General features: G+C 43.3%; 2 protein-coding genes across 3 annotated transcripts in view; one reads left to right on the top strand and one right to left on the bottom strand.

Annotated features, from left to right (window-relative positions):
* The first annotated feature begins 429 nt into the window (after positions 1 to 429).
* Positions 430 to 34,603, top strand: LOC307230238 (myosin heavy chain, fast skeletal muscle-like). 2 transcript variants are annotated; one of them, XM_080000473.1, is made up of 42 exons: positions 430 to 558; positions 5,921 to 6,101; positions 6,220 to 6,256; positions 6,470 to 6,686; positions 6,824 to 6,967; positions 7,196 to 7,352; positions 7,442 to 7,469; positions 7,578 to 7,689; positions 7,789 to 7,881; positions 8,053 to 8,116; positions 8,194 to 8,292; positions 8,402 to 8,505; positions 8,736 to 8,874; positions 9,201 to 9,319; positions 9,410 to 9,559; positions 9,648 to 9,818; positions 9,920 to 10,229; positions 10,407 to 10,480; positions 10,634 to 10,721; positions 10,875 to 10,992; positions 11,083 to 11,206; positions 11,338 to 11,474; positions 11,789 to 12,044; positions 12,154 to 12,396; positions 12,504 to 12,680; positions 12,772 to 12,917; positions 13,008 to 13,098; positions 13,190 to 13,579; positions 13,693 to 13,819; positions 13,919 to 14,037; positions 14,158 to 14,354; positions 14,428 to 14,611; positions 14,692 to 14,857; positions 15,000 to 15,124; positions 15,260 to 15,568; positions 15,656 to 15,859; positions 15,978 to 16,103; positions 16,219 to 16,389; positions 16,480 to 16,584; positions 17,384 to 17,479; positions 17,636 to 17,767; positions 17,959 to 18,089. In XM_080000473.1, exons 4-42 carry the CDS (start codon positions 6,483 to 6,485, stop codon positions 17,977 to 17,979), a joined length of 5,820 nt encoding a protein of 1,939 aa, XP_079856599.1. In that variant the 5' UTR covers positions 430 to 558; positions 5,921 to 6,101; positions 6,220 to 6,256; positions 6,470 to 6,482; the 3' UTR covers positions 17,980 to 18,089. The 2 variants fall into 2 exon arrangements, with proteins under 2 accessions (XP_079856599.1, XP_079856600.1); XM_080000474.1 differs by lacking the exons at positions 430 to 558; positions 5,921 to 6,101; positions 6,220 to 6,256; ... (37 more) ...; positions 17,636 to 17,767; positions 17,959 to 18,089 and adding exons at positions 22,482 to 22,529; positions 22,761 to 22,978; positions 23,220 to 23,363; ... (35 more) ...; positions 34,136 to 34,267; positions 34,478 to 34,603.
* A 7,313-nt stretch (positions 34,604 to 41,916) lies between these two features.
* The window catches only part of cacna2d2b (calcium channel, voltage-dependent, alpha 2/delta subunit 2b), a gene marked incomplete at both ends in the record, with an annotated part of 21,989 nt that continues 2,957 nt past the window's right edge, over positions 41,917 to 60,948 (bottom strand). Inside the window, 37 exons of the mRNA XM_080000979.1 lie at positions 41,917 to 42,021; positions 42,119 to 42,201; positions 42,308 to 42,417; positions 42,507 to 42,630; positions 43,191 to 43,246; positions 43,497 to 43,549; positions 43,907 to 44,059; positions 44,824 to 44,895; positions 45,426 to 45,473; positions 45,573 to 45,664; positions 45,819 to 45,917; positions 46,051 to 46,154; positions 46,280 to 46,342; positions 46,532 to 46,622; positions 46,716 to 46,813; positions 47,250 to 47,310; positions 47,576 to 47,652; positions 47,814 to 47,875; positions 48,090 to 48,161; positions 48,333 to 48,404; positions 48,504 to 48,578; positions 48,701 to 48,775; positions 48,923 to 48,988; positions 50,034 to 50,123; positions 50,304 to 50,353; positions 51,326 to 51,404; positions 51,549 to 51,659; positions 51,829 to 51,990; positions 52,468 to 52,567; positions 53,026 to 53,076; positions 53,197 to 53,254; positions 53,384 to 53,515; positions 53,806 to 53,941; positions 55,002 to 55,046; positions 56,166 to 56,225; positions 56,770 to 56,886; positions 60,202 to 60,283. Of these exons, the coding sequence (XP_079857105.1) occupies positions 41,917 to 42,021; positions 42,119 to 42,201; positions 42,308 to 42,417; positions 42,507 to 42,630; positions 43,191 to 43,246; positions 43,497 to 43,549; positions 43,907 to 44,059; positions 44,824 to 44,895; positions 45,426 to 45,473; positions 45,573 to 45,664; positions 45,819 to 45,917; positions 46,051 to 46,154; positions 46,280 to 46,342; positions 46,532 to 46,622; positions 46,716 to 46,813; positions 47,250 to 47,310; positions 47,576 to 47,652; positions 47,814 to 47,875; positions 48,090 to 48,161; positions 48,333 to 48,404; positions 48,504 to 48,578; positions 48,701 to 48,775; positions 48,923 to 48,988; positions 50,034 to 50,123; positions 50,304 to 50,353; positions 51,326 to 51,404; positions 51,549 to 51,659; positions 51,829 to 51,990; positions 52,468 to 52,567; positions 53,026 to 53,076; positions 53,197 to 53,254; positions 53,384 to 53,515; positions 53,806 to 53,941; positions 55,002 to 55,046; positions 56,166 to 56,225; positions 56,770 to 56,886; positions 60,202 to 60,283 (3,184 nt within the window). The remainder of the gene's footprint in view (positions 42,022 to 42,118; positions 42,202 to 42,307; positions 42,418 to 42,506; positions 42,631 to 43,190; positions 43,247 to 43,496; positions 43,550 to 43,906; positions 44,060 to 44,823; positions 44,896 to 45,425; positions 45,474 to 45,572; positions 45,665 to 45,818; positions 45,918 to 46,050; positions 46,155 to 46,279; positions 46,343 to 46,531; positions 46,623 to 46,715; positions 46,814 to 47,249; positions 47,311 to 47,575; positions 47,653 to 47,813; positions 47,876 to 48,089; positions 48,162 to 48,332; positions 48,405 to 48,503; positions 48,579 to 48,700; positions 48,776 to 48,922; positions 48,989 to 50,033; positions 50,124 to 50,303; positions 50,354 to 51,325; positions 51,405 to 51,548; positions 51,660 to 51,828; positions 51,991 to 52,467; positions 52,568 to 53,025; positions 53,077 to 53,196; positions 53,255 to 53,383; positions 53,516 to 53,805; positions 53,942 to 55,001; positions 55,047 to 56,165; positions 56,226 to 56,769; positions 56,887 to 60,201; positions 60,284 to 60,948) is intronic.

The following is a 60,948-nucleotide window of genomic DNA, read 5'->3' as shown; positions in this document are numbered from 1 at the left end:
AGTGGGATTCGAAAGGTAACTGTAGGTGGAGCCAGTTACAAAACCTTGAATTTGAGTTTGTATTTAACATGATGATAGTTTAAAAGGATTACAGGTGAAGGGTTTCAGTTGGGTTTTTTATTGTGTCAAGGAAAATGCTGAGACTGGATGGTAGTTGGGAGTTTGGGGTGGGGTATTTGTGATGGTTGCGACTATTGGTTATTCCTTCTGTTTGGATGTCTGGACTGTTTGGATTAGTCACATGATTCTTTTTCTTGGAAACTTGGGGGGAAAAAAAGATTTTGTTGAAGTTTATATTTCACTATTTGACTGTGCTGCAGTGGTTAATCTAACAGATATAAATCACAACCGTTAGGTGTTGTGCTTGCTTTAAGAACGTATTTGTACTAATTATACGCTGCTCACACTTGTATTGTATTAAATGGTGGTGCTATTAACAGCAGCCTGACCTATTTGTTTTTGTTTGGCGACGAGGCTCTCCTTCCTAATTCATAGTATGAGCAAGCTGATATTCTTCAGGAGAGGTGAGACGCCGTCCTTTATAGCGTCGCTGATTTGGTGGGTTTTTTTGTCTTTATTTTACGAGAGTTCTTTCATGCTCAGTATTTCTGAATATAACTATATTAGTTTATATTGTATTCGGGATAGTGTCACAGCAGTTTCGACTAAACACATAAAGATAATGTGTGTGTGTGCGTGTGTGTGTGTGTGTGTGTGTGTGTGTGTGTGTGTGTGTGTGTGTGTGTGTGTGTGTTGTTTAATGTAAAAACATATTTGAGTTTTAAAAAACTGCATGTATGACACATATATTGTTTTATATGATATCTGTTTAGAAAGGTTTCAGTTGAAAGGTTTCAACACATTTCCATTTTCTATGGACCATCAAAGTTCATAGAAAATAAAGTTTCCGATAGAAAAACCTTTTCTCGTGGTTTGTCATTGTTAACAATGATAAGCAAAAATGAAAAGCAATTCTGATCCCAACAGAAACACAATACAATACAAACCTCTTTCAGATTTTTGAAAGTTACTATCAGAGGGTAGAACAAACTAATTAAACTAATAACTAATTGAATGTATATCCAAATGTTTTTTGTACTTATTATAGTAAGCTGCTCTTCTTAGAAATGTATTTTCTAATGACTCAATAATTATTTCCACACCTTTCTTCCAGTGTTGCCTCAACTCCGCCAAGTGGTCACATGTGAAAGAGTCACAGTTGGAATATAAATACTTTTATTGGGCAGCTGTGGTTTTATCCATGATACAAATGAAAATAATGAACTTCCTCAAATAGCATACAATAAATTTGGTCATATGATAACATCGACAATAGGAATCACTCCTTTAAAAATATGTGAGACTCTAAAAGAATAGTAATAGAAAACTGCAAAACAGAAGCATTTGACAGCATTTCTTTTTCTGGCAATGACAATTTTATAAACCAAAAATGTCAAAAGTCAAAAAGTCTTCAGTAATGAAAAACCCAGTTTGACAAGGACGATAAGCAAATACAGTAGTAGTGTTTATTTTAGTAACACTGTTCCAATAGGGAAAAATAACATACGTTTAATTATGCAGAATATTCATCCATCTGTTCTATCATCAGTTCATCATATTATCACCATGGTGACCCTAACGCTCACACTCATACATTCAATACAATTTTGTCCAGGAAACATACGTATGCAGTGAAATGTCATGACGCCCGGTGATTACGCACAATAAGCTCCAAAAATACTAAAATGTGCGTAATCAACACTGATAATACTAGTGCAGAACCTGTTCATAACATGGCTGTTTGTGAAAGTCGCGGCGACTCGTGGTGAAAAACACTGGGGAAATACACTCTTTTTCACTGGAAAAAAAACACATACCAAGTCCAGCTTTTGGATAAACTTGCTGTTCGCTTGTTTACTCAAGATGTATTAATATTGCACATGGCTGTTTGGAGTGGGCCGATTGCTTTGACGGGAAACCCCAACCGCCCACTGGTTCACTGTTCGCTGTTTATTGAAAGTTTATTAATATTTTATGTGTCGTGTGTCCAAATTGACACTCCGCGTCCTTGGGTCCCTGGCAATGCACTCGCCAAGTAGATTGGATGAATGGTTGTTGAGATAATGAAAGGACATACATACAGAGATTCCTTCCTTTATATTTAGGTAATTTAAAAAACTAGGGCATGCCCGTTCAAAATATAAGACTCTCTGGCAGGTTAACAAAATGTCAATGATTCAGTCCTGTGTTCCCCAATGGAAGATGCAACTGCCGGTTAGAGTCATACACAGAAAGACAGTCTTTGTGACTCGGTCGCAGAGCCCTGAAGCCCTGCTCCGTCCCTGGCTCGCTGTTTGCAGTTTATTCAAAGTTTATTCATATTACACGTGTCACGTGCCCAAATTGCACCACATTCGACACTGCACGCCCTTGGGTCCCCAGCAATACATCAATCAAAGGATGTACAGACGGACAGACAGAGATTCCTTCTTTTATAGTCAGATTAGATAGTTAAATACCACAAAACCAATGGTCGGCCAATGGTGGGGGCCCTATCAGCGCCGCCCACTGCACATCCCCATTCCCTGTTTCTCCAAACAAAAAAATAAAAACTGTTATTATTTTAGATCATGTATTTATCTTCCTCCATTTTCCTAATTGAAAGAAAAAAAAAATCACAATGCGATCTGTGACGTCTCACGCATGCCAACGTAAACCCCCAGACCCCCCCTCCGCTCCACCCCACCCCGCCCTGCCCTGCATAGGGCCCCATAAAAGCTTGAGCCGGCCCCAAATAAACCATAATCTCTCGTGTGGGATCAACCTCAACTGTTCATGCGGCCATCACCATGTGGAATCACCAAACCTGTAATTTATTCAAATGACAATTAGATACTTTTGATAAATTGCTCAAACAAAGTGAAAGTAAATGCGCAGAGGGAGAACCAATGGTATTTTTAAACAAAACAAAAAGTTCTGATTGGTATAATTGTACCATGGTTACCTCAAGTTGAAGGGCTAAACTTCAGTCATAGAGATCTACTCAGTAAAGAAACACATGCGCCAATTCCATATTCCCTTAGCTGCATATTATGACATAGACAGTTAAATGTGTTGAATTGGATTAGGGAAAAGCATTGACACTGTATCGATGTGAAGATATTGTCTTAGAATTAGAACCTTCAACACCAAATGATTTGTGTCTGGCATCTGTGCATTTGTGTATTTCAGCGCGTGCATGCGTGCGTGCGTGCGTGCGTACATGTGTGTGTGTTTGTGCGTCCTATGAGTTCACATGTGTTGTATGTGTGATGTATGGCAGCAAATGTGCAACAAGGAACTACCATAGTAATTCAATAGCATGCATACATGACCTCAGAGGGTGTCAGTCTACCTATTGTTGTTGGTGGTCTACTTGAAGCGTAAAAAGCTGCCAGCTTGATTGTTTGTGGTCTCCCTCTGTGCTGTTTCTCAATTATTAAATATGTATCGGGTATTCTACATGGTCCGTATTACCTAATAAGGACCATACTGTTTGTCCATGCTCACTAACATGATTTAATTCAGAAGAAGATAATAAAACGCCTCTTACCCAAGCAGTAGATCCCCATGTTGTTCATGACGTTTTGTACAATCTTAGATTCATCTTTAAAATATAAGTGCGGGCACAAGACACAACGCATGTAGGGTCAATCGTCAGTTGTCCAACCAGTCTCGAGAAGTTCATGTTCGTTTAAATATGCAGATCTAATGCTGATGAATGTGTTTAGGCAGACGCCAAAAACATGGCATCATCCATCAGGTGATGCCACATTTACATAGATGACACAATAGAAACAATGTTCACAAAGACATTTATTTGTTTGATTATTAACGTATGGAACTCATAACTTAGATTTATACTGTGCTTCCTGTATTCATAAAAAATAAAACAAGAAAATGCAAAACGAACGACTGCTAAATTCTCAGTATTACAATAACTGAATATTTTTAGAAGACAAATTACCTCTAAACAAACATATTTCACAATTACAGACAATATAGTTTTAATAGTAAACAAACAAATACCAAGGAAATCACATATGCCGCCATCCAAAGTAAACATGCAGATCTCTTATTAATTATTAAATAACTATCACTGTTATTTTAATGCATTTATGCAGGAACCAGCGATCAAAGATGTTACGAGGGAACATCTCTATCTCTAGTATTTAGTAGAACCTACCTCACCATGGTGCTCAAAGTAGCTGACAGTGCACCTAAAAATAAACAAGGAGAAGCATCATTTCCACTTTCTCTCTTTTTCTCTCCAACATCTCAACATCTCATCTCTGTTTCTCTCCTCTCTTTCACTGGTCCATGTTGTGCTGAGTAAACAAGCGCACGCACGCACGCACGCATGCACACACACACACACACACACACTCACACACACACACATGGGAATATAATGGAATATGAGCAAACACAAACACACACACACACACACACACATTCACACAAACACACAAGCATGCACAGATAGCTGCTTCATTCTAAATTCATCACAGTGATGTCGGCCACAGTTATGCATTTATTAGACCTTACGTGATACCATATTTCAGACTCTTTTGTCCAAAGTGACTTACAATAAGTACACTTTTTCAATAATAATTGAACCAACTGTATCACACACAACCAGCTACTGTAAACCTTATATACTGTAGGAATGGATTACATTATTCAAATTTTTATTCTCTATATAACATCAGCTTTGCTACAAAATGAGGTCCAGTAAATATGCTGCATAGGATTAATTACATATTCAAAAAAATCCTTCTGTGTATTTATTTACAACATACATTGAATGAAACCCATGAAACAATTTATGGAATTTAGACCCCCCCAATCCCCCAGCTCTCCATCCATCTTATCAAGGTGAACTTTCATACTTAACACACATGGCTGACATAATTTGAAATCACATCCTAAAGTATGTGCAGTTGTAGCACCAGAATCAGCAGCAAACAATCAGCAGAAAACAGTCAATTAAAAACATTCACCACACATTAGGCTGGTGAAGAACCTGACGCACTAACACGTATACAGTACATGTTTTTACTTACCCCTACATCAAAACAAAGGACCAGTGCCTAACCCAAGTGGTCTGAGTGGGTGTCTGACCCTGTCACAATAGTTAAAAGCAGAAATGAAAAGCTCCTCGGTACACTTGGTAACTAGATGCCAAAAAGCATCTGAGATGAAATGAACAGAAGGGCTCAATGCGTTTGTCAACAATCCCAATAGTGAGAGCTTGGGATTATGAGCTGGAGTCTAAATTTGCTTTCGGTCCTAATAAGACCATAAAGAAAGGCCAGACATATTGAATATCCCCTTTTATTGCAACTTAATCACACCTCGAGAGAATACGTTTAACTCACTATCTTAAGATTCATCTTTCACAGGAAAGGAGAGAAAGCTCAGGAGCATAATGGGCCATAATAGAGTCTTTATTTAGCCTTGGCCCCACACTTGTCCCGATGCCTGAGGGAAGCCTCAACAATGTTCCCAGAGTAGTCCATAGGATCATTCCTTCATTTTCTTGTAAATATCCTAAATATCTATATCAGCATTTGTGTATATACTGTAGTATGAATGTACCATAGGACATACCTCTACAGTACATGTATATAGTATCATGTTATTGTTAGCAAACTCTTTTTTTTTTTTTTTTTTTTTTTTTTTACACCAGAAATGTATACGTTCTTTATTGCCATCACCCTCCCATTAAAAATCATATCTACAAACTGAACTCTCATAAGAAAATCGCACAGGAAAAAAATGGTAGAATAACAACGCATCAACATTGCACTTCATCTTTTGGTTGAGATACATTTATTTATGTCTAGGGTTTCACTTAATGTTTGTTTTCATTATACAGTATAGAGTGACACTGGGACCTATGATGTGATGCACCAGACATCTGTGGCTAGAAGTTCATCCAAGATAAGCTCAATGGCCAAAACAGGAGGGCGACTTTTGTTGGGGGGTCAGAGACCTCGCTATAAAAGAACCACCTCCAGAACCCCAGCAAGTTTTCGACTGACGACCGCCCAGCCAAGGTAGGACTTTTATTTCACGTTCTCTGTGGGTGCATCATTTCACATTCGTACAGCGATTGTCGAGATTTTGAGTAATTTATTTTTGAATCTAACCAGAGTTTTGTTTTCACTTGGCAAGCATCATCCCCACGGCCGCATCACTTGGCATCAGAACGGTACATGAAACGCTTGCGATTACGACGTTAACGACCAAATTTTGATTATATTTCACAAATTATTGTTTTTTCATTGAGTTTTTTTATGAACACTTTTAACTGATTTACAACTGAACAATGCTGAAATAATGTTTGAGTCTGCATGAGTCGTTTTATTGATGAATTTATTGATTTATTGATTGCAGCTCATTCTGTCCTTTTGGATTTGACTAGAAACGGAGTCATCATGAGTGGGGATCCAGAGATGGAGTGTTTTGGCCCGGCGGCCGTATATCTCCGCAAACCCGAGCGGGAGAGAGTCGAGGCCCAGAATATCCCGTTCGATGCCAAAACAGCATACTATGTGGCTGAACCAACGGAGATGTACCTGAAGGGAGTGCTGCAGAGTAAAGATGGGGGCAAAGCCACCGTTAAAACTCTGTGTGGAAAAGTAAGTGTTCACCTCACTCAATTCTGCCTATTGGAGCTCATCAACCCATTAATTACTGATGAATATATTAACCCTGGGCGCTCATATAAAATAGTGCTCCATATTGATGTTTTACTAATTCATGTTTGTTACTGCAGACCCTCACCGTCAAAGACGATGACATCTACCCCATGAATCCGCCCAAGTACGATAAGATTGAGGACATGGCCATGATGACCCACCTCAACGAGCCCGCTGTGCTGTACAACCTCAAAGAGCGCTATGCAGCATGGATGATCTACGTGAGTTGCAATTGTCACTTCAGATCGAACAGTTTGGGCATAATATAATGAGATACTGTATGTATCGTCAAGTCTGGTTAAGTTTACTTTTACAGGGCTTCATCACGATAGAGTCTCAAAGGGCTTCGCAAGTTCCACATAGAGCTTTAACCTCCACCCGGGCAAGGAAAAACTCCCAGAAACAAACGCTTGTGTATTGACTCTATGTATATGTGTCCTCTGAGACAGACCTACTCTGGGCTGTTCTGCGTCACGGTGAACCCCTACAAGTGGCTGCCAGTGTACGACGCTGTGGTCGTGGCAGGGTACAGAGGCAAAAAGAGGATTGAGGCTCCGCCCCACATCTTCTCTATCTCTGACAACGCCTATCAGTCCATGCTCACTGGTAAACATTATATCAAGAAGTTATTGCAATAATGCCAAATGAACAATACAAAGGAAGTGATACAATGATCCAATGGTTTTTTTTCATAGATCGGGAGAATCAGTCAATTCTGATTACGTAAGTATACACTGACAGAGTAGATTTAAATAGATTCCACACCAGTTTGGCCCTCCTTTTTGTGAAAAAAATATCTGTCACATACGTTGATGTCAATATCTGTTATAGCGGAGAATCTGGTGCAGGAAAGACTGTGAACACCAAACGTGTCATCCAGTACTTTGCCACAATCGCAGTGGCTGGAGGCAAGAAAGCCGACTCTGTTGCTGGCAAAATCCAGGTGGAGTTGTCATCTATAAATATATGTATATGGAATTAAGAGATCATTTTAACCAAAACTTCAAAGCACTGAACTGATGTAATCCGGTTTAATCTACAGGGGTCACTGGAAGATCAAATCATTGCAGCTAATCCCCTGCTTGAGGCTTATGGTAATGCCAAGACTGTGAGGAATGACAACTCTTCTCGCTTTGTAAGTGAAGCTTCATAAATGTTGCTGTACCTCAGATACTGAATGTTGTGCGGTTGTGACTGAATGTTGTGCGGTTGTGACGCATCAAGCAGTTAGTAATCATTTATTAATAAAGAAAAATAGGTACCACACATATCTCTCACATGAATTGGTCTTCCCATTGTCCCCTAGGGTAAATTCATCAGAATCCATTTCGGGACGACTGGAAAGCTGGCTTCAGCTGATATTGAAACATGTAAGTTCCTTGCATGTCATCCTTGATTCTTCATGACTCCATTTTAAACCCTGCTCATTCAAAGCATTGTGTCTTAGATCTGCTGGAGAAGTCCAGGGTGACGTTCCAGCTGTCCGCTGAAAGAAGCTACCATATCTTCTATCAGCTCATGACAGGGCACAAGCATGAGCTTCTAGGTCAGAAAGTTTAAAATAACGTGCCTTTAGTTTTTTGGCAATAAAATGTCATGTGCTACACATGGATTTATAAATGTTGTTGTAAATGATGTTGATATTCATCTTGCAGAGGCTCTCCTGATCACCACCAACCCGTATGACTATCCCTTGATTAGTCAGGGTGAAATTGTCGTCAAGAGTATCAGTGACGTTGAGGAGTTCATTGCCACTGATGTAAGTAGAACCACTGTGGAATGAGGGTAAAATGAGATAAGATTAGATTCTGTTTCATACATTCCCATTAGAGGATTGAATTGTTGCAGCATCACAGGTAAAACCCATGGAGCTCATGGACCAGTGTACCGTTACCAGTTTTGTGTTTTCGACTTTACGAAGAGACGAGTGCCATTTAACCCCAAATATTTGAAATAACAACCCAAGAAACTGACCTATTTCTTACACAGACGGCCATTGACATCCTGGGCTTCACCGGGGATGAGAAGCTGGGCATCTACAAGCTGACCGGCGCTGTGATGCATCACGGGAACATGAAGTTCAAGCAGAAGCAGCGTGAGGAGCAGGCGGAGCCCGACGGCAATGAGGGTAAATACATCATTATAGCTAAACTATGGTTCAACTGTGCTCAAATATTCAATACATACGATTTTAAAACTACATCTGTTGGTGCTATATGAAATATTAACTTCTATCTATCTATTCAAATGAATTGCTATCCGTAGTGGAATTTGTATGATCAAGCTCCAATGAAAACTACCGCTACCTTTGGGACCGACAGCATGCCAAGCTATTCTATTAAGCTTTAAATTTGTATCATATACATCATTTTATCTTTCAAAGTATCCAGCACCAGTCATCATATAACTTCCTGCAAAAAAAAGTCATTTTCCCACCTTTTTTGTCTTCCTCAGTGGCTGATAAAATCGCATATCTCATGGGCCTGAACTCTGCTGATATGCTGAAGGCGGTATGCTATCCAAGAGTCAAGGTCGGGAATGAAATGGTGACGAAAGGTCAAACTGTGCCACAGGTAGATGACTTTCTCACATTATAATTATTTTGAACAAAAGTTAATTTCTAGATTGGATAAAATTATCTTCATTTGACTCTTTCAATCTAGGTGCATAATGCAGTTATGGCTCTGTCCAAGTCCGTCTATGAGAAAATGTTCCTGTGGATGGTTATTAGAATCAACGAGATGCTGGACACCAAGCAGCCCAGAAACTTTTTCATTGGTGTGTTGGACATCGCCGGGTTTGAGATCTTCAATGTAAGTGACCAATACAAAGCAGTCGTTTTTTTTTCCTTATTTAAAATGAACTAGCACAAAAAAAATGACATGGATTTTTCTACACAAGTACAACAGCTTGGAGCAGCTGTGCATCAACTTCACCAATGAGAAACTGCAACAGTTCTTCAACCACCACATGTTTGTCCTGGAGCAAGAGGAGTATAAGAAAGAGGGCATTGAATGGACCTTTATTGACTTTGGCATGGACTTGGCTGCCTGCATTGAGCTTATTGAGAAGGTATTGAAACAAAGGTCTTTCACAATAATGATCTGTAATCCATAGTGAACTGTTACTGTTGTTCTTTAACATGTGATCTTGTTTCGCTGTATTGTTGACAGCCAATGGGCGTCTTCTCCATCCTTGAAGAGGAGTGCATGTTCCCCAAGGCTTCGGACACCACCTTCAAGAACAAACTTAACGATCAGCACCTCGGCAAAACCAAGGCGTTTGAAAAGCCAAAACCGGGAAAGGGCAAAGCTGAGGCTCACTTTGCCCTGGTGCACTATGCTGGCACTGTGGACTACAACGTCACAGGCTGGCTGGACAAGAACAAGGACCCCCTGAACGACTCCGTGGTTCAGCTCTATCAGAAGTCCTCAATGAAGCTCCTGGCTATGCTGTATGCATCTCATGCGGCACCAGGCGAAGGTAGCGTGTTTTGTGCTTGCATCTAATTGCAATATGAAAGAGGACTATTGAAGCCCGATGGGGCCTACAGTATATGGTATTATCTTTTGTCCTGCTAGAAGTATTATAGTTCGAATTTATGCTTGAACCCAGTAATAAAACAAAGGCTCTAACTATATTTGCAAATATGTTTTGCAGAAGCAAAAGGTGGAAAGAAGGGTGGAGCCAAGAAGAAGGGTGGTTCCTTTCAGACCGTCTCTGCTCTTTTCAGGGTAATTTTTTTAAAACTTACGTTTACATATGAAAGGACTTGTGAAAGGATATAGTATGGGCCCCATTTAATAAGCTGTCGATATTGGCGTTTAAAAAAAAATGCCACTGCAAAACACACAGTTAACATTTTATAATATTTTATTTCTCAACAGGAAAACTTGGGAAAGCTTATGACCAACTTAAGGAGCACTCATCCACATTTTGTGCGCTGCTTGATTCCGAATGAATCCAAAACACCAGGTTTGTACACCTACCAGATTCCAAAATGTTATTCGATACAACCTATTGGCATAGAGTTCTGTTCATACTTATTTGATGGAATAGATATTATGGCTCAAGCGGGTGTTGAGGGTGTGATTAATGCAAGGCATTGTGCCTATATGTGTTCTCAAGGTCTGATGGAGAACTTCCTGGTCATCCACCAGCTGAGGTGTAATGGTGTACTGGAGGGAATCAGAATCTGCAGGAAAGGCTTCCCCAGCAGAATCCTCTATGGTGACTTCAAGCAGAGGTGAGAAAAGACCTAGATAACAGGATAGCTCACACATTGTCGGGAAACGTATTATTTACTGATGATATATCCATTATCCTTTGAAAATAGATACAAAATATTGAATGCCAGTGTCATCCCCGAGGGACAGTTCATTGACAACAAGAAGGCCTCAGAGAAACTTCTGGGATCGATCGATGTGGAAAAATCACAGTACAAGTTTGGCCACACCAAGGTAAATTATACACCGTTATCCACAACTTTGTACAGCTAATATGCGCGAAACGAAGGTAATATTATCTGAACGGCGATGGTAAAATCTTAATAAAGGCAGTGTTGTGAAAGTGCATCACGTCATTTCAACAGGTGTTCTTCAAAGCTGGACTATTGGGTCTGCTGGAGGAGATGAGAGATGAGAAACTGGTTGAGCTGGTGACCATGATTCAAGCTCTTTCCAGGGGATACGTCATGAGAAAAGAGTTCCTCCAAATGATGGAGAGGAGGTAAAAAAAGAAAAAATAGATCTTTATATTGTACCTGCCGGAAGCATAAGGTAGTTATTTGTAGGTAGCTGTAGAGGTTACCTTGTGAGGAGAGCGTTTCCCAAGATGATGGCGAGAAGGCAGCCTGTACAGTCATGTGAGACAAATATACATGGATGTTGTTTGTGTTGTTGTGAGATTTTTTGTGCACTCCTTGGATCTATGGGTCAGGTGAGACCATATAAAAATAATTCAGACCAGTGTGATGCTATTAAAAGTAGCCATGACATGACAATCTGAATCTGACTGTTTCCCTCTGTGTTTGGTATGACCAGGGAGGCAATTTATTCCATTCAGTACAACATCCGTTCCTTCATGAATGTCAAAACCTGGCCATGGATGAAGCTCTACTTCAAAATCAAGCCTCTTCTTAAGAGCGCCGAGATTGAAAAGGAGATGGCTCAGATGAAAGAGGACTTTGAAAAAACAAAGGAAGATCTAGCAAAGGCTCTGGCCAAGAAGAAGGAGCTAGAGGAGAAGATGGTTTCCCTGCTCCAGGAAAAGAATGACTTGCAGCTACAAGTTCAATCTGTGAGTTGCCCAAATGCCGTAGAGTGAGCAGGATTTGCTGTTTCATGAACGAACCACCTATAATGCATATAACCCACATATATTATTATGTCCTTTCTTATAACTTTAGGAGAGTGAGAACTTGTCCGATGCAGAGGAAAGGTGTGAAGGGCTCATTAAGAGTAAGATCCAGCTTGAAGCTAAAGTCAAAGAGACAGCGGAGAGACTGGAGGATGAGGAGGAAGTCAATGCTGAGCTGACTGCCAAGAAGAGGAAGTTGGAGGACGAATGTTCCGAGCTGAAGAAAGACATTGATGACTTGGAGCTCACACTGGCCAAAGTGGAGAAGGAGAAACACGCCACCGAGAACAAGGTAACGGAAAGTGCATGCAAACACGTCACCCGCTACCATGCACACTTACAGTAAGAACAAGCATTCTTATATACTTACACTAGCAGTGACATGCAATGTTTCCTAAGGTTAAAAATTTGGTTGAGGAAATGGCTTCTCAAGATGAGACCATTGCCAAGCTGAGCAAGGAGAAGAAAGCCCTCCAAGAGGCCCACCAGCAGACCCTCGACGACCTCCAGGCAGAGGAAGACAAAGTCAACACTCTGACCAAGGCCAAGGCCAAGCTGGAACAGCAAGTGGATGACGTGAGACATCAACTTCTGAAAACACTTGAATAGAGATAGCATGCCAATGATGTCAATATAACGCATACTAAAAAAAAATCCTCTTTGACAGCTTGAAGGTTCTCTGGAGCAGGAGAAGAAGCTCCGTATGGACCTTGAGCGATCCAAAAGGAAGCTTGAAGGAGATCTGAAGTTGGCCCATGAATCCATAATGGATCTGGAGAACGACAAGCAGCAAAGTGATGAAAAGCTCAAAAAGTATGTTGTGATTAAAAATGTACCTAGTTGAGATTTTCCACCGAGTGAATATGTACTTATTATATGTGTAACTGATTTTTCAATAAATAGGAAGGACTTTGAGACCAGCCAGCTGATCAGCAGGATAGAGGACGAACAGATTCTTGGAATTCAGCTTCAGAAGAAAATCAAAGAGCTGCAGGTACAGTACAGCATAATTCATCTTATCTTATAATTATTTAATATATTGGGCGACTCCTTTTTGACATAAACGCAACACTTTGGTATCACAGGCTCGTATTGAGGAGCTGGAGGAGGAGATTGAGGCTGAGAGAGCCGCCCGGGCCAAGGTGGAGAAGCAGAGAGCCGACCTCTCCAGGGAACTGGAGGAGATCAGCGAGAGGCTGGAGGAAGCTGGTGGAGCCACGTCGGTGCAGATCGAGATGAACAAGAAGCGCGAGGCCGAGTTCCAGAAGCTGCGTCGCGACTTGGAAGAGTCCACGCTCCAGCACGAAGCCACCGCCGCGGCTCTCCGTAAGAAGCAAGCGGACAGTGTGGCTGAACTGGGAGAGCAAATCGACAACCTCCAGCGTGTCAAACAGAAGCTGGAGAAAGAGAAAAGCGAGTACAAGATGGAGATTGATGACCTCTCGAGCAATATGGAGGCTGTTGCGAAATCAAAAGTAAAATATACAAAGAACTGTGTTGCTCCTAATATTCTTTACAATACCTGCTCTAAAAGTGGTGACGTAAATAAAGCCACGGCCTGATAATGCTTCATATTAATTGTTTGCAGGGCAACCTTGAAAAGATATGTCGTTCCCTTGAAGACCAACTAAGTGAATTTAGGTCCAAGAATGAAGAGCATATACGTCAGCTAAATGACATCAATGTTCAAAGAGCAAGGCTGACGACTGAAAACGGTGAGTGTAATGTGAAAATCCTGTTTAAAACGATGGCGGTACATTTTGACTGTAAAGCGGAAAGAGTCGAATGAGGTCATTTCCCCTCTCTGCGACCAGGGGAGTATGGTCGTCAGCTGGAGGAAAAGGAGTCTCTCGTTTCCCAGCTGACGAGGGGAAAACAGGCTTACATCCAGCAGATTGAGGAGCTCAAACGGCACCTGGAGGAGGAAGTGAAGGTACAGCAGCACTGTCATCTTCTACCCTGGTTTGGAGTACCTTTTTCTTTCCCAGACCGTGGGAAAAAAATGCAAATCTGATGAAAGGTTTGATGACGTCTTCTTTTTCATTGTTTCCAGGCAAAGCACGCTCTGGCTCATTCCGTCCAGTCGTCTCGCCATGACTGCGACCTGCTCAGAGAGCAGTACGAGGAGGAGCAGGAGGCCAAGTCCGAGCTGCAGCGCGCCATGTCCAAGGCCAACAGCGAGGTGGCTCAGTGGAGGAGCAAATACGAGACAGATGCCATTCAGCGCACTGAAGAACTAGAGGATGCAAAGTAAGTGTTTTATACTGAAATTATCACGTGTGGTTAATTACATTTGATATATGACATATGTCCTTTATTAAAGGAAAAAGCTCGCCCAGCGTCTTCAGGATGCTGAGGAGTCCATTGAGGCTGTGAACGCGAAGTGTGCCTCTCTGGAGAAGACTAAACAGAGACTGCTGGGTGAGGTGGAAGACCTGATGATCGATGTGGAGAGAGCTAATGCTCTGGCTGCTAACCTCGACAAGAAGCAGAGAAACTTCGACAAGGTAAAGGTTTTCTAATTAGTTCAACGGAAAAGCGATTTCAAATAGAAAGCTCATTTTTTTTCCCCTTGTCGTACTTTCAGGTCCTTGCAGAATGGAAGCAGAAATATGAGGAGAGCCAGGCCGAGCTGGAAGGATCTCTGAAGGAGTCTCGCTCTCTGAGCACCGAGATGTTCAAGATGAAGAACTCCTACGAAGAGGCTCTGGACCACCTTGAGACCCTGAAGAGGGAGAACAAGAACCTGCAGCGTATGCAACATCATCTTTTTGTGTTGGGGTTTATTGAATAGGGTTTTGGACAGTTTCTTTGCCGCGGTATCTTTGACACTAATTTGTCAAAAAATGCATATGAACAGTACATATGAATATCCCAATCTTGTCCCCTTTACAGAGGAAATTACCGACCTGACTGAACATATTGCTGAATCAGGAAAGACAATCCATGAACTGGAAAAGGGGAAGAAGGCAGTGGAAAATGAGAAGGCAGAAATCCAAACTGCCCTCGAAGAGGCAGAGGTATTTAAAGTGGTTTATTTGTTTTATTAGTTTTAATATGTCGTTTTCATGAGGATATATTCTGTGTGTAAATAAGCAAGGAACATTCAGAATATTTAATGTCATCATTCCTTCTTCCGTGTAACTTAAACACAGGCCACGCTGGAGCACGAAGAAACAAAGATTATTCGCGTGCAGCTGGAGCTCACCCAAATCAAAAGTGAAGTTGACAGGAAGCTGGCGGAGAAGGACGAGGAGATGGAGCAGATCAAGAGGAACAGCCAGAGGGTGATCGAGACCATGCAGAGCACGCTGGACGCCGAGGTCAGGAGCAGGAACGACGCCCTGAGAATCAAGAAGAAGATGGAGGGGGATCTGAACGAGATGGAGATTCAGCTGAGCCACGCCAACCGCATGGCCGTGGAAGCCCAGAAACAGCTCAGGAATGTCCAGGCACAGCTTAAGGTACGGGAAAAAACCTCTTAAAGATGCACCATCGTCACCTGTTGACTAAATATTCTCATAAGAAATCTGTATTCCCCTTCGTTTCAGGATGCCCAACTGCACCTTGACGATGCCCTCAGAGGACAAGCTGATATGAAGGAGCAAGTTGCCATGGTGGAGCGCAGGAACAACCTGATGCTGGCTGAGATCGAGGAGCTGAGAGTTGCTCTGGAGCAGACGGAGAGAGGCCGCAAAGTGGCTGAACAAGAGCTGACGGACGCCAGCGAGCGCGTGGGACTGCTGCACTCCCAGGTAGAGATAACAGATCTTTAAATCATGAGAGATCCTGAGGAAACTCCCGGGACGGCAGTCAAAGTAATAAACCATGTGGCACGTTTTTTTTTTTTTGTTTTGTTCTTTTTAATCGTAGAATACAAATCTGATAAATACAAAGAAGAAGCTGGAGTCAGACCTGGTCCAGATCCAGGGGGAGATTGAAGACACTGTCCAAGAAGCAAGGAACGCTGAGGAGAAGGCCAAGAAGGCCATCACCGATGTGAGGTTTCATTCAGCCTTTTCTGGAAATGCACATCTGGTGGCGTGCGGAATTACAAATTGAGGCAGTAATACGGATGAGCTAATATATTCCACCACATTATAACTGTACACAGGCCGCCATGATGGCAGAGGAGCTGAAGAAGGAGCAGGACACCAGCTCTCACCTGGAGAGGATGAAGAAGAACCTGGAGGTCACAGTCAAGGACCTGCAGCACCGCCTGGACGAGGCTGAGAACCTGGCCTTGAAGGGTGGCAAGAAGCAGCTCCAAAAGCTGGAGGCTAGGGTGGGGACACCGTGTAGAATATATCCCTTCATTACAGGAGCAGGTTAACACATCTCCTTGGTGCTGAAGATATGAAAATGTGATTTAAAGGTTCGCGAGTTGGAATCTGAATTTGAAGCTGAACAGAGACGCGGCGCAGAGGCTGTGAAAGGACTCCGGAAATATGAACGCAGAGTCAAAGAACTCACCTACCAGGTACAAAAAAAAGTCTACTACAATTACTATTACTACCACTACTACTACTACCACTACTACCACTACTACTACTACTACTACTACCACTACTACTACCAGTACTACTACCACCACTACTACTACTACTACCACTAATACTACTACTACTAACCATCAGCCTAATCAGTTTCTTTAAATAAGACAAGGTGTCCTTGTAATGCAGAGGGCACTGAGTTATAACTTCCAGGTAAACAAGTTGGAGGATTGCAGTATATTGATCTTACATGCTTGCTGCAGCATTATAAAAGACAGAATCCCTCTCAATGTCCCTTGTAAGAACACCAGCTTAACACTGATCATAATTTACTAACTATAGTGGCGATAGTGGCGCCGCCCCTAGCGGTCGCCTGCGCCGGCGCTCCGGTCATTACATTTCACTGCATATATGTGTGAAAGTATGTATATGTATGTGACAAATAAAAATCTTGAATCTTGAATCTTGAATAACTACGCCTGCTGTAAAATGCCTTTCGAACCCATAGAGGGCATAGTCACCAAGAGTTTGGAGGTAGCGGTTTAAAAGCTAAAAATAACCATGTACCACAGGAGGCATGCAGGGGCCACACTGGTGATGACTTTATGAGACATGTGATTTTCACTTTTTTACTATTCATACAGGGGCATTTGGATCATGTACCTTTTTTCCCCCCTTTTTATTCTATTATATTACTGCTCATAATTCGTATATGGGAGCTATGTGTTTTTTGGATTTTTTAAATTTTTTTGCCATAAAGGCATTGATATAGTGATGCGCCCACAGGCAGAGGAGGACAAGAAGAATATCACTAGACTGCAGGACCTGGTGGACAAGCTGCAGCTGAAGATGAAGTCCTACAAGAGACAGGCTGAGGAGTCTGTGAGTGCTTCTGCCAGATTTCTGCTCTTAATACTGGAGATCAGCTATCTGGAGATTGAAAACATTTTACAGCCATTACATTTTGGTTTTAAGATTTCTACGACCATCATTTGAGGGAGATATTCAAACATATTGTCTTGTACCCGTGTTCAACAGGAGGAGCAGGCCAACACCCACCTGTCCAGGTACAGGAAGGTGCAGCATGAGATGGAAGAGGCTCAGGAACGTGCGGACATCGCTGAGTCCCAGGTCAACAAGCTGAGGGCCAAGAGCCGGGAATTTGGCAGGGTATGTCACCGATTTTCAGTATCAGTATAAGAAATACCTTTTTTATTTATTCATTTATTTTAATTGTATTTGGGGTTTTTTGCAGAACATCCTTTTGAGAGCGTGACAAAAAGTTTAAAAACCATCAGGGATAACCGTCATAGAGATGTAAATCCTTATTCACTAATTTATGTTTCTTTTGTATTCACAAGGGAAAGGAGGCTGAAGAGTGACCGCCGCAGGTTAGACGAGACATAGTGTCAAGAAGTCATACAATATGATTTATTTGTCCAATTGTCTTCTCATGTGCAACAACAATTAATAAAGGTGCAAGCAAATTTGATGTAATCTTGTTTATGTAATGTACTGTATGTTCTAGTGAGGACTTTTGTTCTTTCCACCGCCCGATCAAATCCCCATATTTGACACGTTCGGAACAAAGTTTAAGACGACAATCCCAAAAAATCATTATGTAGTAAAGTAAAGTTAAATTATGGAAGACTACATTATTTATTTCAATGTGAATCAAGACAGAGGGACAGCTTTTCCAATGCAATAAGTCATAGAAGTAGAATTACAGGACAATATCAACAGGACCTGGAAACTCATTGTCTGTGCAGTTTTACTATCGAAAGAACCTCGTTGTGAGCTCGTTGTCACATCAATATCCTCTAGGTTATGACACCTGCAAATCTTTCAATAATGGTGATAATGACACTGATAGTCTGCTGGCCTCCAAGTTTATACACGCAAACTCCATAACTGGTGCCGCCGTGTTAAGTTGAGGGTCATGTGATCAAAATAGACTGAGCAGCTCTATTTTAGCAAGTCTAGACTAGTATAAAGGATTATTCAGCCTTTTTGGCTGGTTATGTATGGCATGGTTATGTCCTGTACAAATTATTATATTTCACATTATATTCAACAATATAGTTCTATTATGAGTTTAGCAAAACATTATTATACAGCATATTCCTTTATGTTATTCTATATAAAAAATAAATAGTTAAATTTTAAAAACTGATTTGACCACCCCATTTGACAGGATAACCAAAAAAGAGGTGATAAAGATTGTACAGTTTGATTTGGTTGTTCAGTGAATCCCATCAATAGCAAAACTACAGTTCACTATTTATTAATACCTAAGAAAAGACAGTTTCACACATAATGCCCCAAAAAAGCATTAAAAACAATGCATTTGAAAAAGTCAGATCAAAGTTACTTACTTTGACACAAAAATGTACATGTCAATTCCATTTAAGAAATAAACACACTTTTCAACTACGACATCAATTTGACCTGTAATAACGCAACAGCAAGCTGTACGACGGTGCTTTGTCTTTTAAAACGGGCTCTCAGAGCCCCACCGAGAAGGTGACGGTTTCATGTGAAAGATTGTTCCACAACAAGGCGTGACGCCGAGAGACACATGGCTGAGCTCTGAGAGCACCGAGGAGGAGACAGCTATATTTGTATTCCTTCAAAAAAGGAGCACACTGGAGGATAAGAGATCGAGTATCACATTTTTATTGAATATATAAGCCTATTTGTAAGGCGTGAAGTCCTCAGTATTCAGTTCCTAATGACCCCTGTCCATCTTTGCCAGTTTAGTGTCATCTTTCAAGAGGGAAAGAATGCAAACTACCAGGCATATAATTCGATCCTCCTCTTATTGCCCATGGGGAACAAACACTTGACCTAATGGAAGGTCAAGCTGCGACGTTGGCCTTGTCTTCAGTTTGTCTGTCAGAACGTGGAATATAACAAGACCATGAAAAGCCCTGGTACCAAAATACATCTGCACCCCTGAGACAACACAAGCGTCTGTCTCAAAACCGGTAGACACGGATCTGCCGACCAGCTGTTTTCCAGGGATCCCGCGTCTCACAATGAGGCCAGGTTGGACTAAAAGGAAACGCTCCCAATGCCCAGTGCACCCCCGGCGGGAAAGTTTTCTTTCCTTTGCAGCAAACTCTCCAAGCTTTCTTGCAGAGTTTTTTTTTATTTTTTTTTTAAGGTTAACGGGCTATGTCTGAGAAATGGAGCCAAATAAAGAGCTCTTCTTTCGTTGCGAGAGAAAGTGGTGCAAACTTTAGTTTTGTGAACCCATTTCTCCCATGTGCAACATTCCTGGGTTCTATGAGTGAAAAACATTCTGAAAAGAAAAGTCATAATGCTCCAATGCAGACAACAGAGAAAAAACAGAGAACAGAGAAAAAACCCTGAAAAATAAATATTAAAAAACGAATTTGACTGATGACTGTAAATTAAACTCATGAATGTGTTGATGTTGTATTATATTACAGAATATTTTCACAGGCACTTGGTCTCTCTTCATTTAAAAATAGCTGTATGAGAAATTCAAAGGCATCTTGCAGATAATTGCATGTGAAGGCCGATTTCATTTCTGTTGTTCTCACTATAATGGACGTGAGCTCAGATGACATCATCAGACACTGGAAATACATTTTTTCTTTATTAGAAACCCATTCTAATCTACAGTATGTATACCTCAAGAGGTCAAGTCAGTCAAGTCAGTCACTCATGAACTTCTGCCCGACAAGCTTCTCCTATTTTTTTTCAATTTGTGAAATATAAAGGATAAAACTTAATTTTAAAACTTAGCATTGAACAAAAATCCAAAACCTGGGACCGCCACCTGCAACACCACCAGTAAGGGACTGTTACATGTTTCATGATGTACTTGGCAAAACCTTTTATATAATGAACACATAACGTCACTGACTTTAGTTACATATTAAATGTTTTGAATTTCTCAGTAACAATAGAATTGGCAGTAATTCATATTAATATTTATATTGATAAGCAGCGGAAGAGACTGAAGCAGACATTGTGATCTCAAATCATTTTATTCTCAGTGAAAACGTTGTATACATTGAGCATCACTCCTCCGAACTGTGAGTGGGTAACAAGGCAAAATATTACTTTGGATATCAACATCATTTCCAAGTTATCTAATAGTAAACAATTGAAAAAATATGCATATAAATAATTGTCAATTGAATCTGATCCAAATACTTGTGTTTCACGTGATAAAAACAAATTGCAAAATGGTCGCTGGTGTGAAGGAATGTGTCATCGTTCCTATCAATTCGCACTTTATTTCTACAAAGGAAAAATGTTCTATCAGCAGCGGAGCGCTTAAACTCTCCTGCGGCATAGTGTGTGAGCGTCATAAGATACCACCGGGTGATTGTAGCCAGGGACCATTATCCAGGACTTCCAGAACATTTGTTTTAACACGGCAGGCATCATCACTATCCACAAAGGGATTAATTCTGGATTTTTTTTCTCCATGTGATGGACACTGGGCATTAAACAACAGAGATAATTATATTATAGCTGCTTCACGGAATTTTGGGGAGATATCTAATTAAACCTTATGTGACTCAATATAAAACGCTGCATTCTGCAAATTATTTCCAATAGCACACCATCCATATTCACTCATTCCAAACAAAGTTAAAGGAAAACAGGGAGGAAACAAAAAGGAAAAGATCGAAATGGAAATGATCTAATTCCATAACTCTTCCTGCCCAATCCCAACAAATCGTAACCTAATTAAGTTTGGAAATGAATGAAACGGGGGTCCCAGCGAGTGCTTCTGCTTCTCGTGAGGTATCATCATTTTCACAAGTTCTCAGGTTGGCAACTGTTCGGCCCAATTCTGCCTCTTTGTCACCCGATCGAGCTGCGAGGCTTCTGCAGCAGGATGCCTGCCGCATACGAGAGCTTCTCCACAGCTAAACTGGGATCTTCCCCAGTGCCAAGGTGCATTAAGGAGATTAGGGTAAACATAAGACCAAAACAATGTCTGAACGCGAGTAACCGATATTCCTCCCAGAACAACATTTACTCAGGGCCCAGAAATGCTACAACGCAAGTGTCTTGATCTATTTAAAGCCGGCGAAATCCAATCTGCACTTTTAATTGGTCCGTGCAATGCCCATTGTACAGCGCCATTATTTAAGAAAGAGGCCGAGGATCTATTGTTCACCGCGCCGTAACGTCCTCGGCAGTTTGCGCAGAAGGCAATGTCTCTGTGTGAAATTGAAATACAATTTCAAATATTTCTAATATTTCTAAATAAAAGACTTGAATCACCATATTTTACGTCACATAAGTACTATTTTATATGTCCGATGAAAAGTGTCACTCAATGCAAAACCAACTGTATGTGGACACACCAGTTATCTCACTGTTGAGAGAGGGGGGGGGGGGGGGGGGGGTAATTATTAAGTATTTATTATCAAAACAGAACCATCATCTCCATTTAAATGTTCATCAACGCCTATTATCTAGTCTCGGCAAATGAAACCAAAAGTAACGATTTCAGCTCGTGATGATTACTCTCCATGCCGAACGAGCAGCGATATGGGATGGAAGAGATCAGATCAGAGGCAAAAATACACCGTAGAGTGTAAAACTCCATGCCCAAATAGAGCGTCCGCTTTCTGCTGAGTGAACACTTATCCCTCTATATAAGAAGAGGCAGCGAGCGTCTGCGAGCACTGACGGCAGCAGTCAAGGTGAGTAGTGGCTCTTATTAGTGTTGGCTCAGAGAACAATGCAGGGCACGACACTCACTGCCAAGAGGTTTCCATTCAGAACGACGGCAGGGCAGCGTGTCTGAGTAAACAATGACGATAGATTACAATAATCACAGTAGATCAAGTAGTCGTTGTTAAAAACTTGAACGGCTTATCTTCCCCAGAATCCTCAGGTCGTCGTCATTATCTGTTCTTGGGTGAGGGGGAAAAAGGTAAATCGATTTTTTTTTCACCTCAATTCAAAGTTGTCTGAATACACTCGTGGTCCATTATGGACCATCTTTTTATTTACAAATAAGTGTGCATGTTTATATCTAAGGCTGTGAAATCAATCTAGTTTGGGTGTGACATTAAATACGAGAGAGCATCCGCAGGCATTTTTTTTTTTTGATTACCTCTTCGACGAAACGGGTGTGACTCCTTCCGTTGTTCTTCCATCCCAGAGAAAGGTGCCATCATGAGCACGGACGCGGAAATGCAGTGTTTTGGCCCGGCGGCCGTCTTCCTGCGCAAGCCGGAGAGGGAGAGGATCGAGGCCCAGAACACCCCGTTTGACGCCAAGACGGCGTACTTCGTGGCGGAGCCCGGCGAGATGTACGTCAAGGGGAAGCTGGTGAAGAGGGAAGGAGGCAAAGCCACCGTGGAGACTCTCGGCGGAAAGGTGAGAGCAAAATGAGCCGTCGCGCCGCCCGGTCGCGCCGTGCAAAACGGCCGCGCGCTGCCTTTTATTTGAATGTTGTCGAGCTTAGAACGCTTATCGTTTTACTGTCTGTGTCAATTCAATGAATGACTGGTTTTGAATTCCCTCCAATTTTCAACACTGACTCTTCAATATGAATAATGATTCATGGTTTTTCTACGAATGACAACTCCGTAACCTAACATTGTCCGTCGCGTGGCAGTCCCTCACCGTAAAAGAGGACGACATCCACCCCATGAATCCTCCCAAATACGATAAGATTGAGGACATGGCCATGATGACCCACCTCAACGAGCCCGCTGTGCTGTACAACCTCAAAGAGCGTTACGCGGCATGGATGATCTACGTGAGTCTAAACATTTCATATCACGTTACTGTAGATGTGGAATATGAGTGACACGATGTGTAAATATACTTTCACTGCTACAGACCTACTCGGGGCTGTTCTGCGTCACGGTGAACCCCTACAAGTGGCTCCCAGTGTACGACACTGTGGTCGTGGGCGCGTACAGAGGGAAGAAGAGGATCGAGGCTCCGCCCCACATCTTCTCCATCTCGGACAACGCCTATCAGTTCATGCTCACCGGTAGGGGAACTCAAAACCATTGACATTGCAACGCTTTCCTCTCTGTCTTGTTGTTCGTGTTGCCGTTATCACACAAACTTCCCTGACACCATTTTCCTCGCAGACCGTGAAAATCAATCCGTCCTCATCACGTAAGTTCACTTTTTTGGTTCAGAACTACGATTGTGTTGATGGCGTGTCTGCATGAAATAGCGGCTGGCAGGGCGCGTGTTAATGGAAAATCCCATCGGACGATCATTTTGATGAGATGGCGGGGATGGGAAGGCTTTGGACAGCATACGATACAACAATATCTAGAACCTATTTAAACCACATTTGAAACCAATGGTGGCTCTTTCCAGGCCTAATTGTCCTTTGTTTTCTTTTTTTTGTTTGTTTTGTTCCTCAAAGTGGAGAATCTGGTGCAGGGAAGACTGTGAACACCAAGCGTGTCATCCAGTACTTTGCGACAATCGCAGTGGCTGGAGGCGCCAAGAAACCTGAGCCTGCTGCTGGCAAGATACACGTATGCCTTGTATATTTATTACAAATGATAAAATTGTAAAATGTGAGATGTTGGGTCCTGCAAATGATCAAACTGCTAACCTCCTTGCTGCAGGGCCGTGTTGACCAATCACTGTGCTTTACACTCTCCATGATGGATCTGTGACCTATTAAGTCTCCATGTTGGACATTTAACCCGTATTTTTGTCACACTCCAGGGCTCACTGGAAGATCAGATCATCGCAGCCAATCCTCTGCTGGAGGCCTATGGAAACGCTAAGACTGTGAGGAATGACAACTCCTCCCGTTTTGTAAGTATTCACTCGAACCTCTTTGAACAATTGACACAAAATAAAATACAAACTATTACTACAACGTCTAAAAACTACTAAAAACTACAACGTCATATTCTTTCAAACCTCTGCAGGGTAAATTCATCAGAATCCATTTCGGAACAACTGGGAAGTTAGCCTCGGCGGACATTGAAACATGTAAGTCCACTTAATGTAATTACCCTTATTTGTTTTATATTATATGACCTTTTAGTTTAAGGGTTTGATTGTGATCCTGCCTTCTATTTGAACAACAGACCTGCTGGAGAAGTCCAGAGTGACATTCCAGCTGTCTGCTGAGAGGAGCTACCACATCTTCTATCAGCTCATGACTGGACACAAACCTGAGCTTCTAGGTGGGTGTGGTTTTAAAAGGAACCACCCGCATCCCCTTGTTCGAGACACAGTGCGACACGTTGTGTTTTACTCTTGCAGAGGCTCTCCTGATCACCACCAACCCGTACGACTACCACATGATCAGTCAGGGTGAAATCACTGTCAAGAGCATCAATGACATTGAGGAGTTCATTGCCACCGATGTGAGAATGTTTCACAGTTTCCGCAAAAAGTACATGAGCATGTGCATGACCCTACAGGGTCATATAAATGAATGTGTGATTAAATATATATATATATATATATCTGTGTTCTGTTTAATACTCACAGACGGCCATTGACATCCTGGGCTTCACCGGGGATGAGAAGTTCGGCATCTACAAGCTGACCGGCGCTGTGATGCACCACGGGAACATGAAGTTCAAGCAGAAGCAGCGTGAGGAGCAGGCGGAGCCCGACGGCACCGAGGGTACGGAGCTCTTGTCTGTTGACATCGTACTTACTTGGTATTTGAAAGCCGTAAAACCCGACAAGGCGTAGCACCTAACAGCCCTACGAAAAGATTCACGCTTAGAAATGTGTCTGATTTATTTCTCCTCTTTTACAGTTGCTGATAAAATCTCCTACCTCATGGGCCTGAACTCTGCCGATCTGCTGAAGGCTCTGTGCTACCCGAGGGTGAAAGTGGGGAATGAGTTTGTGACCAAGGGCCAGACTGTGCCGCAGGTAAAGTACCTCAGATACTGTTTAAATAGTTTTGGTTTTTTTCTGGTCAAATCGAGATTGGATATTGGGGAAGGGGGGACACTTAACAATCGTGAATAGTACTAGTAACCTCTGTGTTGCTTTTTTCTATTGATGTCTTGTGTGATACCGTTCTAAATCGCAGATAACTCTCCTTCATGACATTATTAAGAGTTTACATGAAGTAGTAGTAGTAGTAGTAGTAGTAGAAAGCCTATGAACGACAAATACTAAATGTTGCACTTTCACAATATTTGACGAAAGGTGTGAAGCTACAAACATCTCATCGTTACATCACTGTTAACTTTAGATCTGTTTCCCTCAACCAGGTCAACAACTCTGTGATGGCGCTCTGCAAGTCTGTCTATGAAAAGATGTTCTTGTGGATGGTCATCAGGATCAATGAGATGCTGGACACCAAGCAGCCACGGCAGTTCTTCATTGGCGTGCTGGATATCGCTGGATTTGAAATCTTTGATGTGGGTACATGAGACAAAGTCATAATAAATATGAAACTGTATTTAGTATGATTAATAATCACGAGTTCATTATACTATAATTCGCTATATTACTATGTAGTCATTGCCGTGGGTGATCGTTTGCGAGTCTAATATGAAGTATGTGTTTGACTTGCTTTTCAAAAATCAGTACAACAGCTTGGAGCAGCTGTGCATCAACTTCACCAATGAGAAACTGCAACAGTTCTTCAACCACCACATGTTTGTCCTGGAGCAAGAGGAGTACAAGAAAGAGGGCATTGAATGGGAGTTTATTGACTTTGGCATGGACTTGGCTGCCTGCATTGAGCTTATTGAGAAGGTTAGTAGCACACTGTACTCTCAGAGTTAATTAGATCATATCTCCAATTAACAAAAAATAGTACACAAATATAGACACAATTACAAGATGTGTGTGTGTGTGTGCATTCTTAAAATACCTTGACACAGTTTTGACGGGCTTCTTTGGGCGACCGCAGGCGTTGAGATGAGATGAGGAACCTGTTTTAGTCAAATGAATGAACAGTTGTGTTTGATCATGATTTTCACCACAACAGCCAATGGGCATCTTCTCCATCCTTGAAGAGGAGTGCATGTTCCCCAAGGCTTCGGACACCACCTTCAAGAACAAACTTTACGATCAGCACCTCGGCAAAACCAAGGCGTTTGAAAAGCCAAAGCCAGCCAAAGGCAAAGCTGAGGCTCACTTCGCCCTGGTGCACTATGCTGGCACTGTGGACTACAACGTCACAGGCTGGCTGGACAAGAACAAGGACCCCCTGAACGACTCAGCTGTTCAGCTCTATCAGAAGGCCTCAGTCAAGCTGCTTGCCTTCCTTTATGCAGCCCATGCCGCAACAGAAGGTATATTCTTTGAGATTTAACAAAACTATTGTATTATATAAAGGTCCACTATAATGATGTTCGCTGTAATAACAATATTGCGATTGCATTCAACTGGCAGCTGAAAGTGGCAGCAAGAAAGGAGGCAAGAAGAAGGGTGGCTCTTTCCAGACTGTGTCAGCTCTTTTCAGGGTAAAATGGCAGTTTTCTTACAGACAATGTTTAAACACTTAACAAATATGCTTTACTTTAAGCCTTCATTTATAATATGTTTTTCCTCTGCTCCCTTCAGGAGAATCTCGGAAAGCTGATGACAAATCTGAGGAGCACACATCCTCATTTTGTGCGCTGCCTGATTCCCAATGAGTCAAAGACACCAGGTATTGTCAAGGCGTTGATAAATTGATTAAACTTTAAAACAAATAGCAATTATATGCTGTGACAAAACTCTATTATGGGGATATTCATAATAGAGTTCTATTATGGGGGTCTTAAAGCACGTATTAAAAAAAAAAAAATGCCTTATAGGTCTGATGGAGAACTTCCTGGTCATCCACCAGCTGAGGTGTAATGGTGTACTGGAGGGAATCAGAATCTGCAGGAAAGGCTTCCCCAGCAGAATCCTCTATGGTGACTTCAAGCAGAGGTGTTTGGAATTGTATTATTGTTTAAGAAATAGATACATTTTTCGTTAAAAGCACGATATATGAAAATGTCGGATAATGACATAGTGGTTCCATTCTTCATAATATCTAATGGGTGTTCATTGTTGTAAATATTCTTTAGATACAAAGTATTGAATGCCAGTATCATCCCTGAGGGACAGTTCATTGACAACAAGAAGGCCTCAGAGAAACTCCTGGGATCGATCAATGTGGACCACACTCAGTACAAGTTCGGTCACACCAAGGTAGTGGAGAACAATTTCCTCAGGAGGCCAACTTTGCCTGTTGCAGTGTCATGAAGATGGAGCTACTAATCATTAACCTGTCCATAAACGACTCTCAGGTGTTCTTCAAAGCGGGTCTTCTGGGTACTTTGGAGGAGATGAGAGATGAGAAACTGGCTTCCCTGGTGACCATGACTCAAGCTCTTTGCAGGGGATACGTCATGAGAAAGGAATTCAGCAAAATGATGGAGAGGAGGTAAAATCTTAGTCTTGTTTCTGTGAGGGGCAGAAGGTAGTAGAGAGCAAGCCTAATTTGAATGATCTGATGTTGTTTATCATGGATGTTGGTTGTGGTGTTGTGAGATTTTTTGTGCACTGTTGGATCTATAGGTGAGGTGAGACCATATAAAAATAATTCAGACCAGTGTGATGCTTCTAAAGTAGCCATGACATGACAATCTGAATCTGACTGTTTTCCTCTGTGTTTGGTATGACCAGGGAGGCAATATATTCCATTCAGTACAACATCCGTTCCTTCATGAATGTCAAAACCTGGCCATGGATGAAGCTCTACTTCAAAATCAAGCCTCTTCTTAAGAGCGCCGAGACTGAAAAGGAGATGGCCCAGATGAAGGACGACTTTGAAAAAACAAAGGAAGATCTCGCGAAGGCTCTGGCCAAGAAGAAGGAACTTGAAGAAAAGATGGTTTCTCTGCTCCAGGAGAAGAATGACCTCCTGCTGCAAGTGCAGTCTGTAAGTGGGATCACTACAATAGTTATGTTTGTTTCGATTTTAAAAAATCAGTTTTAATAACCAATGTAAAACTGACTCTATTTACCTTTAGGAAGGTGAAAATCTTTCCGACGCAGAGGAAAGGTGTGAAGGGCTCATTAAGAGTAAGATCCAGCTTGAAGCTAAAGTCAAAGAGACAGCGGAGAGACTGGAGGATGAGGAGGAAGTCAATGCTGAGCTGACTGCCAAGAAGAGGAAGCTGGAGGACGAATGTTCCGAGCTGAAGAAAGACATTGATGACTTGGAGCTCACACTGGCCAAAGTAGAGAAGGAGAAACACGCCACCGAGAACAAGGTAACGGAAATGTGTTCAGCGCATGCAAACACGTCACCCGCTACCATGCACACTTACAGTAAGAACAAGCATTCTTATATACTTACACTAGCAGTGACGTGCAATGTTTCCTAAGGTTAAAAATTTGGTTGAGGAAATGGCTTCTCAAGATGAGACCATTGCCAAGCTGAGCAAGGAGAAGAAAGCCCTCCAAGAGGCCCACCAGCAGACCCTCGACGACCTCCAGGCAGAGGAAGACAAAGTCAACACTCTGACCAAGGCTAAGTCGAAGCTGGAACAGCAAGTGGATGACGTGAGACATCTACTTCTGAAAACACTTGAATAGAGATAGCATGCCAATGATGTCAATATAACGCATACTAAAAAAAAAATCCTCTTTGACAGCTTGAAGGTTCTCTGGAGCAGGAGAAGAAGCTCCGTATGGACCTTGAGCGATCCAAAAGGAAGCTTGAAGGAGATCTGAAGTTGGCCCATGAATCCATAATGGATCTGGAGAACGACAAGCAGCAAAGTGATGAAAAGCTCAAAAAGTATGTTGTGATTAAAAATGTACCTAGTTGAGATTTTCCACCGAGTGAATATGTACTTATTATATGTGTTACTGATTTTTCAATAAATAGGAAGGACTTTGAGACCAGCCAGCTGATCAGCAGGATAGAGGACGAACAGATTCTTGGAATTCAGCTTCAGAAGAAAATCAAAGAGCTGCAGGTACAGTACAGCATAATTCATCTTATCTAATAATTATTTAATATATTGGGCGACTCGTTTTTGACATAAACGCAACACTTTGGTATCACAGGCTCGTATTGAGGAGCTGGAGGAGGAGATTGAGGCTGAGAGAGCCGCCCGGGCCAAGGTGGAGAAGCAGAGAGCCGACCTTTCCAGGGAACTGGAGGAGATCAGCGAGAGGCTGGAGGAAGCTGGTGGAGCCACGTCGGTGCAGATCGAGATGAACAAGAAGCGCGAGGCCGAGTTCCAGAAGCTGCGTCGCGACCTGGAAGAGTCCACGCTCCAGCACGAAGCCACCGCCGCGTCTCTCCGTAAGAAGCAAGCGGACAGTGTGGCTGAACTGGGAGAGCAAATCGACAACCTCCAGCGTGTCAAACAGAAGCTGGAGAAAGAGAAGAGCGAGTACAAGATGGAGATTGATGACCTCTCGAGCAATATGGAGGCTGTTGCGAAATCAAAAGTAAGGCTTCCTCATCTGCCACAGAACTGGGAGCACAATTAAAAGCATTTGGAAGAAATACTAATTGATATAACTTCTCCGTAGGGCAATCTTGAAAAGATGTGCAGGACTTTAGAAGATCAACTGAGTGAGCTTAAAACCAGGAATGACGAACACGTGCGTCAGCTAACTGACATGAGTGCGCAAAGAGCAAGACTTCAAACTGAAAATGGTATTCAATTTTGATAAAGTGCCACGTCTGAATACACAGTGACATTCTAAACCATCAAAAACACGATGTTATTTGGATTTCTCCTAAAATTGTTGTCTTTAAAATAATGTTTGATCAGGTGAATTTGGGCGTCAGCTTGAAGAAAAGGAAGCTCTTGTATCTCAGTTGACGAGGGGCAAGCAGGCTTATACACAGCAGATTGAGGAGCTGAAGAGACACATTGAAGAGGAAGTGAAGGTAATGGTTGAGGAAAGGACTGTGATCATCATCTGGAAAATCATAAAACGTGGTAACCGATGTTATGGTCTCTTGATTTAAATCACAGGCCAAGAACGCCTTGGCCCATGGTGTTCAGTCGGCTCGCCATGACTGCGACCTGCTCAGAGAGCAGTACGAGGAGGAGCAGGAGGCCAAGTCTGAGCTGCAGCGCGCCCTGTCCAAGGCCAACAGCGAGGTGGCTCAGTGGAGGAGCAAATACGAGACCGATGCCATTCAGCGCACTGAAGAACTGGAAGATGCAAAGTAAGTCAATACATTTGTTTTAATCTATAATCAACGGAAATGCAGGAGGTAGAACAGTCATCCGGCAGTTGGAGGAGTTGCTGGTCTAATCTTTTTTGTACAAAGCCTCATTGAACAAGACATTGCCTAACTGCTCCTAGTGAGCTGCTTGGAGCCTTGCAGGATTTACCTTCCCCATTAGTGTATGTCTGAGGGGCATTGATGTTTAAATGATGGAGCGACTAGAAATACATTATTTAAATGCTGTCCATTTATCCATTTTCAATTTGGTAATGATACTGCAACATGAAACAACCATCACAGGAAGAAGCTCGCCCAGCGTCTTCAGGATGCTGAGGAGTCCATTGAGGCTGTGAATGCCAAATGTGCCTCTCTGGAGAAGACTAAACAGAGACTGCAGGGTGAGGTGGAAGACCTGATGATCGATGTGGAGAGAGCTAATGCTCTGGCTGCTAACCTCGACAAGAAGCAGAGAAACTTCGACAAGGTAAAGGTTTTCTTTCTTTATATATATTAGTTCCAAATATGAATTGAATAGCAATCTAAATTAGAAAGCTCATTTTTCCCCTTGTCGTACTTTCAGGTCCTTGCAGAATGGAAGCAGAAATATGAGGAGAGCCAGGCCGAGCTGGAAGGATCTCTGAAGGAGGCTCGCTCCCTGAGCACCGAGATGTTCAAGATGAAGAACTCCTACGAAGAGGCTCTGGACCACCTTGAGACCCTGAAGAGGGAGAACAAGAACCTGCAGCGTAAGCTACATAACCCCACGTTGGGCTCTCAGAGGATAAACGGAAAAGAGGATTCAAAAATGTTCACAGGCGCAATATTCTGCTTAAACTCCCACAGAGGAAATCTCTGACTTAACGGAACAAATCGGAGAGACGGGTAAGACCATTCACGAGCTCGAAAAAGGAAAGAAGGCCGTTGAGATTGAGAAGTCAGAAATTCACACTGCTCTGGAAGAAGCAGAGGTAAATTTCATATTGTAAAAAAAAAAAATCTTTGATACTATGCTGCACACACTGCAAAAGACTAGTATTATCATAAATCATTTTCACAATGATAACTCCATTATCGCATGAGCATGGTCTAACACGAGGACACACTTGCTTTGGGGTTGATGTTACATTTGGCCCTTTTTTTACAGGCTACACTGGAACATGAAGAATCAAAGATTATTCGTGTGCAGCTGGAGCTCACCCAGGTCAAAAGTGAAGTTGACAGAAAGATTGCAGAGAAGGACGAGGAGATAGAGCAGATCAAGAGGAACAGCCAGAGGGTGATCGAGTCCATGCAGAGCACTCTGGACGCCGAGGTCAGGAGCAGGAACGATGCCATGAGAATCAAGAAGAAGATGGAGGGGGATCTGAACGAGATGGAGATTCAGCTGAGCCACGCCAACCGCATGGCCGTGGAAGCCCAGAAACAGCTCAGGAATGTCCAGGCACAGCTTAAGGTACGGGAATCACGTACAAACCTCGATATCTAACTTAAAAATACTTGCATTTATACAGGCATTTAAAGTCTGTTTGTTTCAGGATGCCCAACTGCACCTTGATGATGCCCTCAGAGGACAAGAAGACATGAGGGAGCAAGTTGCCATGGTGGAGCGCAGGAACAACCTGATGCTGGCTGAGATCGAGGAGCTGAGAGTTGCTCTGGAGCAGACGGAGAGAGGCCGCAAAGTGGCTGAACAGGAGCTGACGGACGCCAGCGAGCGCGTGGGACTGCTGCACTCCCAGGTATTGTAAAGAGTTTGTTTTAGAGTTTGTTTTTTTATTTTAAATAAATACAATTCATGTAAAATGATAGACAATTCCTTTACAAAACCGTTAGAATACCAGCCTCATCAACACTAAGAAGAAGCTGGAGGCTGACCTTGTCCAGATCCAAGGCGAGGTGGAAGATACCGTCCAGGAAGCAAGAAATGCTGAAGAAAAGGCAAAGAAAGCCATCACTGATGTGAGTTCATTCTGCATATTATATATAATGCTTCCCTTTTTCAGCTTTTGATGATTGTTTTTATTTAGATGCCATAAACCAAAACCAGTAATCGGGTCTTTGATTTCAGGCCGCCATGATGGCAGAGGAGCTGAAGAAGGAGCAGGACACCAGCTCTCACCTGGAGAGGATGAAGAAGAACCTGGAGGTCACAGTCAAGGACCTGCAGCACCGCCTGGACGAGGCTGAGAACCTGGCCTTGAAGGGTGGCAAGAAGCAGCTCCAAAAACTGGAGGCTAGGGTAGAGTACTAAAAATGAATTAATCCGTCAACTTTATTCATACTAATTGTTTCAAATGTCATTTAAAGCTTTTACTGGGTTTTGTTTTAGGTCCGTGAGCTTGAGACCGAAGTTGAATCGGAGCAAAGACGCGGTGCAGATGCTATTAAAGGTGTCCGTAAATATGAGAGAAGAGTCAAGGAGCTCACTTATCAGGTAGATTGTATTCACAGGAGGGATTGGTTTTCACAAGAGGGTTTGTTTATATTGTTTCATGTTAGTAAAGTCCATTAACAAGCTCCTATCATTTCCAGACTGAGGAAGATAAGAAAAACATCACTAGACTGCAGGACCTGGTGGACAAATTGCAGCTGAAAGTGAAGTCCTACAAGAGACAGGCTGAGGAGGCTGTAAGTCCATCTTCTGGTGTCTATCCTCTCCAAAACTCTGACAGTTCTCTACAGTCACACCTGGGAGTGTAAAGCGACAACAGTATTCTATCGTGAATGACTTTCATATTAAACAACGTATGTTGTTTATGAGAAACCTAGGTGGTTACTTTTTGTATTTCATTTTTTAATCTTAACCTGTATATCAACCCAGACAGTCTCAAATGGTAGACAGATGCCTGATGCTTTTTTCAAGCTTGTCACCATAGATGAGGGTTGGGACAAAGATTGAAAGGGAAATTGAGGGCTTTCCTCCCTGTTCACCTCCATGGTGCGGAACAGTGCCTGCATTACTGTAGATGCTGCTCCTTCTTACCCTCACTCAAAAATACAACGCTGACATACCGAAACTCCTCCCCTTGGGTCGGCCTATTCCGGGCGAGAACCATGGCCTCAGATTTGGAGGTGCTGACACTCATTCCCAGCCTCTCATTCACTTTCTATTGGTTCCTGAGCCAGGGGCTGGTGAATATCACCACCCCCAGCCAGCGCCTCTCTCCCCCTGTGCGGGAATCAGGCGTCGGTTGGCATCGGTTCCAGAGCCGATGCCGTGTGCAGACGCGACCCTGACAATGTCGGATGCCAGTTTCTGTTGCCAGTGACCAGCACGTCTAGGCCCAGTCTGCCTGCTACCCTAGTCATTGCACCAGATTTGCCTTGTGGTTGGTGGGCCCCCAAGGTTTGAGACCCAGCCTTAATGATATAATATCTTCATTCCTTAACAGGAGGAGCAGGCCAACACCCACCTGTCCAGGTACAGGAAGGTGCAGCATGAGATGGAAGAGGCTCAAGAACGTGCGGACATCGCTGAGTCCCAGGTCAACAAGCTGAGGGCCAAAAGCCGGGAAATTGGCAAGGTATGTCACCGATCCTTGAAATAAGAAAAGCATAAATAACCGTTTCAACTATACGTCACTCATCGTTAACCATATACACTAATATGAATGGTAACAAGAAAGCAAAATAATTTTAGTTTGTGACAGTATGATTTCAGGTTTTTGTTTGATATGTTAATTCATTTTTATCTGCAAACACAATGTCATTTGTAAACCATTTATCTGTTTTAGGGAAAGGAAGAAGAGGAATAATCTCCCTCCTCAATGAGAGAAGTCGATGAGAGTCATAAAATATGACTTTTCACTGCTCTCATCAGATAATGTAGGCCTACATTAAATAAATTATTTTTCTCATTCTGAGGTCTCTTTTGTTCCTTTTTTCCCTCCATTCTCTGGTTGAAAAGGCAAGGCTAAATAAGGCCAATGAACAATTTGGTAAGCAGCCGTAGCCATCACTACAATGTCATTTCAACTACTATACATCGAAATTATTATGTTAACATTAAATTAAATTACTTGAGGTTGAAGTTGTCCAACCCAGTAATTCCCCGGTAATTCCCACTCAACTTCACTTTTCTTATGAGGAAATTACATTGGGGTTTTGTTACTAATATACAGTAAACTTACTGTTTAATGGCCTCTGTGTTACCATGTATGCAACAAATTTTTTTTTTATTAATTTGAAAAAAGGAAAAAACATCTCTTAATTTTGTTATATATAATATTATCCAGACTAACAAAGTGAGAGAACAACGTATCCTTCAACTTCTCATTTCAAAGACACATGAATTCATTATAACAAGAATGCCGGCTGACATTTTATGTATTGATATTTCAAAGGCTAATATTTACTGTAAATATATGTATATACACACTGTATATATATATATACTGTTGAAATTGATTAAGTATAGAATATATATATATATATATATATATATATATATATATATATATATATATATATATAGTTGTGGTCGTAAATTCTCCTTGTCATGGAAGGAATTCTCAAAGATTTATACCCAAACCCTGAAAAAGGTTAATATTTCAATCTACAAAGCTTTTATAAACATTTCACGTTCAGTATCCTATCATCAGAACCCCCAATCCAAACCCAATTTGAAAGGAGTGTTAGTACCTCTCGTAAAATGGAAGGTTTTTACCTCCGGTAGGAAGGATATTCTGTGGTGTGGAATCGAGTGAATCCTCCTGCCTCTTGCTTCTTCTGCTGTTCCTGAGTGTGTGACTGGAAATTGTGTGGGATGAGCTCTTGTTTAGGGGATAACTGTCTCGCATGATCTCACATCTGTCAGACAATAACATTCACACACAGGCCTGAGCCAGACACCGACGCTCTGATATCATGGGGAAATAAATAGGCTATTTGTCTTTGAGCCACATAACAGGGCACTATGCCTGCTGGATAGAAGATTACAACTTAGAGCAGAAACTTTTTTTTAGTCGTGTACCGATGGCGAGAGTTGTATTGTACATTTCATTATCCGGCACGCAGGCCACAATTATATACAGTATATGACTGAGGATTTATTAATTTAATCTAATAATAATAATAGTCCTCTCGGACGCAGGAGGAATGGCGTTCCGCTCCTGGGCTGCTCACAAGCCCGTGCGCCGATCTCCTCTGTAAGACAGAAACATTAAGAAAACAACCTGCCTCGAGAACGATCGATGAGCACCGTGCAGGCGCTAATTGGGCCGATTCGAGGCAGCTTGGTGGCTGCGGGAAAGGGAACCGTGTTGTCATCCACAGCCGGTGCTTGGCCACACCCCTTTGTCCGCCACATACCCCCACCTGACGGCCGACTCCCCCCCGGCCCCCCCAGAGCAGGAGAGAAAGTCACCATCTGCGTGGCTGGCCTGTGGCAACCTGGAAGTTAAGGGGCTGGAGAGCCAGGTACCACCGGGTGATCCGGACGTTTGTCCTTCATGCGGTGGAGTGGGGCGTGGTCTGAACAGAGGGTGAAAGCTCGTCCCAGGAGGTAGTAGCGGAGGGAACCGACTGCCCATTTTGTAGCTAGGCACTCCTTCTCCACCGTGCTGTACCTCGACTCCCACTCTGAGAGCTTGGGGCTGAGGTACAGCAGTGGACGCTCGGTCCCGTCCACCTCCGGGGACAGGACTGCGCCCAGCCCTCTGTTCGACACGTCGGTCTGCAGACAGAAAGGGAGAGAGATGTTCAGTTAAACAGCACTGGCTTCCCACAGAGAGCTGACTTACCCTCACAAACACTTGCTGGCACTTCTGACCACTGGGCCAGATCTGGAGCACCTTTTTCGAGTTAAGTCTGTCAAGGGGCTGGTTAGCTCTGAAAAGTTGGGGACAAACCTCCCGGCTAGCCGGCCAGCCCCAAGAACTGCCTCACCTCCTTGGTCTTGGGTCTTGGCGTGTTTGCGACCGCAGGGTTTTATCAAGCTGGGATCAGACCATGCCTTTGCCTGGTACCCGAGATACCGTATCTCCCGCCGTCCCACGGCACACTTCTTTGGGTTAGTGGTGAGCACAGCCCGCCACAGGGACTCAAGCACAGCGCCCACATGCCGCATATGCCGCTCCCAGGTGTCGCTGTGAATAATAACGTCATTAATAGTCCTCCATTCGCCATTCCCTCCGCTCCTGGGATACTCAGGAGCCCGTGCGCCGACAGAAACGGTAAGAAAGCTCCCCGCGCTGATTAGGCCGATTCGCGGCAATTTCCCGCAGCAAATTGGTGGCCGCGGGAAAGGGAACCGTGCCGTCATCCGCAGCCGGTGTTTGCCCGCCAAAAATTGTTTTGAATTTTTACAAGGCAGCATCAGAGTTGCTGCAGGTTTGTCGTTCCACCACGCCCCAAAGCCGCTCTACTGGATTGAGATCCGGAGACTGAGGACTCCACTGAACTCATTGAGATTGAAGCTCGAATGGAAACGAAAGAGCAAAACTGGATCAACTTGCAACATTTGGAGGTTCAAGCTTTCACACCCTTTTTCTCAGTTTCCCCCCTCGACTCTGGGGGTTTTTTTTTCCCAAAAATACACTAGAGTAAGAGTAGCCCGTCAGCCTGCTGGTTTATGAGGCTGCGGCTTCATTTTTAAAAGTAGCGCTCGTGTCAAGAGAACCCAGTGACGATCATCTGAAGAGAGGGTGGAAGCCAGGGGGACTCTGTAGTGCAACGGGTTCAGACCGCCAGTGCTGTCGTCACGATTATTTTCCCATCCAAGTCACTGCTGAGGTTCCTTCAATCAGGTGACGGATGAGACAGCTGCACGAGCTCTCGAAAATCCGGCGCCATCGTGGGCGCGTTTCACAGTTCCCCGTGAGATGGCCCGGTCCTGCTGAGCCTCAGGACCAGTACCCTGTCTTGTGTCTTCATCCGAGGTTCCATGTGCTGTGGTTCAGAGACGTTGACCTGCTCTTCACCGTGGTTGGAACACCTGGTTCTTTGAGGTGTTTTCACCTGCAGAACTCCCGCTCGTTGGATGATCTCTTTCTCTTTTAACTCTTTAGTCTATCTGGAAACTAGAGGCGTGAAAATTGCAGGAGATCAACAGTTGATGAGATACTCAAAACATACGCCGACCCCGGGTCCAGGGTCAAAATCGCTCGGATCAGGTTTCCTCCCCATTGTGCTGTTTGGGCTGAACGACAAACTGAACTTCTAGATCAGGCGTGCTGCTTTATTTGCCGAGTTGCTGACTCATGATCGGCTCATTCGATATTTGCGTTATCCAGCAGCTGTACAGGTGTAACTCGTAGTTTTCACATTAAAATAGAAACACTGTACTTAAAAATAGTCAAGTATCTAGGCATGCTGTATTTTATCCTCTTTTTATCATCTTGGTTTGATGTGTTTGTAAACATTTAGAACAGGGGTCAGGGGTCAACTCCTTCTCCCAGCCACTTGAACGTGACTCACCTGAAATAATGACGAGAAACATAGAGACGGAACCTCACCGCGTGAAACAGCGAGGATTTTGAAGCGACAGGAAATATCTTTAACCTAAGATATGCGCGTGAACACGACTTGAGAGCAAAAGAACCAAGGCTGGACAAGACGAATTGAAATACCTCGGCCGTTGAATATGCAGCAACGTTTCTATTCTGTCAAGATCAATTCCAACCACAACATCCGTCCCTCTCATCCCAGACTTATCTTGAATTGGATCATTTATCGTTCTGCTTTGGCCTCAACTTGGACCGGCATTCCCCCTGCAAAGGTTTTCATAAGCGGCTATTTCAATCAGGATACTGAGCGCGAGTGAAAAATATCAATAGCATTTATTCACCAATATCAGATATAAACATTTAGTTATCAGTTTTGTACTCTGACTGACAAAAACTTTACAAAGTTTGCCCGCAGACTGCGTTGAACCCTCTGTACAAAAATGAGGTGACGTCAGAGACTGGCACAAATAGAGGAAATCTCCCGAGTAAACAGTTTCAGCAACAACAAAAGCAAAGTTACAGCAAATAAAATTAACATTCTTATTTCATTAACTGGCAGGAACAGGTTGGGGGTTTTTTTTGTGTCCGTTTTTTGTTTTTATTGGGGGGGGGGGGACTGCTCAGTCGCCGCACGCAAAGTTCAGAAAACATTCAGTTCCTCTCTAGCTCAAAATACTGTCTGTGAACACTCAACTTAAATAAATAGATTGAAAAAGAAGAAAACCCAACATAAATAAGTAAACGTGTACTGTGCCTGCAAAGGTCACAGACTCTGTTGGGTCGACGCTGTAATTCTGCATTATTTCCATCCCCTCACAAAGCCTTAAAACAATCAAAACAAACCGCAATGTTATTACACTTGGAGGCGTCGTGTCCTAATTCCGTAGTTAAGTCGAGTAGGCAGTAGGTTGCTCATAAACCGTTCTGTGCTTTTGCTTATGGGGGGGGGGAACACTGCAAATTGGGCTTCACTGAAGTCAAACGTTCAAAGTTTCTCTTTAGTGCAGAAGATCCCTCTGAAGCCTGACTCCGAACGCCCACAGCATCCCCCCGTACGTCTCCGCGATGCTGGGGCGCGAGTTGCGAAAAGGAATGTCAAATATCCGTCATTACACCGATGTACATAAATCTAGAACTTTTTTTCTCCGAGATATCATGCAGGTAAGTATTTTAAAACCAAACATTGCAAACGACAACATTGATGTCAACGATACCAATACATCGTAGGCTATAAAGAGTTTCACAAAATGCCCTACTTCAATGTACTGAGTATGGAAGTTCTGTCAACAATGCAACATCACTTGAAGTGAAACCCGAATACATCATATTGAATTTCTTTTTTTTTTGTTTTTCTATTTTTTTTTTTAAAGCAGTGTTTTTGCTGAGATCTCCAAACGGGGCGGAGCTTCACACACTTCTCGTCTCGAGGTCGCTCTTTGCGTTAAGTTCAGCCGTGGGATGCATGACCGGCGCCGCCGCATAAACGACCGCTGGGTTTCAGCCGGTCGTTACGGGGAGAGAAAAAAAAAAACAACAAAAAACACCCCCACACATTTCAGACAGGCTTCAACTAGAGGATTCACAGGCGGATGGAGACGGAGGGCGTCTGAGCGGCGACTCAAGGGCCGCACCGCAATGTAGAGAGGAAAGACACTTAGCACGAGATGAGGGCAGCTGGACATTTCTCCGGCTGCGAAACGCTTCAGACATCCTTCTATAAAAAGACAAAGAGGGGAGCATGCTCGATCAGAGGGTGGAGTATTTGTACTCCCGACGGTGCCCCCTCACTCAACTGTGCTTTCCCTTTGGTTGGCGTTCCCCCCGTCGCTTGGAAGTCTATTTATTTCCTTTTCTTTCGTGGCCGGCAGGATCACTGTCCCCGTCTCAGATCCAGAGGTCCTGGCCGTCCAATAGGAGTGCGACAAGGCACTACTGGGTGGAACACCGGGCAAAAAAACGAGGACAGAGTGCCTCACAAACGTTTAGGGGAGGAAAAAAAAAAAGTATCTAAAAGAGGAATTCAAAATTGACATTCAAAGCGACACAGAGGCCCAAGTTAATCACAACTGAAATACAGGGATGCAGGGCGACGGTTTCACTGCGTTCACTGCTACGAAAATGCAGACGGAACAAGAAGCAGTTGCACTGAGTTCTCATTACACGTTTGATTTCGGGAACTCGGTGACAGTTTTGCGTCACGTCTGGTCTGGATTAAACCAAACAGGAAATAAAATGCCGGAAACAATTAAACCTACCGAATCCTCAAAGTCATTCGTCGCAGTAATATTGTAAATGAGAAATCGGTATTTGTGCCAGTGCTCAGTGTTGGCACCGAGCACTGGCACAGAGTGAACGCTCAGTAAATAAATGTTTTCTGTGCATCTCTACTGAAAAATCGCTCATCACACACGTCTAAATCAACTCATGGACGGCCGACCAGTCTCCTGGTGACACTGCCGGTCTTTCTTCCACTTCTCTTCATTCACTCGTCTGTACAGTTTACTTGCGTCAGCTGTTGAGTTTGTTTACTTTCAAGCAATAAAGATCGACTGTACCGGTGGGCGACAGCGGGAGGACGGTCCGCCAAAGTGTTGAAGGATTCGTCAAAAGCGTCACTTTCCAACGAAAACCTTGGGGGAATAGGGACACAACAAAAAGGCTCAAGCTACATCCCATAACGCTGATACTGGACGCTGCTCACGCCGCAAAGCTACATTCCCCAGACGCAGGCATTCACAAGTGCATAACTTTAGCTTTGACAATTAGTGGCGATGCAAGATACAAGAGGAGACTGAAGCCCGACCTTCACTCCGCCGAGAGACAAAATGCAGGAAGTACACCGAGCGCCACGTCAGCCACGGATCACGGTGGGATCAGGACTACGTCGATCACACCGTCGAAGCTTAAAATCGATAACATGATGACGTGGTGTGTAAATGACTTGTTGTAAATGGCTGTTATAATTTGATCGTTTAATCGACAGCTACCAAGTCACCACAGAAATAGTGTTCCAATAATAGCGTTATTGCACTGGTTTAAAAGCGGCGGCATGCAGAGTTCACCGCACGCACCTCCGTGTCGTCAGTCCCGTCCTGTCGACCCCGTTCGGCGGGAGGCGGCGAGGAGGCGCGCGCCGCGAATTTGGCCGATTCGTTCGCTCGGCATCGTTCCGCCTCCGTAATTTACACGTGGAAGCACTTCAAGATAATACCAAATGATAAAGTTCCATAACCAAGCATAGACACCGAATACTGTTGGAAGCGTGTCGGTAAAAACAAACTCTAAACAAAGTTACAACAACCTAAAAAGACAAAAAAAAAAAAAAAACAGAAGAAGTGCTTCCTCTGATATGTTCTCCATGATGAAAGTCACCTTTAGGAAAGAGTTTGGCAAATAAAATTGGGCTTAAACATTCGTAATGCAGTTCGTCAGCGGTTGTCCCCGACACGTCGTTACCACCAGCAGCCTCTTGGATCGGGAAACCTGGATCCAAATCAACCGTGATCTTCTATGTTTTTCGTTGTAAAACACTAAAACACGATCAAAGATAAATGGTTGGGCTTCCTGGACCGGAGAACGCGTGTTGAAAAGAGAGAGCGAGCGGGGGGGGGGTCGGAGGTGGATCAAAAGTCTCTGACGTTGAACGTGAAACAGAAACTGAAAAATAAATTTAAAAAAAAGAAAAAAGAGGGAGAAGCCGGCGAGAGCGACCTCGGCGGGGGATGCGATCAGGGTGCCGCCGCGGAAGCGACTCTCAGGACGAGCTGGAGCGAGAGGAGGGTTCCGAGAGAGGAGCGCAGAGAGCGACCGCGCCCACATTCCGATGTGTTCTCCTGCAACAGAGGTGAAGAGGAAGCATACTTTTTTTTTTTTTTTCTTACAGAGATCTCTCTGGAGGATCTTTATGGGATGCACGAGGCGTTTCCTCACCCACGCGCTGTAGTCGAAGCAGGCCACCGGGCCTTTCCGGTAGCGAGCGCTGCTCAGGACCTCGCAGGGATTTTCCTCCTGGACTGACGGGTCACGTTAAAGGATCGAAACGCTTCAGCTCAAGCACTCGTCGAACGTCTCCTAAAAACGCCAGCGCAGCCGTGTCCGGCGCCTGACTGGGAAGGATACACTCCGTCCGGAGCTGGGTCAGTCGCTCTATCTCGCAGGAGCTGCAGGGCAGCGTCTCGGCGACCACGAACAGCAGGTTGGTGCCTTCTATCCTCTTGGCGTAGAACAACCTGAGGGAAACACAAGAGGAGTCGTTCCGTCGGGTCGGGGAAAGCGCTGACACGGTGCGCCGGTTGTCATGACAACACAAAACACACACCTTGAACAGTTTCCACAGTCCTGCAGAATGTTGTATGAGTTGGTGGTGTTGGTGAAGTAGAACTGGCTTTGAATGGTCACGCAGCTGCTGTCCTTGGTCTCAAAGCCGTCCACCACAGAGTCTCCTGCGGAACAAGCAGGAAGTTTCATTTTACATTTTTTAAAGACCTTTTATTTTTTAGACATATTTTCATGAGATTTACTGACAGAATTTGAACAAATAATCTCTCTCGTATTCAATCAAGTATAGCGGGTAAGTACATAGGTACATAGCTTTATATTTGGTACAATGCTACTTCCACAGATGACACGTAATTTCTTGGATTTCTCTCGACAGGTAAGTATGAAGTGAGTTGGGTTCATCGAGAATAGGCATTTTTCCAACGAAGTATAGCAAGAAGAAGATAACTCATTCTCATAAAAATAAATATATGGATCAATAAAATCAAACAAAATGCTTATGTTGAAATTAAGACCTCATCAAATTAAAATTGAAGGCTATTTAATGACTTTTTTAGGCCTAATATTCGCAAAACTGAGTTGAAGACATTTGAAGACACCCTGTGAAAACTGCATCCTGCATCATAAAAGGGCGTGGCGGGGTTGAAAACCTTCAATCCACATTCATTAATGTTTGCCATTATTCAGAAACACAGAAATCCCTTATTTGCTTTCCCAAGCTCACCCAGGAAGATCCAGCTTCTGTAGGCCAGTCCGTAGAGAAACTGCTGGACCACAGACCTGGAGGAGCGATCAGATTACAGATTCCCTGAACACAGTGTGCAAGCGACAATCCGGCACGTCAAGGCTGGAACAACATCAGGTCTTAAAAAGGGTGGATGCGGCGGAGCACTCAGAACGTCGCTCCCCCCCGTTGTGATATGTCAGACTGTGGATCCGCTTACTCTCTGGAGGCGGTTCAAAGGCTGCATTTGAGGCGGGGGAACAACTCACTCAGTGCGGACGTCTCAGCGTCTCGGCCGAGTCTTACCATGCCACGGCGGAGGTCCACCAGGCCAAGCTCAAGATGTCGGCCACCGAGGGCTGGAGGTGACGTGACGAGGGGGAAAAGGAGAAAGGGGGAAGCAGCCGCAGTCAAACCAAGAGAGGAAGTGTGAAAGTGTTGCATGGCACGAATTGGATGGAGTTGAAGGATCAGTTCCTAAGTTTTTCAAGGCCTCATTAAAATGTTGGTGCACATCATTCATAGCTGTTTCAAAAGGTTTCAAGAGTTTCATCTGTTGTTTTTTGGGGGTTTCTTTTGCAATTTCAGACTTTGGACTGCACCTACTGTAAGTTGCAGCAGAGCGCTAAGTTTCTTAATGGTAAAGTGTTATGAACAGCTATAAATGATGATTTTTTGATAAGGCCGTTAAAGGCGCGCCCGTCCTCTCCTCCTACCACAAAGATGCCCCTCGCTGCCGCCCCCGTGTGGCTGCTGCTGATGGGTTCGCAGGCGGACTGATACTGGAAGGACTGGCGCCGGGCGTAGATGGAGTTGTTGTAGAGAGCGTGCATCAGATAGGGGTCCACATCCCCGAAGAAAAGGCCCACCTTCAGCAGAGGAACACGAGGACATTTTAAGGTGGGAGTGAAAACGGATCAGTGAAACAATGCAGCGGGTTGCCACCGTTCTTTTTAAAAATTATTTCTTGTAAAGTTAAGAAACACTAACTATTTAAAACACACATTCACAGTAACACTAACACACACACGTACACTCAAAATTACACTTTACTCATAACTGTTAGATATTAAACCACACACACACACACACACACACACACACACACACTCCCAATGCCGTTAATTGTGTTGTTTTGTCAATGACCTATTTTATTTTTTGTTGATTATCCTCCTTTCAAAGAGATAATAATGCCAAGGGCTAAGTGTAAATATAGACATATTAATATAAGTATAATGTAATGAAGTTGTCCTCCAAAGAGGGAGGTGGTGGCAGGCCAAAAAAAAGAAAGAAAAAATAAACATGGATAAATATATGGATACCAATATATGGATAAAAAAAAATTGTCAGTTACATATAAGAATTTAAAAAAAAAACGATGCAGATGGTACATAGCCATGAACATAGCTGATGTAATCTCTACAATTGTACATTGTAAAAAATATGTATTTTCAATTGGTAAATGACGTTGAATGGTTCATCTGTGAGGAAAAGGAATTCAAGGAAAACAAATCTACAAAACCACGAAAGAAATGACACCTCAGTGATTTATTTTGCTCTTATCATTTCTGGTTTGGCTGCCTCACCAAAACACTCATATCATATCATAACCCTCCACAGACCATCGACCTACCTTTTTCCAATGATCCCTCTGATTGGACATAACCAGGAACCCCCCGTCATCGATTAGATAACACAGCAGGTCCTAAAAACCAACAATGCACAGTTGATCTCACTGTAGCACCAAGCCTAATGTGGATAATACAAGTGACAATCACACACAGAAGTTCTCCACCATTATAGCTTTAGATCCCGTTGTCGTGCTAAAGACTAAAGTTATATTTTGTTTGACATTTTTACGGTCTGCACTGAGCTACACCATAACCACTTTCGAAGTGACAGACATAAAAAGGATGACAACTTTAAACATAATCACATGCCAGTGGGGTAGCCCCCCCCCCCATCCTCCGCTAAGATTCCTAACAAGTGTAGAGAGTGACTGGCGGTAACTCTAGCCGGTTAGCTGTAATCCCACGGGAACCAGATGGCCCGCATGGATCCGTACTGTGCCCCCCACTCCTCATACCAGCGCAGACCCTCGGACATAAGGTCAAATAAATCAACAGAGATTATTGCCGGCCTCCCGCCAAGGCACACGCAGTCTCTCTCCTTCTATTTAGTGTCTCGCTGTGGTGCAGCTCTACGGTTCTGGGTAAAAAGGAGAACGGCCCTTACATCTGTGTTCACCTCGCAGTCCATTTCACAACTTCTGGAAGGCCCGCACTGTGGAAAAATTTGGAAAAAAAAGAAAAAAGTCAATTCGGTACAACAAACCGAAACCCAACAATGAGGAGTTTGTATAGAGGAGGTGTATAAATGTACCTTGTGTGATCCCTGGCGGCTGTCGGACACGTTGCTGGCCAGGATCTTAAACTTGTCCACCCACGCTTCCAAATCCAGTTTGACTCCCACCACTGGTGATTGATGGTGGGATTCAGAGGATTAGACACGAGCAGAGCGCAACAAAGACAGGGCAAGGACATCCGGAAGGAGGAGAGGGACCAAGGCGTCTGCACTAAAAACCGCAGAGGGACGACCACGCATTTCAACTATAAGGATAATCCATACCTGCGGGCTTAAGAAGTTTGCCCCCGAGATTGACCTCCACAGCCGAGCTGACCAGGATTCCAACTGTGCCGTTCTCTGATCCCACCGGGTCGTCCGCGGCTGTTCACAGAGAAAGGAGACAGAGGGGGAAAGGGGGGGCTTTATTAAAGCACATACAGTGGGGTCGCCGCGTGTTCAACGTGACCAAGTGATCAACACCGAGAGCACCATCCACCCATGGACTGGTACTCACAGGATCGCGGTGGAGCCCTGAATATGTAGCCCCTGTTGTCCAGGCTGCGTCTGAAATAATTGGAGTTGTAGGGTTCGGGGTCCTCATCCCATGAATCGGCGGCCCTACGGAATAGATGAAGACGCACAACGAAGCGTTATCACGACAAAGTCACGTCACGCAGGCGGGAGGGAGGCAAAAGTAGGAATATTGAAGCTCCCGTAAATCGGGAGGAGGTCGTCTCACTTACACATTCGGAAACACTCTTGTCACGCCGCCGTCCGTCGAGGCAAAGACAGCCAAGAAGCCGTACCTGGGAAATTTCCGTGAAAGATTTCAATGCCTCCATAACGTGGGAGACGAGCAATTTGAAAACGCAGAGATTCATCGGAACTCTCCTCGTCGAGCGGGAAGCACACTATCCACACGCTCACACAACACCGCCCGTTCAAAAGATTTACTCGCGCAGCGAAGTCGCTGCGATGACGTTAACTCGACTCACGAATTCAGATCTTCGTTCTTCCACACCCTGGAAGCGAGCTGTCCGATGATGCTGGAATCCAAGATGAGATTGTGAATGAGGCCCTGGTCACCTGGGAACACAGAACACCAACATGACCTCGGACTCCCCGAGGAGGAGGGAGGGGGGCGGGATCCGCCAGGCGTCGTTCATTCGCGGTACTCACAGTCTTCGGACTCTGGCGTGAGGTCCACCATGAGAGACAGGAAGTTCTCCAAAAACTGGGTGTTGTTGTCGGAGAGGTGCAGACGCTTGCAGTACTCCCTGGGGTGGAAACAGATTAAAATGGAGGCTTTCTTTAATTCCAGCTGTCACAGTTGAAAGAGAGGGGCCCAAAGGAGAAAGGGAGGAAAGGAGGAGGTTGAAGGAGATGGAGGAGTGGTGGCCAACCTGCTGTGTCCAGGGGCCACATGCGCAACATTGAAGAAAGGATTCATTAAAAATGAACGGATAAAGAAATATACAGAATTTCTTTGATTTAACATTTTATTTTCCCTTCATTCTTGGTCGAATGGGTTAATTAAATCTGAGGCTTTTGTACCATTTTGGGATACTTTGTGGTTCTGCAGAGCAGTACAAGGATCGCACTTACCCCCCACCGATAAAACCAGGTTGGCCACCACTGAAATGCAGACTGTCCCAGTACACATTTAAACATTTTCAGTTTCAGTTCCAGAAACCGAGAAAGAAATAAGATTACCTTGGAGCCAGAAACACGTGTCCTGATGATTCGAAGGAGCTGGGTAACAAAGACTGCAAATCTGCAATATTGCATCAAGAAACAGCGTTTTAATACGACAGCCCACTGCTCCAAGATACGTCGGATACTAGGATGGGTAAAATGCAGAGAAATGCATTTTGTTGCCTCAGTACTTATACTCTATGCAATGACAATAAGTTAAAGCTAATCTAATAGATGATCTAATAAATAATCGAATAAATGAAAAGAGAATAAGCAAAAATTATACTTTCTCAATCCACATTCAGGGGTTTTCAGCCTATATGTATCCGGTTGGAAGTACTCACATTGGAGCTGCAGTATCACGTCGCTCAGGTCGGCCTGAATGAAGTACTCGTTGTAGGGCGGTAGTACCAAGCCCAGACTGCAGGTGGCAGCACAGCAAAACGGGAGGGAGGTTGACAAGATTGAAACGGGGGAAAAAAACACAGTATCAGGCATCCTCACAACAGTGGTTTACACTCTCACCGCATAGCACTCGCCCACGGTGTAAGCATCCAATAAGCAATACCGCTGAGCCCTCACCTGTAATCTGTTCCGTTGATGGGCGTCCAGGTGTAACCCCTGTACGCCTCGTCGATGTATTGCTTAAATGGGAGAGATATTATTATTATCATTATAATTATAATATCACAAAAGTAAAGCATTTTTCAAGCTTAAGATTCAAGATCATTTCCATATGTCTGTATGAATCTAATCTGAAAATATGTGCATGTGCAATTTAGACTTGAGCAACATAAAGGCCCTGAGCTTCACGCTAAAAAGAAGCTGAGCACATCGCGCAGCGGAGCCAAGGCTCACCTCGTCGATCGACTTCACAAGGGTTTTAACCTGCATTTCACCCGGCCTTCCATCGATCATTTGTCTTCGTATCTGGAGGACGGAAAAGGAGGGATCGTTTGTACCGTATCCTGTAGAACAGTACACATGCCGCTTCACCGCTGATCTAGGGATAACCGCCAGCGGAAGCGTGATGCCGGTAAACAGCATCAAATGCCTCGAAGAGCAGAATTTCCCCGGCACCACTTTGCACTGAGTGCTCACCTCCTCTTTATTGCCGTCTTCCACTTCTGCATCCAGGAAGTCCAGAGTCACGGGTTCTGGGAGATCGTCGAGCTGAATGGAATCAGGTGGATCAAGTAACACATTAAAAATACTTTTAAACAGCATTGGAGAGATTACGACAGCGAGAAGAGCAGTTGACATATGAATAACCTTGGGCTGCAGGTTGGGGTGCAGAAGAAGATAACCGTTTGGATCGATGGCAAATATGTATCCGTTGGCACCGAGCTGCAAAGAGGAGGAGCAAAGTAAAAACCAGTCGCGGTGAAGGCTGTGCTGCTGGTGGTGCAGAACAGGGTCGGATAAATAAGGACAAGATAAAAGACAAATAACGTGCATGAGGCGCTCACTTTGTATCGCGGCGTCAGCCTTTTTATCTCGTCCAGGTGAACGTCGACCCCCATCACGCCCAAAATAAGCTGGTTCTGGTGAAAGAACAAGAGTTTCACCATACGAGCACATGTTAACGCAGCAGCAGCAAGGAGGGTTCACTTATTGCGTGAATATTTTCGATACGATAGCAGCATCGTGCAACATTAAAAAACAAACACTGCTCATTGTTACAGACATACCTGTGAGTTTCCATCCATGGTGAGATTAAAAACAGGTAAAGTCCCAGTGACCACCATCCCAAGACCCTAAAAGGAAAAACAAATTGCAAAAACTGTCTAGTGCCTTTACTACATCTCCATCTATATCTATAAAACGTAATATAATGCTGGCCCAATTTCTTGGGTGGGGCTGTCACAATGCTTTCTTTTTTAAACGATGTGTGATGTGATGTGTAATTAAATGCACAGATATACAAACAAAAAAATCCTAATAAAAACAGATAAAGATGACGACAAATTGTACCTATTCTATTGCACACGCCTTCGTGTGCAATGGAATAGGTACAAAATAAAAATGCGGTACGTGCGGTCACAGAGCGGGAATGTGGGAAGGGTCCAGTTACAATGTGATAGTCCTAATAGTCCTATCCTAGCTGTAAGTACACAGAATTAATTTAAATGAGGCCTCATTGATTTGAAACTTAGTTTAATTATAGCTGCATCTCCAGTAGAAGTATCTGGCCTCATTTTCCAATAGCCTACATGAGAGACTCCATGCGTACAGACAGACATTTTTTTAATATAATCTAGATATTTTCAACCGATTTGACAAAGCTTTAGAGAATTATGTGTGTGTGTGTGTGTGTGTGTGTGTGTGTGTGTGTTGAGATCAATTACAGTCTCCCAACTAATAAGATGCGTTAATAAGATCTACACATTTATGTACACCGGGGCAGAGTCTGAACACAGCATTAATAGGCCTAAAGGACAGTGAAGAGTGATTTACTTATTGACTTCTTACTCCCTCTTGTGTCCTTTCTGTGTCATAGCCCGATTATTCTATCAAACTTGTAAATTATAGACAAAATGAAAATGTATGAACACATCATATAATATCTCAAATATTGATGAGGTGACTGTTTAAAGAAAAAAAAACAAAAAACGTATAACATTTATTCTAGTCCGAGACCCAATAAATGAGACCAAATTTTGGTCTCATTTATTGGTGCACTGAAATGGTCCCCAAACCCAAATATATAGTCATTTATTTAATAAATGACTATATATTTGGGTTTGGGGACCATTTTAGTCTGGACGTTATTGTATACAAACAGCGCCCACACAGTCTCACCAGGGCGTCCTGATAGACGTTGGTCCACTGCACTTGCTTGGCCACGCTGCCTGCCAGCACCATGGGGCGGCCCAGCACGTCGAGGTACTCCTGACAACACGCAGGAATTTAAAAAATAATAAAAACACACAACAACCAACAGCAGCCGGGGAGCGGGGCAATTAGGCGCACAAATATGTGGAATTCGTCTCGTCGGGAAGGTAACGTCACAAGGAAAGGTGGAGAAACTGTGTGTGGATCAGCTGTGAGAGATGCACGAGAGAGACCCACCTGGGTGTTAATCCTGATAGCACAGATGGAACGAATTTCAAAATAGTAACCTGGTATGAAAGGTAAGAAGAGAAACAAGAGGAACACAGAGAGAGAGAGAGAGAGAGAGAGAGAGAGAGAGAGAGCGAGAGAGAGAGAGAGAGCGAGAGCGAGAGAGAGAGGGGGGGGTTTGGGGTAGAGAGAGGGAGCGATAGAGGGAGGGAGAAGAAGAAGAGTGTCGGAGGGATGCTATTGATTTACACTGAAACAGTTGATCAAGATGCCGTATTTTCTGGCTGCTAATTCAACTGTGAACTAGCCATTTCAATTCTACAAAAAGGGAATTTTAAGTGGGAAAAAAAATTTGTTTTTTGCCCAATTTCTCTAAAATTTTAATTTCAGGCCAAACTCTGAAAAAAAACGATCATTACAGGTCATTTTTGATGCATTTACACCCTCACAGTTCGTGTTAGTTTCTCTGCTTCCTGCTCTGTTTTCCTTGTTTTGTCAGCGGCCTGGTGTTCCCGAGAGGGTTATTTCAGAGCCGTGTTTTAGACGTGCCAGGGATCTGCTTATCCAGAGATATGACAAGCAGATATGATGCCTTGTGCAGATTACAAACACTGGCGCTACGCACAGCCAGAGCTGCTTCACCACTGCGAGTGTTTCCAAGTGCTATCGTAACAATCATCTCGGGTGAAAATAGCTCCAGAAACAGCCCGGACAATCAGACAACAAATGTGGTCTTCACTTTCAGAACCAATGCTCCGCAGATTAGTTCTTACAATGTATCTTTCCAAATATTGAAAAGTATTCACAAATATTACCAAATGCATGTTAAGAAGGTTCTATATGGGACAGTAGTTCATACTTTCTAAACAATTTGTTGTTGCTGCTACATCATGGAGCAATTACATTCTTACAATGATATTGATTGGTGATTACACTAAAATAGAGCTAAAATCATCAAACTATTAACTTATTTTTCCAGCAAATAGGACATAGCGAACAAATGAGAAGATAATCTATATAAATTGACTTACCTTTGTTGGTGCAGGCAATCCACTGTAAGGGTGTGACGTCATAGTTGTGTTGACCAACAGAGAAGGTAAACACTCGGACCTTGAGAACAGGAAACGATCAAACGTTCATTATCAAAAATGAGATTGAACCAAATGAAACCGCATTTCAGGCTAATTATAGCTGCGCCAGAGAAAGGGATACGTGTTTGCCTTTCTGATTTTCCCAGACTCAGAGGGAACTCACCGTTTTGTTGGGCCAGTTGTATTGCACAAAGATGTCCTGGGCTCTGTCCTCTCCTCCGTCCGTAAAAAGCATGATGATTTTGTTGCAGTTTGCCCGCGGGACATTTGTCTTCTGAAAAAGACAAAGTGCAACGGAAAGGGGCCGGTGAACAAACACCAATGTGGCTGAAGATGACAGAGGAGTTTTGATAAAACTGTGCCATTTGAGCTAGTCAGCAAACAAACAGAGTGTCACACTTGATAAATAATCAGTGACGAAATTTCATCAATGTGCAACCTACATTCAAAAGCTGATGGAAGGCGAAATGGAAGCCAGACTTGTAGTCAGTCGTGCCTTTAGCTTGCATTTGCTGCACCGCGTCTTTGAAGATCTTTTTGTTGCGCACGTTGGCCTGAACAAGGTGTTTAAAGCAAGGAACCACGGCCTCCGCCTTCTCATTGAACTGAAACAGAGCAGGTGAAGTGTCCATTATCCAACTCACCGAGGAACCAAGGCCTATAAAAGCTAAAGCGGTAATCCGTACGATTATTTTGTCAAGTTAATCCCATATTTGGTACTTTTTTTTAGCTGGCACTTAAAAGAACAGGCCTTCACTGTATTTTACATTATGCATGTACTCCTCTATATGCTGTTTCCATTGTTGGCGGTGGGATCCGCCTTTCCCGTCAAGGATACAAAGAGCACGCTCAAGAAGTGAAAGGCAGCCCCCACCACCACCACCACCACAAGAAACACATCAAAAGAAGGCATGGCTCTCCAGAAAATAAGTCGACCATCTTACAGCGGAGATCTGGGCAAACCCAGAGGTTTGAACCAACACTGACAACCTCACGGATTTCCACTCCAAGAGACATAATATAGTGTGTGCACCGACAAAGAAAATCAACGTGATGGAGGGGGTCGGAGAGGCCACACGAACCCGGGCCACGTTGACGTAGTCGTCGTCGGACAACGTGTCCAACATCTCCATCACCGACGCCTTGATGAGCTTCAGAGTAAGGCCGCTCACGCTGCCGCTCCTGAGGAATACACCGCCACGTCATCACAGACGCAGGCATATCAAATATGGAAGGCAGGGGCGGCACATGTGTGATCCTAACACAGAAACGATGACTCATGGCTCGTTTTGATTAAAAGAAACATATTTTTGATGTAAGAGGTAAATGTTTGGGATGCGGTTTAGAAACCGCATCCCAAACATAATTTGTTGTAGTTCTGGTTAAATGTGTACTGTAGTTACATTCGACTTAAGGGCCGAGTTACTGTGATAACAAAGCAGTCGTTAAAACACCATGCTGGGAGGCTTCACCGTGTGCTACCATATGTTGTCTTCACTTTGGTGAACAGATGCAGTAAAATTGCATTAAACTAATATAATAAATTTGAGTTGAAAGGAAAGAAACATTTAAAAAAATGTCAATAAGGTGCACTCAATTCATAGCCATAATAAATGAATTCCTCCTTATATAATACTTACACATCCACAAGAATAACCATATCTTTTGGTGACGAGGCTCCCTGAATGTACCTGCAGCACAGAAGAAAAATGCAAAGAAGATTGTCATCCAACTGTATATATATATATATATATATATATATATATATATATAATAGAATATATTATAGAAAAACAAGCAGCATACTGTACCAGGGCCTCCTTCTAACATCATAGAGGTCAATTTTATCAGGGGCTCTCCAAGGTGTGGCTGCAGAAAAACAGGATAACATGCCTCCCATTACGTCATAATCCAACCTTATTACACATTGTGCGCTATTAGTCATCTGAGTTGTCGTCTTGTTTCGCTCATCTGCTTTGTTGTGTCGTTTAGCATTACCTGGGTAGTAGCGTGTGACGCCTGTGGCACTCCCAAACGCCTGCCACAGGAGCGAGGGATCCTCCCGACTGTTCTCCATAAACACCTTTTCCAGGGCCTGCGTCCAGTTCAGCTCATTCAGAATAACTGGGGCTGAGGGAGGACCAATTCACAGGGGTTTTACAATGATATCATAGAGCTATTTGAATAATTGCAGTCACTCGAATAAAATAAAAATAAAGTTAAATGAAATAAAATAAAATAAAACTCAATAATAAAATAATAAATAAACAAACAAACAAATAAACAAACAAATAAACAAAAAGACAAAACAAACAAACAAATAAATAAATAAATACATTTTAAAAAGTCATAGAATTGAGCATTAAATAAATAAATATAATTTCATTGAAATCGATCTATTCATTGATGGATACAGTTACCTCCTTTATAAATGTCTGTTGGGATCTGAACCGCAGTGTAGGAGTAGTTGACATTGTTTTTGAAGTTCGGATCGTACACAAACTCCAACTTAATATGGGATGGATTTTCCATCTCTCCATCTCCATCCATGGAGTACTATGGGGCAAGCATGAAGTTTGTTATTCAGAGAACCATAAGCATTTCCCATAACTCATCTCAATTTATGTTTTCTAGCTTCTTAAAGCCCTTAAAGTCGCTGTAAAGCCGCGATAAATATGTGTTCTGAGTTTGTCCCACCATAGAAAAATGTGTTATTAACAGCTTTTGATTGAATGATTATAAAAATCGCAAGAATATATAATGAGGTTTCAAAATCTTGGAAAAAAAAAGGCTGTACTCTCTGCTCACTGTGGGCGTGTCCACTGAAGCTGCTGAGCCCAATCGCACGAGAGCAGCCGCCTCTCTCAAGTGTCAATTACCACTAATCCAATACATACTTACACAAATCCAAAAATCAGAAAACCCATTACGGGCTGTTTTGATTTCGTTCTCAAGTTAAAAATAGAACATGAAAAAAAAATGGGATATCTGTTGCGGGGATCGTGGTGGCTCCCCCAGAACGGAAATTTAATTCAGGAGAGCCGAGCTGTAAAGTCTGGCATCCAGGGGAAGAAGCATTTGAGGGATGTAGGCGTCACAGCAAGAAGGCAAACCGGTGCAGGCTGTACAGTAGTAACTCCTTGCGATTGAGGGAGAGAACCACTGACCAGGACCACAACAACTGTTTAGCGGTCGAACTCCACAATTCAGTACTACATAGTTCAGTCTTTTTACATGTTTTAAGCGATTACTTTCTAACGTGTATAATGGGTCCGGAAACAAATCTCAGAATTGACTTTGCAGGGACTTTAAGAGGGATAATTCCAACAAAATGATTACATTCGGAAAGATTTAGTACATTTAAACATTGAATCCATGTACTGTAAACTCAGAGATGAACATTCCGCATTCCCGCATTCCGCATTCCCAAGTCGCCAAATCAATCATCTGGATTGATTAAGGAACACGACCTGGAGGTAAAACTAATGAGTGGAATCAGCTCAGTGCATGACTGGAGCAAAACCCTGGTAGGACTTTTTTCTCTGTGAACATAGAATTGTCCACCTCTGCTAAAAATAAACATAGTGGAGGAGTGGATTTATTTTCCGCTACTCACATAGTCCAGCTCTGCCTTTGAGTCATAATAAGCCATGTCCAACTCCTAAAAAGGAAAACAGTGGATAAAGTGGATAATGTTACGGAAAAAAAACACCCTGAGACAGTGGCAGCCTCTTCGTGGATGATCATTCAATTTTTGGATTTTAGTTTTGTTAGTGTGGAGGTCAAACAGTCATTTAATAATGACAGTTTCTGAATTACTGAATTCTCATCCAAAAACCATCATCTTAAATAACGGGTGTACGTGAATGAACGAACATTTTAATATGGGTTATAGTTCTTTGGATTGATATATTTCTGCATCCTGCTCCATCCGGGTGGAGCTGGATGGAAGTTGGGAGATCGCTGGGATGGGCTCCTGCCGGTTCGTGCACGAGGAGCCCTACAGTCGTGAGGATTGCAGAGAGATAAACCGCCCGGGGAAGGACAAGGTCGTGTGGAAGGAAGGGGTGACTTCCCAGATCACTGGGCTAATGAGCCAAACCAAGGAGAAAAGTGGAATGTCAATGACTTGCGGAGCTCGGCAGGATCAGTCGCTTTCATCAGCTTATTCCAGGCCTCAAACCGGCGCTTTCTGTCTCTGTGTTTATATAATAGCAGTGGAAAGTTAAAAAAACGCTTGTTCTGCGTTGGCTCCTGATTTTGCTTCAACAAATCGGTCCATCAGTAATGTAGGGACTCTGCACTCTGGAATTTGTATTGTTCTGTGTATTTGTTCATAGCAATGGTTGCAGTCCAGATTCTTAATCAATCAAAGCAGAGACTTTTATACTCGCATTACTGTCGAAATAGTGCGTCTTTCTCTGTATGCCAACTATAACGTTGGTGCAGAATAACTTCTCTGTGAGCCTACATATTTCTCCCCGCTGTTCTGACACCAGGATATGATGGAGACAACACTGTTCTAGAAAGCAAGAGTAAGCACAGTGCCATACAGTATGGATCCAAACGGTCAAGACATCGAGCAAGGAAGGTGCAGATTACATCACTTTGTCTCATTCTCAGTGTTTGTTGCAAATGGAAGCACAATGAGGTTTTTTTTCGGTTAAGCATGCTTTGCTAGAACTGGAATGCTGTGGCATTTATGTTCTATAGAATGTACCTAAAATAAGACTGTGGAGTGGTATGTAGGCCAAATGCTGCTTCGCGTTTCATGATTTACCTTGATGCCGTCCTGCCATAAATGCTCTCGCTGAAGACGCTCTGCCTCACTGGCTAACCTCTGAAAGTCAAAAACAAACATTTAGCAGACGCTTTGATCCAAAGCGACTTACAATCATCAGGAGTTAAGTGTCTTGCTCAAGGACACTACAGCATGCTAGCAGGAGGAGCCTGGGATTTAACCAGGAACCTTTAGATTACGAGACGACCAGCTCCACCTCCTGAGCTACCATCCCCCTAACATCTGTTTTATAATTACAAGTAACACAACTATTTGTGTAATAAAACTGATCAGTAGTCATTAAATGCCTTGACATTTTCAATTGTTTATTTGAAAACTGCCTCGTCAGAGGCTGCAATGACAAAACCTAAAGTCATTGAAAATGAAAACGGGTCATGAAGTCCAAACATACTTTTCTGTGAGGTCCATAGCATCTACAATATCAACTGTATACAGTAAAAATCATATAGTCATAATGTTTATCTATTAAACCTACTGAACTACTGTAGCGCCCTTTAAGCTGCACTGTGTGTTATTTCACGTCATCGCACATGGACCATTTACCAACGGCTGACACAGAAGATGAAATGTGAACATGACTTACATCGAGAGCTTTGCGCTTCTTCGCTAGAAGCTTCTCGATGTCAGACGCCACCTTCTCCACGATGTCACGGGGTTGATTCTTTACCAGGCTGAACTGTCGTCTCTTTTCATTGTATATCTGCAAATGAATGACGCACATCATTAAACAACGCCTGTGGAAAAATCAGAGGCGGATGTTTGTTTTGAGAGCTCAACATGTATGTGTGGAAAGGGTTAAACTACAAGCGCATCAAATCTCCAGCTGGCACCCACTGACTGCCCCAAACAGAGTTCCGGCAGCAGATTGAAACTACCCCTTGGCCGAAGATGTCACAGAGCAGATGAGCGGAATCAGTGAACTGAAAACATCAAATACTCCAATCCCTCGTAGTGTACGGTGGCCCTGGGTGAATAAACTCTGTTGAATGATTTATGCAACCTGCTTTTGACAAAACAGATTGGTGCAATCATAAACTGTGTGTTCTGGTAAACAGTCTCTTCTCCGTGGAGAAGCATTGTATCCCGCAAAGCAGCCGGGATGACGGCGATGGCGAGCCGATGCAAATGGCAATGATACAGAATACCTTGCCGAAATCTGAAATATTCACTTTTCATTTCAAAGGAGAGAAGGTATTGAGTTACTGAACCGAATTGAGTTTTTGAGCCCATCTGTGCATGCCAGGGACGGTATGCGGGTGAATTCAAAAGCTGTGGACTAAATCCAACATTTCAACAAGCTCATCGAATGGCGAAAGAAGCATTGTTTTTTCTCATTTGCTGCATTTCACAGCTGAGTGCTGATGCAGGAAACAGGGATTCTGTGGCGGCATATTGCTTTGCATTTCAAATTGTGGAGGACATCGTCTGTTGCTGTCGCTACTCGTTTGCAGGAGGGGATTACTGGTGAATGAATAAAAAAAGCAAGTCTCCTACTACAGTGGGCTTTATTTCAGGCTGCTTGACCATCTGCTCTGCTCCGACACTAACAGGGACACGTGTGACGACCAACAGTCTACCCTCTCTCCCCCAACACACACACCCACACACACGCACGCACACTCTCTCTTGTTCGTCCATCACCGTTGATGATGACCGTGGCACATCTCGTAGTGTTGGGTTTGGGTGAGTGCGGCGATGACCGAAGGGACCAATCTGAGCCCGGGGTTCTCTGTGGCACACTGGACAGGTAAGGGAGGAGGTAGAGCTCTGAGGTGCAGCCATAAGCCTTTCCTATGGCAGATTTGCAAAAGGATTCTTTCCAAGATTTTGCAAGCAACGGATAGTAGGGAGAAGCTTCTATGGATGCCGCAGGCCTTGGCGATTGACTTTGCTCATGTAGAGATGGATTATAGAGGCATCCTTGAACTCCTTGGGAACGGCTTCTAAATTCCACAGAGAGTGGAAGGGGTCGGTCAGTTTCTCCACTAAGTGAGGCCCTCCAACCTTGTAGATTTCCGCTGGGATGGCATAGGACCCTGGAGCTTTGTCTGACGAGAGGAGGCCTAGGACTTTCCTGGTTTCCTCAATGGAAGGTGGAAGAGCAAGGGACCGTTTATTTTCTTCAACTTGAGGACGTCTCGCACTTGCCTCCTCATATAGGCAGGATGGTTGTTTGAGGACTGTGCTGAAGTGTTCAGCCCACCTCCACCCCACAGCCAGGCGTCTTGCATGAATCTGAGTCTCTGCTGGACAACCCTGCGAATGTTGAGGAAGGCAGTTTTATTTAAACTTGAGCTGCTGTCATTCAGGTACGCTTTATGCAGGTGATGTTTTTCCATCAAGGAGTGCTTGGATTTCCGCATCGTTCTCATCAAACCAATCTCAATGTATACTTATGGGAACATCAAGTGATTCAAGGGCTGTAGAATGCAGCACGGTCTTGAGGGAAGTACAGTCTGCCTCAGCATCTTCATGCTCAAAGCCTAGAGACTCCAGGCGATGGTCTAGAGCCTCAACAAGGTCCAGACGGGTGTGGTCTGTTGTAAGTGTGTGACGTCAAGACACTTGACACGTCTTTGAGGCGTCTGGGAGGCTTGATCCGGAGGTGAAGTTTGGAAATGATGAGATGATGGACAGTCCAACATTCAGCACCAAGCAGAGCCTTAGTCAGCCTGACATTGTGCCAGTCTCTCCGCCTCACGATGACATAGTCAATCAAGTGCCAGTGGTGCAAACATGGATGCATCCATGAAGATCTATTGCGCTTTGGTTGTTGGAATATTGTGTTGGTGATGTGCAGGTCAAACTTGGAGCATGTTTTCAGCAGCAGAAGGCAACTTCTGTTACATTTTCCAACGCCAGGTGCACCTATGACTCCATTGCAAGATGGATTGTCATTTCCAACTCTGGCATTGAAGTTCAAGATTCAAGATTCAAGAGGTTTATTTGTCACATACAATATGTTAAGTTGCCAAGTATCAGGAGTTTGTCAGAGCTGGTTGTGGCAGCAATGATGACCTCCAGGTCAGCATAAAACTTGGTTTTGATTTTGTCAGAGTTGGTCATGGTTGGGGCATAGGCACTAATCATGGTGGCCTCCTTAGTACCCAATAGATGCAGCTTTAGGGTCATTAAACGGTCGCTTATACTCTTGGGTAGGCTTGCCATTTGGTTGACCAGGTGTTTTTGTACTGCAAAACCAACACCCGCATCACATCTCTCCTCTTGCCCTCGTCCACTACAGGAGAACGTTGTTCTCACACGCACGCACGCACGCACACACGCACACACGCACACACACACACACACACACACACACACACACACACACACACACACACACACACACACACACACACACACTTTCCCAAAATAGGAATCATTACCCTCCAACAGATGATCTTAAATCTTTTCATTTGACATGTACCTTTTTAGGGAGAAACTCTGAATGCCAGGCTTGAAATCCCCAAACAAGGGACAGCTAAGGTCATTGAGAAAAAAATAAAAATGCTTCCTCCTCAGTTTCATAGCTGTAAAGTTCTACAGCTGATGTTTATTTATAATATTATTATTATTATTATTATTATTATTATTATTATTATTATTACTCAACATTGACCATTGCCCAGAGCACTTTAACAACTTCTTGTGCCGTGCACATATCATAATTACAGCAAACATAGAATGAGCTTCAGAGATCCAGCCACAAAAAATTCAAACAGCAGAGCCCATTTCCTCAAATGGGTTTGAATAAAAGGGTTTTATATCCATCCGGGGAAAACAAAGCAGGGAATTATTGGTTGTCTGTGACGTGACAATGAATCCGCTGAATATATAATGACAGAGGAAATGGAACAATACTCTACAATGGGTTTACAAGAGGTTGTTTACTGTGTTTGCTTTGCTGCTTGGATCCAGCCCTTTAGCTTCATCACAAACAGTAGCGGCGGTAAATTGTGCCCGACGCATAGAAAGGATAAAAAACAATGAATATGACGTATGTTTTGACACTCACCCCTTTTAGCTGCTGAGCTCCGGTGATCTGCTGAAAAACCCTGTCAATCTCCTGCTCAATACGCCTGGCCCAGTGCATTATCCTGCAAATAAACACGGTGGAGTTATTGTTATTCAAGAACGAGGGAATTAAAGAAGAAAGAAATACGAGTATTATCTGAAGTGGAACGGAATGTGACAAATCTAGCTTCAACCATCATCAGTGGTTAAACAACAATAACAAAAATAAGATGTGCCATGCAGGGTCTTACACTCACTGTAGGATTAAAAAAAAAATGAAATGCATTTTCTGTTTTGTAAGATCAGACCAGATCAGATCAAGAGAAAGTAAAAAGAAGTAAATGTAAGGCAATTCGAGAACAAGAATATGTTTTTACTTTAGAGAGGCAGATCATGAACTATAATCATTTGGCAATTTGAATCGGATGCATCTCACAAGTTGTGCCGACCTAATAAAACACATTGACACTATTGTCTTCACTTTAAAATGAGCTCTATAGGGATACTGTATCAGTAACAACAAACTCAGATGAGCGGTGAGGTTGCCATGACACTGCTCATTGTTATGAATGGAAATAATAAGATCTTGTGAGAGAAAGAATAGAGTCATTTTCATAAACCGTTATCTAAATGATAGCCCAGAGAATCATTTCCAGTCGCTATAATTAAAAAAGGAGAGGTCAAATTAACGGTATCATTACCGGCTCATTTAACTGATTATTTGACGTGGCCTCTTTTAAAGAATTAT

The sequence above is a fragment of the Zeus faber genome, assembly GCF_960531495.2.
Source record: "Zeus faber genome assembly, chromosome: 5".
Taxonomy (NCBI): Eukaryota; Metazoa; Chordata; class Actinopteri; order Zeiformes; family Zeidae; genus Zeus; species Zeus faber.
Note: the sequence above shows the minus strand (reverse complement) of the source record. Positions and strands in the feature narration are given on the sequence as shown.

Coding starts and splice junctions, on each gene's coding strand:
- LOC307230238 (XM_080000473.1), top strand. CDS start 6,483: ATGAGTGGGGATCCAGAGATGGAGTGTTTTGGCCCGGCGGCCGTATAT. Junction 7,353..7,441: donor CTATCAGTCCATGCTCACTG/GTAAACATTATA, acceptor TTTTTTTCATAG/ATCGGGAGAATCAGTCAATT. Junction 14,038..14,157: donor ACCTGGAGGAGGAAGTGAAG/GTACAGCAGCAC, acceptor CATTGTTTCCAG/GCAAAGCACGCTCTGGCTCA.